The following is a 72,089-nucleotide window of genomic DNA, read 5'->3' as shown; positions in this document are numbered from 1 at the left end:
GGAAATCGTGTGGTGCGTATTCTTGTAACAAGATTGAATGTCAATTATTGGGATGTTCTGCAAAATTTTGACGTTTGACATAAAACATCACAATACAAATGAGCATAGATAACCCTTTCAATAGTAGTAGCTTAGATTAAGGATTGGTCTCCGCTGCGCTCTAACTACTTACCGCACTACCTAAGAACAATAGCTTTTTTATTACGGCAACTATTAGATGCTGATTGTGTGCGTGGCATCTTGACACTCAATGGCATCTTTCAAATTTTGTAACATACGCTTCGTGTTATTTTACACTTAATTATTAAAATATAAAAGACTTCTTTTTTATGGAATAGGAGCGTACGGGTCACCGCCGCCCACATTATCTTGCAACACCAGAGGAATCACAAGAGCGTTGCTGGCCTTTAAGGAAGGTGTACGCGCTTTTTTTGAAGGTACCCATGCCGTATCGTCCCGGAAACACCGCATAAGGAAGCTCATTCCACAGCTTTGTAGTACGTGGAAGAAAGCTCCTTGAAAACCGCACTCTGGAGGAGATGACTGTAATACTCCAGGTGTGGCCGGACTTGCGCTTTTATTTATTATTTTTACAAAGTTTTACCACGCAACCAATTTTAATCATTCAATTATCAGCAAAGTTTAACAGAACATATGGCACGTCAACGTCACACAATTCTCGAGACTTCTTCGAGTACTTGGGCGTAGTATTAATTGCCGCATTTTGCGACTACGCCTGTGGTATCTATTTGGAGCGCAGCGGAGTCAATTCTAAATCTAAGAGTAGTAGAAATATTTTAGATGCTAGAACAATATTGAAAAGATCGAGCGAGCTTGTAGATCAAATGTCGTTAACGCGCGGCTCCAATCCAGTTATGTTTCAATTAAAATCCTTGGGAAATAATAGAATACAAATCTAGAGCAAAACGTTGATAGGATCGGAACTTAGCGTCAACGATTCTGAATTTACGAGCATAGGACTGCTGTATGTGCAAATTATTGTCCTCCGCGTTCGATTGGATATTGCACTGTGCAATATCACTGCAGGCGACTGTACTCGTGTCGTTAATTATTTAAATATTTTTGTGCTTATGGAAGAGGATGATAAACGAGAGTACGGATCACCTGATATTAAGTAGTCACCGCCTACATTGTCCTGCAGCACCAGAGGAATCGCATGAGCTGAACGACAATATTTTGTAGGTGTCGTATCAAAATCTGGTAACATTGTTTGGTTGTAAATTGAAATAAAGTTCTTTGAAAACTGTGAAGGAATGCCACACACCCGCGATGCCCAAGTTAGTGACATCCGATGGTAGATTTCGATTGAAGCAATCAAGTCAATTAGCTCTTAAGAACACTTCACGTAAGAAGACACACAATGAAGCAACGTGACTTCCACTTATTGAAGCTTAGAATTTAATAAATTACATGAATAAACATTTGGACTAGTCTGATACGAGCATAGGGTAGAAACGTGGACAATTTCGGGCCGAGAAAGGCATAGGATTGATGCATTTGATGTTGGAAGTGAATCTTAAGACCACCTTGGACGGTGAAATGCACCAATGCTGAACCAGCTCCGAATAAAGACTTGTTGGCCACCATATACAGACAACGTATTCTTTCATATTTTGGCAACACAGTGCGCAGAGGCGACGAAAGTTTGGAAAAAATAATTATTGGAAATATCGAAGGCAAAAGCTCGCGCAGTGGTTCTTCAACGAGATGGATCGACCAAATTAAAGACTTCCAAATTCTCCACTGGACAGAAATCGGTGGAGGCAGATCATCCGCTCTAGATGCAAACCTAATGCGAACCATGATCCTCAGAAATGAGGGACCGACGCCAGACAGAAACTATAAATGATTCAGTCTTTAAAATATCCTTCAATATATTTATCACACAACTCTTAATAATTAAACAATCTTAATAAGAATTCGCCACTTCCGAAAACAAATATACATAAATCATTGGCTTTTCGCTCGTCGATAATTAAGAATTTTGCAAATGTAATCGATTATGGCGCGCCCAGTTAACTACAATTCGAGTATTAATCGTTTTGTCGAATTGAAATATGGCTTGAAAACTTTAAGATGTGTTCATATTTAAATTTCATTTTTAATCACGTGTGAGTGTGTAGGTATTTGCAAAGCATTGCTTCTTTGCACAGGATGCCGGCCAGATTATGAGTACCACAACGGCGCCTTTTTCTGCTGTGAAGCAGATATGTGTAAGTATTATTCTGAAGTCTGAAGGCTAGTGATATTAATAGGCAAATGAGACTTAACATTTCATGTTTCAAGATGACGAGCGCAATTGTAGTGCCACCCAGAAGTTTTGGGATTTTCAAGAATCCTGTGTGGCATTGCATTGAAATGGGTATCAATTACCATCTGATGAACGTACGGCTAGTCTTGTTCATAAAAAAAATTGCCGCGTGCTTTAAACATACTTGCAGCGGTACTTAGTAATTACCTATGTGTGGTGTTCTTCTGGGGCCGTAAGTCAGTAAGTTTGACTAGGTTGTTTGCACACATAGCCGCTTGATTGACGCGATTGTGCGAGTCAGTTAAACTTGTTACTCCAACCAAGCCAGACTACTGCAGATATCCAGGAGCGGAGTTGTGGATCGGAGGATTTGTGCCCGTTATTCACCCATACTCCTACACTCTATAAGTGGCATTTGTTCTGCCTTAATGCATCCCCTGCACAACGGACTATCCGTAACACCTATTGAAAATAGATGCTTGTTTAAGGGACATTTGTTATAATACCTAGAATTTTGGGTATTTCGTCTCTGTGTAGTCTGGTCAGGTCGCCAGCAAACCTTTTTAATGCCACTGGAACTGCATTCCTTTTTTGCCTGCATCCTACACGGTTTCTCCATTCTTTTAAGTGAGGTACCCCAGTTACTATGCTATGAATTGGGCATGAGTTATGGGTAGCAGTGGTTTCAGTCCATATACTACTGCCGCAGATTCCCGTCTAGATAGTTCGTCTCCAGAATCATTACCCAATCAATTATTGTGCCTTTTAATCCCATTGCAGGGTGACTGTGTCCATTCAGCAGAATGAACAGAGTCAGTAGACTTGGCAATGACTCACCATTAATGATTAGTTTGCGAATCTGAGTGTACCCAAAATTAAAATCCAATCGATAGCAGATTTTAAAGATATCATAAAATCATTGACAGCGGACACAAATCTCTTTTTTCTACTATCAATTGAGTCCTCTCGTTTGTATATCGTAATAAAAAAAGAAAGTATCTCAATAAAATGTGCATGCAATTTTAAAACATCGGAATAAGCTATTAATTTGCCGCAGCAAATGAAGAGATTCACCGACACTGGATGGGCGTTAAACAATTTCCACTGCCTCTTAGCAGTAACTAACAAACCTTAGATTAGGGCTGGCGCGTGTAGTATTTTAAGTTTAAGAAAGGTGTTGATTAAATATTTTCAAACTGTCACGATTTTGAACATTATTAACAGTAAATCAGCGATATATTATGTTAAATGAGCATTTTTGCCAATACATAATTTTGTATCTTTATTTTACATATCAATCGGCTCTATCGATTTGAATGAAATTGACTTCAGGGTAGGCGAAAAACAGATACGCAGCATTATCTGCACCTAGCTGTCTAATTCAATAATGAATTTAGTTTAATGAGATACCTAGATATTGCTTAGATATAATCTATTTTTATTTATTGTACATTCAACTGTTGACACAAACAAGTTAAAACAAACTTATTTATCAACGAGTACTCGAAGTCCATGTACTCATGATGTGGTCCATTTAAAAAAAAACGTAAATAAAAAGCACCGACTGCCTGCTGATGTGCCGCAGATATGACGTAGGTATTATGAATGAATGAAGACTTTATTAATAACAAACACAAACTACACAGAAGTAAAAAAAGAGTTACAAAGGTTAGAGAAAAATAAAAAAAACTTACAAAAGCAAAAAATTTCAACAATATATATGCATAATATTATTCCTGCATTACTTTCGCTTTCATTTTCTATCTTGCTTTAGCTCTTGCACGCTTTATCTGTCTATATATGCTATTATATACTATATTATATACTATATGTATACAGGGAGATTTAGATATGAGAAAGTAGTCAATTAAGTGGATATTTTTTTGTAAATTAACTAATGAAATGCTCAAAATGTGATTCCTCTTGTGACTCTCTGGTGAAAATAGTGCCTCCATCGTGAACATCACCAATCGACGGCCCACGGTGGCAGAGATAAAATGCTGTGTATTTTGAAATACTGATATTTAATTCCCATTTCAGTTTTATTGGAATTTTCAAAACTGTGTACGGAGTGTCAATCCAAAAAGATATTCCCAAAAAATGCATCGTTGTTTGTCGAATTGTATCTAGTGATTTTAACCACCGCGGTCAGGCTGATTAACTTACAGTCAACACCCGACAAAAGTTATAAATGGGTTTTGCATTACCAGGATGACAGAACAAAATTCAGTTTACTCCGACTAATGATTTCAAAAAGAACGGCTGAAGTGGCAATTGAACTATTAAAAATTTTCCTGGAAGTTGGTTGTCCTCATATTCTACAACGTAGCTTTAATGATAAAAATTATGTCTAAGTTTTACCAGATAATTCTTTTAAAATATACCAAAGAAAAGATTTTTATCATTTCACGGAACCAATTCTGGTATTTGATCAAATCACTAGATTTGTTTAGAGAAATGACAAAATCCTGTTGTTATTTTAACATATTCCGTTATTTGACTAAATTACTAAGGGCATTGACCAAATCTCTGTTTTTATTATATGCCTGTGACGACTCAAAAGAGTGAGATATGGCGTTCTTACAAAATAACGGAATGCACTGCGGGAGTGCAGGCAGAACTAAAAACTTGAACATTAACGTTGTGCATTTTTGATTATTTTGGAATGGTTAGGGATTCATTTCCCACGAATTGCTTTTTTTATAAGTGGAAAAGTTCTACCATTTATGTTAAATAAAATATCCATTTATTGCGCCTTCTATCGTACACAAAGATGATAATTTATATTATATTAAAAAATTTACATTTCAGAACTATTACAATTATTTTACATTAAAAAGTTTATCTCTCAGAAAAATAAACTTTTATCCATAATTTAACAACTGTCTTACGAATTTTCGATCAAGTCACGTATGCTGACGCGAGTTTAACATTTTATACCCATCCCAAGAAAAGTGCTCAACGTCTCTAAAGAAGTTTTTACATTTGAGAAATAATATATAGATATTGATAATCTATAGATCCGTGTGACAACCCTGCCAAACGTAGTACCATTGGCAGAATCGCTAAATGCCGTTGCCTGTGGGCTAATTAAAACATCAGCGCCAGGCAGCGGCCATTTTACTGCCGACAGATAATCTTTCATATTTTGTCTTAGCAGTCTTAACTGTCGGTTATTGCCTCCGGACATTAATGCACACATAAAATATAGTATGCAAGAGAACTTTATTAAAAAATGTTTTAATTGTTATCTGTGCTTTCTATTACTAATTAGATTATATCGAAGTTATTTCTCAGGGAAAAAATGGAAAATGAAAAGAGAACATAATTCATTTTAAACAACATGTTATGTTTTTAAAGTGATAACCCTCACTTCTAGGATTAATACACAAATAAAATTTGAAAAACAAAATTTTATTATAATTAGGCCCGCATCGTTCATAAAATTTTGTTTTTCAAATTTTATTTGTGTATAATTCATTTTATTACTTAGATAATTTATGTCTAAATAGAACCTCTTGCTGCTAGACAACCGATGAAAACTGGCCAGGTTTATTATTTTAGTGTATGTGATAATCTACGTCTTACACTCGCGATTTGTATGTTATTTTCTGTTAGTTTGCGTGCGTTGCTCAAAATAGGGGTTAACAGTCAACCTCAATTTTTTTCGACGTTTTCACAGCTGTCACAGTCTATCTAGACGTATAAATTAAGTATTAATATTATAAAGAGAAACGATTTGCATTTTTGTATAAAATTAATAAACTATATTGTAGAAGTTCTATAGAAACTCGTTCCAGAGTTTGGCGAATCAACAGCTTCTAAAGATGCTACGTGTTTTTTTAGCAAGAAAAGGAAAAACGAGGGTACGGGTCCACTTGATGTTAAGTGATCACCGCAACTTACATTCTCCTGTCACACGGGAGGAATCACAGGAGTGTGCGCCGTGTCGATGGAGACAATTGAGGTGGTCAGCACAAATGTCATCAAAGCCCACATTGTTTTGTATTCGAAGATGGAATGTAAACAAATAGATTCCTGATTACACTCAAAAAAATCTGTAGCAAAACTCTATGTACGCGTCTATTAGGCAGTTTTCGTTCAGTTCAATTCAGTCGTGTTAAGACCGCGCTTTAAATACAACGTCACGCAATTACAAAGAGTTCAGTGAGAAAGTGTCCCAATATTATCCAAACTTCAACAGGATGGAGCGTCGTATTTCAGATAAGTATAACTGTAAATTAACAAAATTGTATAACTAACTTGACGTTTACAATCATTTTGGTAAATAATTACATTTTAATTGCTAAAACAAAATGTTCTTGCCTTGTGTTCGCTTCAATCTCGCGCGCGACGTATTGTAACTACTTCTAATGAGCGTATACAATAGAATTTCAACATTACTTGAACAACGCCTGATCGAAAATTCGTAATACAGAAAGATGATTTTTCTGAAAGATAAACTATTTAATATAAAATAATTGTATCAGTTCTGAAGTGTAAAATTTTTACGAAATATTTTTCATTTTTGTGTACGATAGCGCAATAAATGAATATTGTATTTAGTCACATAAATGCTTGTACTTTAATACGAATAAATTAACGAAATCGAGAAAAGTTATTCCCTAACCAATCCAAAACATTCAAAAATGCACAACGTTAATGTTCAAGTTTTCACTTCTGGCGGCACTCCCGGAGTGCAACTCGTATTTTTTTTTATCTAGTTACACCACGTCCAAAATTTAACTATTGTGTTCGCGTAAAGAACGAATCTTAACTCCTTTGTCACGAGTCGAGTGAGAGTAAAATAAAATAATTTTTGTTTTTACTCTCAATTCTCCCCAATATTCAATATTTAAACAAAACTGTCTCTTCATCAGTTATTATTGGCCGAGTGTTATGATGGTCCATTGAAATAAAACTTAAGCTAACTTAATCTTTTTTACCTTCTTGGGTACCAGCTGCTGCAGCTTGAGCATTTATTTCTATTGATTTCAATATTTCCTCAGGGATCGGGGGAGATGTAAGTAAATGGTTTCCCTGAGGACGATATCAGTTTTCATCAACAATGTAAGTAATAGAATAATCATCACCCGTATAAGTAAATTGTCCTTAACCTTTAACACCACCTGCTGCTACGCTTAATTCTTCAGCAGATATAGCATTGGATGTTTCAAAGCTATATGCGAATCTATCTCCATCAATTTCATCATATCTTAATATCTCTCTATAAGCTGGAAAAAAATCTGGAGTTTAAAAGAAATTTTAAAAGGGTCATTCCCTCTGCATCTCAACAAGATTGTTATTGGACACCTGCATTCTACCAACTCTCTCATACGGCTGTCATACGTGGACATACAATACAAAAACAAAACTAGTGACCTGCCAGAAAGCGATGGACAGGAGTTCAAAAGATTAGAAGTGGCAGCATTAGGAAGAGGATTTTCCTCTTCCTATACTGATAGATGCTCTTAAGTACGCTGTAACACAAAATTGGCTCTGGGCAGGTCATGTGGCGAGATTCATAGACAAAAGATGGGCAGTTGAAACGACAATTTGGAAAGGTCCATCTGGCAAAAGAAAAAGAGGCAGCCCAAGAAACAGATGGGTAGATGATATAATAAAATGGCAGGAAAAGAATGGAGAGGAGACGCACAGAAGAGGGATACGTGGAGTAAGCTGTAGGAGGCTCAGAGTTGGGTTCCAATAACATAACTTTTATATTATATTTTATATATACGCGTAGTCTTAAGATTATATTATGTGTTTGAAGGTTGTTGAAATTAATTGGCTTATTATTATTAATATATCAGTGTTTCGGTTTGCAGCTCCTTGAGCTCTTTCTGGCCGGAACGATTCAAGTGCTAGGGAAGCAGTTTGGCAAAAAAGCTTCAATCAATAAATCCGTATGCACACTATGCGCTGTTTGCGTGTTCGCGCCGCTAATGTGAAACCGTCTTAAGATATATCATTTAATAGTTTATATTCCGAATCCGGGTTTTACGATAAAGTCAGCCCCACGCCCATTATAAAACTGTAGATTACTTTTATTTGAAAAATCATTTTGATTAAGAAATAATTGAGATATCACAAAACAACTATTATGGTTTTATTTCCAATCATCGGCTTTATTCGCTTGTTATACGGTAAGAGACAGTCAAAACGATATATTATTGACAAATGGTTAAGTGGATATTCGTAAAATGGTCCCAGGGCTGTCACGGAATAAAAAAACTAATATTAAAGTTATTTTTTTTATATATTTCTACAACAACATAAAGCATTTCTATTTCTTTATGTTATGTATATTTTATAATGGAAGAGAAGAACAAACGTATGCACTGGTGACCTGGATTTTTAAATAAGGTGATTCTTTATATATTTTTTTAGAAGGAGCTAGACATGTAATATTATTTAGAATTTTATTGAGCAACTGCACATTGAGACATTCAAATGAGTTTAATATTTTTCCTAGTCTATTTTCTGGAATAGTGATTTTATTTTTATTGCTTTTATTAATTTTTGTTATATAAAATTTGTAAGAAACTTTGATAATCTCTAAATAAAACTTGAAAAACAAAAAAAATTTATGAGCGATGCGGGACTCGAACCCACGTTACAAGAGCGACATCCCATGTGAAATTCCTAATATGCAAATATTGGGGTTTAGCAGGTTATCAACTGTAAAGTAGATCCTGTAGATGAAGCCACAACCTGAGAGTCGAACAAAGCACACAAGATTTTATAATGAGACGTCGCTCGAACCGTTGGCTCAGTTGGTTAGAGAGAGCACCGGCACGGAACGCCGGTGGTCGTGGGTCGAGTTCATAAAATTTTGTTGTTTTTCAAATTTTATTTGTGTCTCAATGTAGTAACTTGGAACAAGCATAAACTTATTAAGCCTACTACTCGGTTAAATGGGGTTAGTAAGTCTTTTGTTGGTGACTTATATGCTTTGACAACATGATCCTAGAAATGTACAAAGCAAATGTGTTACGAACTTTTAAAGAAATGTTAAAAAACATTTCCGTGGTAAATGTTACTATAACGTAAATGACTTTCTTAATGATATCACAGATTGGGAATGGAGCGACCGCCCTCTGACTGTTTAGTAATAAATTTTATTGTAATTAATATAATGACGAAATTTTTATAAAAAATAAATAAAAAAGAAACCTGCTGAGTTTCTTACGTCAGTTCTTCTCTTTTTTAAGCTCTACTGATCCGTTAAGGCATACAAAATATATTACTGTACAGTAGTAATAAAAAACTTGTACATTGACAGCCCTATTCTTCTTCGTTTAATTGTTTGCGTGTTGATATTAGTTATAGGTGGTGTGCAATTACTTTGCCACACCCATTCTCAGACATTAACTTAATGTTTAATCGCAACCAAAGATATTTAATTTGATTAGTTTTCTGATAATTAGCTATGAATAAATTATTTTAAAATTGTATTGGAAGCTGAACAACAAAATACTTTTTTGGTTATATTTAACTAGCTGACCCGACAGACGTTGTTCTGTACATAATAAATAAAATACTGTTCTTATGAATTTGTCATTAATATTTTAGAAAATCAAGAATTATTTCGTAAAATATGCTCCCTGTTGTTATGATGAAATTGTTACACAGCGGAACTGTCAAACCGTGCGTCACTCAATTCTCTCATAGAAAATATGTCCATACAAAACAAATATTGTAAATAAAAATAATTATGCGTCCCAAATCGAAATAAAAACTATCCTATCTCTTAAGTTGGACCAAACTGCACTCCATGAAGTAATCCCCATTTAAATCCGTTCATTAGTTTAGGAGTCCATCGCGGACAAACAGCGTGTCACGTAATTTATATATATTAAGATATTGAAATATCTTCGCAAGTGTACGTCTAGACGTAAAAATAGATAGACTGTGACAGCTATGAAAAAGTACAATAATAGCGGCTCACAGTTCGCCGCTCAGCAACGTAAACGTACGTAAGACGTAGCTTGTCACGCACACTAAAGTAAAGAACCTGGCCTGTTGTCATGCGTTATTATGTAACAAGAGACTCTATCTATACGTTTAAATTATTTAAGAAATAAATAAATAAATAAATAATCTTTTAAAATCAATATATCATAATCATCTTGAAATATAACATTTTAAACTTACAATATAGGAATGCAAAGTACAACAAAATAAATAAAACCTCAGAAAGGTTATTGATATGTAACTGCATCAATACTCACACTAAAAAAAAACATTTTCATTTTTAAGGTCTGCTCTTGGTGGACAACTGAACGGGTCACCTGATGTTAAGTGATCACCGCCGCCCATATTCTGTTGTCCAGAGGAATTACAGGAGCGTTACCGGCCTTAAAGAAAGGTGTATGCACTTTTATTGAAGGTACCCATGTCGTATCATGCTTGGAACACCGCACAAGGAAGATCATTCCACAGCTTGGTTGTACGTGGAAGAGAGTTCCTTAAAAACCGTGCTGTGGAGGAACGCCACACATCCAGATGGTGGAGAAGACTAGCAGGACGTTCAGGTGATTGATGCGCCCTTCCCATTACAATGCAGTGCCACTCAGGATTCTTGGAAAACCCAAAAATTCTGAGTGGCACTACAATTGCGCTCTTCACCTTGAGACATAAGATGTCACAAAGTCTCATTTGCCCAGTAATTTCACTGGCTACGGCGCCCTTTAGACCGAAACACAGTAATGTTTACACATTACTGCTTCACGGCAGAAAAAGGCGCCATTGTGGTACCCATAACTTAGCCGGCACCCTGTGCAAAGGAGCCTCCCACTGGTAAGTCATATACAGTTAGTATGTTGCATGAACGAAAAAATGGAAGTTCCTATATTGTTCCGGTACAAACCTACTATGCTATCAGACGGTCTGGTCATCCGCGTCCCTCGGAAACCCTTTGACTCCATCTGAGAAGTATCTGAGTCCTCCTGACTATATAATATCGTCTATCTATTCAACAATATTGACTGTCTTAGAGAGGAGTGGAAGGTCAGTGAAGGAGCTCTTAAACATAAACTAAAGGAGGTTTTTATTAAGGATGCTTTCACAGATTATCTATTGAATATTGTTAATTTTTAGTTATTTTTTTTTCCAAAATTATAATTAGGTGCATTAGGTTTTAATTTTTGTTTAAGAGCGCCAGCTGATCGGCGCACTCAAACTGGCTGTTTGATGGCGAGCTGATCAGTTTGGCAAGGCATTAATTTTAAGCTTATTAACACATCCAATAAATTTAAAAAAGAACTGAGACTGTCTGATATCTTGTAGATAACTTCTGGCTGTCTACCTTCGATGTATAATATAATATGGCGAGAACAAAGTGGGATTGTCGAAACAGGCTCGTCCAGATACCCCAAGCTGCGCCCGTTAGCATGCTCGCTAATGGGACCAGCCATCGCTTTAGAGAAGGGAATAAATAGCCCACTCTACGACGCGGCCTCAAGCAGTTTCAATAGATAATAAAACTAATTTATATTATAACAATCACAAACAAAATACTGCAGTGCTTACGTAGGCCATTAATTTGATGCTCTCGTGCCTTCTGGAATAGAAACTGATCAACGCAATATTAGAATTTAAATTGTTGGTGTTGTCTTGCGTCCAACGTAACTTTTACAAAATCCTTTACATTTTATTTATTTAATACCAAACTGTCTAGTATTGTTGGTATCCCATTCACAAGGGGATTGATTTCCTTCTGTATAGTTATCCCATTTAGGATCAAAATAATGAAAATAGTTAATGTAATTTCTTACTAAATAATCTATGTAAAAATTTAATTTCTTTTTTATATTATGTATAAGAGGGGGTAAACGGGCATCTGGCTCACGTGATCGGACTTAGTAAGGCAACCACCCATGGACCTCCGCCACACCAGGGTAAAAGATGCGTAGATAATTGAATCCTCAAAGTTGCTGTGCGAGCCAAGAAGTTTTTCGCAGGCGCATTTGTAGAATGCCAGATACAACTGCTCTGAGTAAATGAAAGTTTCCTTGATAAATACGATGCAGAGAGAACCCACATCAATCAAGCCAATCGGAGATGACGTGATCGTTGCTGATTCGAGCCGCAAATGGTGACAGTATTCCAGGTGAGGCCGAATATGCGCCTTAATGTTGCAGGTTGAAGTAATGAAGTACTGTCTTGCCTTACTTTTATAAGCCAATTGGACCTCTAAAAAGTTTTATTATCACACTAGACATACATGTAATGCTAGTATGTATAAAATTTTAATTAGTAACTTTGTGATGCAAGCGAATTTATTAGAACAGATGTAATTGATTGTAACTGTTTAGACGTTTGATGTAAAAAATACCCTCATAATACGTTTCACGCATAGCCATAATAGGAACTAAATACATTGAACTATGTACATACAATGTAAACATGTAAAAACTTCATAAAGGTAAAACAATAGTCGAATAATTATGGTTGGTATTAACTCCATTGCTTGAAGAGGTGGAAGAGAATGGTGGTTAAACCATAAAGGGACAATAATAAAAATTAATTAAGTCTTTAGCAATTCATTTTATGAAATAGCAACTCAAAGGTGACCCTAGAAAAAGGCGAAATTGCTTCGTTTAATTCGCAAAAAATACATCGAAGAGGTCAAATATAACTGGACACGTTAAGCCCTTAATCGACGCACGAGTGTACGATCCACACCGTACATCTGTTGTGACGTTTTTCCGCAGTGTGGCTGTTTATAAAAAATTATTTCACGTATCATCGGTGGTCGATACGACATTGGTATCTTGGGGTTCAATAAGATCTGCAATGATGATTCAAAAGATGAATCATTTTAAACTTAAATTTTTAATTTTCATTTAAGGTTAAAGAAAAATTGCTTTGATTGAGCTGAATCTCTATAACATTCAGCTTACAATGTTATTGAATCAATTAGCTTATATTAATAATAATTTACACGAACAAATTCAGAATTATTTTTTCTTACTTATTAAGAAAAATGTTTTGGTTTCTAGATTTACATAATATTTAAAGACGTTGACAGTTGGCTGGATCGGTGTTATTATAAAAAAGTTAAAAACGTGCTGAGCACTTGTTTTAAAAAAATTCTATTACAAATACGCGTTTTTCTCTTGTTAATATAATAATATTTTTAGACGTCGCTTAAATAGTTAGACACTGTTTAACAAAACACGTGTCTAAGCCATGCTTAAATTATTTTTGTACCCACCGCTTAAGTTTAATTTTATAATAAAAAAATACATCTCTAAAGACAGTTTCTGCATTACCTACTTCTAAAGTCAGCCCAAGTAACACATCTTTAAAGTTTGCCTGTTTGAGAAGTAGCGCGTTTGGCTCGAGCGTCGATGAGAACCTTAACACAGCCGTCATTACAAAACTCACCAATTACAATAAATTACCGCTAACGTATAGCAATAAAACGGCCGTTTTGGTAAATAAATAAATAAATGAGTAATTAATGACAGTTGTCAGCGCGTTCTGTGACTCGAAGCATACAAATCTTTGCATTAATGTGAATTAACATCAGTAAAAGAGTTCGTATTGTGAATTTTTTACTGGCAGCACCAATTAGTGGGGAAACGAGTATGTAAACTTATACGGGCTTGCCACCCGTAAATACTAAATTGTTTTTGCGACTATATTGAGGAGTGTCTGTTACGAAGATTGTAAAATTATAACTTGTCAGCATTAATTATTCTAAGGGAATTTTAGCAATGCATACAATATTTCGAAAATAATTAAAAATAATTTAACCATTGCTAAGACACGTGTTTTGTTAAACAGGGACCTAACTGTAACAATAATGACGACTAAAATGGTGTTTATCATTTTCTGTTACAAAACAGTGTTTATCTTGTGTTTAACTAAAACGTCGTTGAACACAACATAAACTGAAGTGTATGAACAATCAAAGGAACGGAACGCAATTTTTGTCAGCTGTCATCTATCTGTAATAATTTATTGTAAATCTTCCTTAAGAATATGATGTATCTTTTACCTTTTATTAGTTTATTTAGTCTAAAGATTGTTGAACGCTATACAACAGTAAGAGACAGAATTGTTATAGTTTTTTTTTAAACAAGAGTTCAACACATGTTTAACTTCTTTTGTAATAGCACAGTCAATGCTACAAACCACGGACTAGTAAAAAAAGAAGGACTCCGCGCCTTGATATTAGCAAGTGAAGCACCCGCTAGTGTGTATGCGGTTACGGGGTATACCAGTTACACAGTTTTTCCTCCCTTAAGTAATCATATATCCACAATTACTTTTATATTATTATTTTTACACTTTTTCACAACGCACGACAGCATTTTTTAAATATTTTTGTGCGACGCAAACTGATCTGTCACAGACGATGGCAAATCTCATAATGGCGGCCGATAGGCTTGTATTAGTGTAAGTGTATGGATAGCCATACACTAAATAATTAACTAATACATCCACCAAATCAAGCCGGTAAACGTGTAAATATATAGATATTTACACGTTTACCGGCTTGTTTTGGTGCCTCACTGTTATGTAAGGTGGCACGGAGTCCTTATTTTATTACTCGTCCGTGGCTACAAACATGTAGATTAATTATAAAGCAAAAATCCACAGATAATCTGAGATTTTCAAGCATAATAAAAAGTTATTGCCATTCGGAAAGCAATTTTTCGAAAGTTGTGGATATATTTTTTGAAAACATTTCGTCATGATCTTCTCATACCTCCTATAGTTTAACTTAAATAATATGTAATATTTATTATAATAAATAATTAAAATGATTCTCTTATAATCTTCTCTTACTCCGTATTTCGTACGGCAAAACTTTTTAAATTACAACAACTTAAATAAGTTCCGAAAAATATATTTTTTTAGGTTATGAGTATACTAACTCTTATAGAACGCAAATCTCATAATTAATATGACAACTTTAACTTTAGTTTAATCAATAACCAGCGAATCTTTTAAAAGATGTAAGAAATATCAACCCTAGAAGTGAGGGATATCACTTTAAAAAATAACAAATTGTTTAGATTTAAAAGAGCGACATCACAAGTCAATTTCCTCATATGCAATTATTGGGGTTGAGCAGGTTATCAACTGTAAAGTTTAAAATTATCTAGATGAAACCACGAGTTGAACAAGACATGCAATATTTATAAACGATATATCACTCGAACGGTTGGCTTAGTGAAAGAACGCTCGCACGGAACGCGAGAGGTCGTGCGAGTCCCGCATAGTTCATAAGTATTGTTTTCAAATTTGACCAAATGTTATATTATAAAATAAATTATGACTACTTAATATATACTTATAAATACTTAATATCCATGCTCACAGGAAAATTAAAATCAGTTTAAATTGAACTCTCTTTTATTATACAAGAGAACAGAATCGAATGTACAGTGATATTTTAAGAAATAAAATATAGAACAATCGGTTAAAAAACGTATTACAAGTAATAATTTACAATCTACACTTATAATTACAATAAATAAACGAATATTTACAATGCCTATGTTTCATGTTGTAAATATCAAGATTTCATTTTTTTATGCCAATCTTTCGAAGTCGTTGAGAGCGTCATATTAATGGGGCGACTGACGTCATAGCAAAGTAGTTTATACTTATTTCGAGACTATTCAATGAAGCAGTAATGTGCATTATCGCTGTTTAAGAGTGTTGTAGGTATTGAAATTACTGGTGAGTTTGATTTGAGCATTTCATGTCTCAAAATGACAAGCGCAAGAATTCTGAGCGATACTGCATGATAATAGCCAGGTCGTAGACTTAACAGACGATGAAATTCTTGCTCGTATCGTTACATCTTTCAAAAATCATCACAAAGAGTGCTATTTAAAATTTTTGCTACCTACTGAAAAGTATGTTATTGTGTATCATTTTATTCCAGACATAAATAAAAAATGATCCGGCTCGAAGGACCAAAACAAAAACGACTGGAGTATACTTATAATAAAATGGTAAGGGCAAAGAGGATACATATTTTAGACAGGAAAACCTAGTTACAAATACTATCCCGGCGATTCCATAAATAACTTTCACACACCATTCAATACCATAGATCGCATCAATATACCTCGGGTTACTTCATGTCTATTAAATAAAAAATGAAGTCAGTATGTATGAGTGTGAGAACCTCCGAGAGTAAGAATAGGGATGAAACCTGAGATCATTTAAAAACATACATGAAAAAATTAAATACAAAGAAAAAAAAGAAATCATATCCATATTGAGTAACTAAAATGATGAGTAGGTTCTATGGTGTGAGTGAATGTGAGTGTTTGTTCGAATATAATGTTTTAATTATGGTGTGACGATATGTGTAAAGTCATTAAAATTAAAAAAAAATAGTCATACCCCATTAAAATTTAAAAATAACATTAAGATATTAGAAAGAACACCAGTTAGCTTAGGTCGCAAGCTCAGCAAGCAGATAAAAAATAAATAAAACCATCTCTAATAATTTATTTATAAATATCTTATCGCCTCTATGGCACTTGTCAATACTAGACCAAATACAATGACGTTCGTTTTAATACAACTCTAGTTATAATTTTTGGAAACAATTTCAAACCCTTTTATAATCTGATAAAATAATGTAAATTTTGACTTAAACTAAAAATAAGCAGTACGTTTTCCTAATATTAATCGTTATACTATTTAAAAATAAATAATGCCATTAAATTATAAGTACAATAATCATATATTAATTGTTTATTAAAAGGAACATTATAAAGGCTATGACAAATGTTTATTTTTATTGCGTCCCTCGCTCGCATATAACTTTCATGGTAAAACGGTTGTTTTATTAAAGGTGGTTATCTAATTTAACACTATACCCTTAGATCTCACAGGACGTAACTGTAAATGATACTACTTGACCAGAGGTACGCGATGTCTTTAAAGATATTCATGTCATATCGGTATTGAAAAATATTGGAACGAGAGAACTAGTTTTACAGTTTGGTTCTGGCAACAAATATTAACTCGAACAATGTGTGACGTTAACGTGCCACATGTTCTGTTAAATTTTGCTAATAATTGAAACTAAAATACCGGGTTGCGTAGTAAAACTTTGTAAAATAATACTACAAAAAATAAGAAAGACACTGGGATCACTTAATATCATCAGTAACTATTTTGTAATTCATTAATTTCAATTTCAAATAACACGAAGCGTATGTTACAAAATTTGAAAGATGCCATTGAGTGTCATTAAGATGCCACGCACACAAGCATCTAATAGTTGTCGTAATAAAAAATATATTATTTGCTGTTGTTCTTAGGCAGTACGGTATCCAGTTGGAGCGCAGCGGAAACCAATTCTTTATCTAAGATATACTTATGATTGAAACATTAGGAACAAAAGCACAAACGATTTAGGACATACTCGTAAACTTAGTGGGTAAGTACCTACTAAGTTTACTAAAATTATTCAGAGATACATATTTATATACATACATTACATAATATGATTAAGTTTTTCATTAATCTATGTATATTTTTCAACAATTGTTTCATGTATTGTAGCAGTCTATAACAAGGCTTGGAAACCGAAAAAACCTAACCAATTAACCTATAAGTAGCACAGATTAACACAAAGTATCGAGAACTTTTTATTCGATTTTGTCCCACCTTTAAGTGATTTTTTTTTCTAGTTGTTAAAGTTCATTATTAAGGTTTTGTTGGATAAACCGGCTAAGAACGGTTTTATACATAGTCGAGATAATTGTCAGTACACGTTTTTTATTTTTGTGATATTTACCTAACATTTGCTTAAAAGCGTACGATTTTTTGGTAGACGTAAGCTAGTTTCGACACACGCAGAATTAACCAGTTCGTAAGAATTACAAAACATACCTTAAAAAAATAACTTACTCTTGGAACAAAACTGTTAAATTAAAAACCGGTTTCTTCGCCTTTTTTACACTGAAATATATGTGCGAGTGAGACACCCAATATTCAATTAGTTTTTCTTTGTCTAATAGATCACTAATTGTCAAAGTTAACTAGAGACTTCAGTCGAATGACGTGTGCGCCTGCTGTAAGTGCTGATGTTATAGACTGTCAAGTATAATTTGACATGTGGTGAAAAAAGAACTAATATATTTTTTTAATAAATTATATTATTAATATCTACTGTTCTTGCGTAACTCTTAAATAATTACTTCTTAGTTTTATTATAAATGGATAAAAATGAGTGAAATCTGAAAAGAGATAACATCCTAGATACATTCCTCTTGGGTCTCGAGTTAACTTTGGCGTATTTTAAATGCACAAATCGATAAATTACTCTGAATACGAAACTGAGTGAACTTTAGAATCATTTGTTTCTAGTTGTACAAATAGGATGCTATGAAAAAATAATAACCTCACACGTAGGTTGACGTCTAGAAAGTTTGACATTGTGTGCAAAGAGGATGTGAATACTACGTGTGACTTTTCACATATTTGTGACGTCTAACGTCAAAAACAGGCATAATAATGACTATGCTATAGTCTGTGTGAATAACTAGGTACTGCATAGTATCCTTTTTGGGTTATATTTCACAGAGACACCACGGTAAGCTCCCAAATCATACACCATACAGACACCAGAGTCATGACGCGTTCGAGCTGGTCGCGCCACCATGTTGATAGCGGCGACTGGTTGCGCCACCGTGGTGTCCCGGTGATATATAGCCAATCCTTTACCGGAGAAATTTACCTATTCTAAGCTTAAATACTATAACTATTATAATCTAATTAACAAAAAATTAAATAAATGCGATTTAATATTATGATTTATAATATCTACCTATGATTTTATTTACAAATAATTATGGCATATTATCCAAGGAATTGCACTTAATATGAAGTTAAGGCTATTATTATACTTACATCATTATATACACATAATATACACACTGAATATGGCTTTACAATTTTACAGAGCCTATCAGTGATACAAGGAGTCAAGGTTTAAACTGTTTAAAACTTTCGTGATTTTGAGTGAAAGACAAAAACACTGAGAGTGTGTTAGGTGTTGCTTACATACCTATAACTCCATAAGTTGTGTCGTGTGTAAGACCCTTAAGTTTAAGTTTTTGCATTACATATTTTATAGTTGGCCAATTTTCTATTTTATTTACTTATAAGAAGTCATCTTACTTTTTTTTCGGTTGGCGCTATATTAGGACGCAGGACTAAGTAGTTTACAGCGTATCAAAAAGAACGAGAACAAAAAAGTACCGCCTTGTAGGTTCACCTCAAATCATGCAATCTCGCTCCCTAATTTAGTTACAATGCTTTTTGTTATTTGACTTATATTCACTAATAATTATTTGCCTTCACTTCCGAATAGTATTTACAAGCTACAAAATTATTAAAATAGCTACATATAGCTGATAATTCGATTAAACATTAAACAATAATGATGACAAAACGATTTTATAATTTCAACCATGAATTCAATATGTCCGTTTCGGGCGCCATTTTTCAAGATGGCGACTCACGCGTAAAAGCGTACTCTGAATGTCAATGAGGCTGCAAGGAATTCAGAATATTCATATTTATGGCATGCTGATGGGAGGGTGGACCACCCAGGAAACTTAATTGAGGTCTAGTCGCTGCTGCCATCGCGGCAAAAAGGGGGGGAGCGCCACCCCCACCGAATAAGGCGAAAGAAGGCGGTAGAAGAGGCCTTGCTGATAATCTTAGTTTTTCTATCTCGGCTTCTTGCAGTCTTTTCGCTTTTGCCCGTCGATTTTGGAACCAAATTTTTACCTGTAATAAAATATTTTATTATAATCAAACGTATATTGTATAGTGAATATTATAACAACATCCATTTACGAACATGGCGAAGTAAAAAAGTGTTTAAAAGGTACCCTACACGTTACCTAATTGAATTTTTTAATTATGTAATAAAGTATAATATTGTTCGATATTTATTTTTATTATTATAATTATATAAGTATCATTATAGTCCTACGATGGTGTGATTACCGTTCGGGTGTTATCAGACAAACTTGCGATGCAATTGACGAGCGCAATAATTGTAGTGCCGCTCAGAATTTTTGGGTTTTTCAAGAATCCTGAGCAGCACTGCATTGTAATGGGCGTTACGTATAAATTACCATTAGTTGAACGTCCTGCTTATTGTCATAAAACTTTATTTTATTCTTTTACCTGCGTTTCTGTGAGTCTTAACGAAGATGAGAACTCGGCTCTCTCTGCGATACTCAAGTACTGTTTGTCCCTGAACTTCTTCTCCAAGGCTAGCAGCTGTTGAGTTGTGAATGGTGTGCGAGGCTTTCTGTTCGGTTTGTGCTTTCGAAGTTGGCACCTAACCACAGGTGGACCACTCGGCGCACCTGCTGAAATAAAAAATATTGTTCACTATTTTGTTTTACTTTTACCAATGTGGCTTCATTGCACAGAAAGCCGGCAAGATTATGGATACCACAACGGTGGCATTTTCTGCCGTGAAGCTGGAATATGCAAGCATAAATGTGCTTCTGTCTCATGGGCTCATAGCTAGTGAAATTGAAACTGGGCAAATGACACTTAACATATTATTTATTTATTTACTTATAGGAAAACCAGTAGTTGTTACATTCTAATACGCTTAAATATATTTAATATTAACAAAATATGAGTTGAATGTACAATAAATTAAGGTGTCACAATATGCACAGTCCTTACATTCGTGACACCAAGAACACAATAAATTAAACCAAAAAATACAAAATTAAGATACATGCGAATTTGAAAAGAAAAAATAAAGAACATAAGTCATTTGGCGCCTAACAGTCTCATAACATTTTTTTAAACGCAGGTAATAAATCTTTAAAAATATCTACCTCACCACAGATGGAGTTATAAAGTCTTGACAGACTTGGTATGGGTGAAGATTGGTTAAGGTTAGTGTTGGCAAATAGCTGATGGGACAGGCCAGCTTCGACCTGCGCACGCTTTGGTAATCGGCGGGGAACTCGTAAGCTGATGGAGTGTACGAGTGATGGACAGACGAGCTGATTACTAATTATTTTGTGTAAAAATATTAAATCTAGCACTTGTTGTCGAACAGAAAGACTTTTCATGTTAAAGTGTCTCAACATGTCCAAACATTGTCCTTTAGCAGGAATAAATTTAAACAATATGCTAACATTAACATATATATTAAGTCAACCCAAAAATTTTACGAAGTAGCGGTAAATACAATAAGATATTTTTTTTTGACATTCATAAGTGTCATTTTCGTGACCTACATGAATAAAGTGTTTTTGAAATTGAATTGAACTTATCACAGTACGAAGAAAAGTACAAGAAAAACCAATGTGCCTTAAGAACCGTTTCTAAATGCGTTCAACCTTTAAATTGATGAATGTTGTATTGAGATGACCAAATAATGCTACAGTATTCTAGATTACTGCGCACATAAGCATCTTTATCTTATGTCTCTAGAGACATAAGCTCTTCACCTAGGTAAAGAGCGCAATTATTGTAGTGCCGCAGAATTTTAGGAAGTAATAGAACAGTAGCTTAAGGCGAAGAGTAAGCAGAAAACACGCAAACCATGTTTTTAGAGAAGTTTTGTGGTGATAGTATAGCATATCAAGCTATGAACACTACTTAATCCTGTTACACATATCCTTAAGTCTTATTTATAGGTTGCTAATGCTTGGTGCTGGTTATAGTTAACACTGCCGAGCCTTTTTGAACTACCACTTTTCTTTGAAGTTAAACAAGTTTTTTGGCATGGCGTGACGAATTTTTTGGTACTTCACTCAGAAAAGTTATGCTTATAGCTTGTACTTTTTTGTGTAGGTCCACATATTCAGATTAGTACTGAATAACGAGGATTGTAAGCATATAAACTGTTATCCACCCAAGAATTTTGAAAATATTGGCTTTGTTGAATAGATGGCGGGCCGGCAGTCGTGAACTCATATCGCTCAAGGTCGCTGACATTTAGTGTCGCCTTAACTCAGCGGTCTCTTTGAAATTTATACCATCGACTGGACGGATCGCTAGGGTTTGTACATACAATAAGATTTAACCCGGACAGCGACCAGTCTCGGCGGCGTACAGCGTGGCACTAATCGTTTTGTCTTCCCAAGATTGCTTAGCGGTTGTGTAAATCGTGTGCGTGTGTGCGTGCGTCGTGTCGGGCGCTCTAGATTGACATTAAAGCACTGTTCTGTTACCGTATTGTGTAACTGTTCAAAGTTGAATCCTTATAAATAACGAATGAAGTATTACCTAAACTAGATTCAGCAATCTTTAAACTAGTGTTTGATTTTGATAATTAATGGACTAAAGCAAACCAGTGAGTCATCCGATTGTTTGTTATCACCACCACACTTACATGAATCTAGAGAATTGCCGGTTAAAATATTTCCAAACATCAGCATCATCATCAGCCGGAAGACGTCCACTGCTGGACAAAGGCCCCCAAAGATCTCCACGACGATCGATCTTGCGCTGCCCTTATCTAACGTATTCCAAACATACCAGGAGGCTCCTTTGCACAGGATGCCGGCTAGATTAGAGTGACTCTGCTTTTGTTGGTATTATCGACATTATAACCCACTACACACTTAATACCCATATATTCATTTACAATGCGAAAAAATTCAGTTATGGATGCGGGTACAGAATGCACAACTGGTCAGATAATGCACCTAATTGGCATTGGGTATTTGACGTTTGAGTATTTTCGTTGCATCACTTTACATAGATTAGAATTAAAATAGTTTGTATGACGATGAAGCTGATAATGTTGATTTAAAAGAGTGGCAATGAGTTTTTTGCCAATAAATAAAATGACTTCACACCCACACACACACATTGACACATACACACACAGATTATTGTTTATTTATTTAGATAGTTACACCAACAACATATCATTATACAATTAAAATTTTAGCAAGTACACAAGGGATAGTACAATATGACATGTCTTTACAGGTGTAAACAACATTTACAATACTGCGAAAAGAATAACAAAGTTGAACAATTAAAATTAAAGAAATGAAGAGTTAAACAAAAATGATGATATAAAAAGACTTAAATAGATTTCTCCTTTAAAAAAAGCGATGCATAAAATTTATAACTATACAACAATACATTAATTTACTTCTTATATTTAACTAAAATAACTAAGATCTAAGTTTGTAAAGTACTTTTTATTTTATTTCATTTATTTTACAAATTTCCAATTTCCATGCTTTGTTCCGCGAATCAAATAGAAGTAACTATTTTGTTTAGTAACTGTGTATCCCAGTTTCTGTGTTACAAGCACCTTGCTTAGTGCAGAGCCACCACACAGTACAAATAGACTACAATGTACTCAAATTTTCACAAATAAGATTAAGTGTATCGTTTTAACGTTAATTATTTTGTACGTATCTTAATTTTGGTAATAAATTTTTTATTATTTATATTTATTATAGCTAAGGCGTGCGAATACTGAATGATGATTCTTTAGCATTGCTTAGAGATGTACTCTCTGCATCTTCTACCGCATTTATCACGGGGAGTGCTCAGAGGAGCTGTTCGAGTTGATTCCAGCGGCCGAATTCCACCATCGGACATTACGTGCAAAGTTCTATCCGCATCACCTAGACGGCTGGCATTCCACAAGCGCGCGTTTGATAGAAATTTCTTGCCTCGCACAGCCAGTTTGTGGAATCAACTACCGGCGGCGGTCTTCCCGAACAGATATGACTTAGAGACCTTCAAGAAAAAAGCATACTCCCACCTTAAAGGCCGGCAACGCATTTCACGGATGTCCATGGGCGGTTGCCTCACCTCTCCCCACCCCGTGAGCCTCTTGCCCGTTTGCCCCCTCTCATATAAAAAAAATGATCGAAAAATGAGAAATTCATTCGAGGGAAACGTCTGATTCCTTCTTTACTGTAATTTTTGCTTAATGGAATAAATGATAATTGATTAATTGAAATCGCTCTTTGTCTAGAGTGTGTTTAAAGTTAAGTTCATTAATTCAGGTAATTATTGTTGGGGCAATGACACGCATATAATTATAAATCAAATGAATCGGTGTCAAAGGACAAAATTATATGGATCCTTGTAGGCCAAAACTTCCGGTACACATTGTATTCTGTGAATTGATTTCGAAATGAACATTTAGCATTGTATAAACGATATTGTTTTATTACAATCATGATAAACGGATTAAATTATGCCTTATTTTATTAATATTAATAAGAATTATTAATTATTAACAGAACTGTTTAGTTTGATCTATTTCTTTTTGAAATAATGCTTTTCTGGCGCGTTAGGGAAAAGTTGACAGAGTGAATTTTACGATGCGCGCGCACACCGATACGCAATTTCGACACCCTGACGTTAGCTGGTCAACTAGACCATTTGTATAATACTTCTGGCTTTATTATGCGGTATAATATTTTTTTAATTACAAACAGATAATTTATTTGTACAATAATTTAATATTATTTTATTATGTAAAGTATCATAGTTGTTTATTAACTTTAATAGTATTAAATATTTCATTCTATAATAAAAACATTTAGCATTTGATCTGAACCACAATAGAGTGAGGTGTTTTATATTTGTAAAAATAATTTAATAATATAAATAAGCGTTATTAAACTAAATTAGTAGATATAATAATATATTGATTGGTTGTATTTATTACGTTCTTTATTACAATATTGTTCTTGCGTTTCGCATGCTGTTTTGCATGAGGAAATATTTCGTTATAAGGATTTTTGTTTTTTTACACCAAAGACACATAACCTTGCATGCGTACAAAAATACACACACACTTTTAAGGGTTCCGTAGCCAAATGGCAAAAAACGGAATCCTTATGGATTCGTCATGGCTACTGTCTGTCCGTCCGTATGTCACAGCCACTTTTTTCCGAAACTATAAGAACTATACTGTTGAAACTTGGTAAGTAGATGTATCCTGTGAACAGCATTAAGATTTTCACACAAAAATAGAAGAAAGAACAATAAATTTTGAACTGAAACTCAAAAATTGGTTTCATCAAACACATACGTGTAGGGTATCTATTTTTATTCTAAACTGAATAGTTCTAATACTGGTGAAACGAGATCTAGGAGGAAGTAGTTTTTTTTTATGGAATAGGAGGACAAACGAGCGTACGGTTCACCTGTTGTTAAGTGATCACCGCCGCCCACAATCTCTTGCAACACCAGAGGAATCACAGGAGCGTTGCCGGCCTTTAAGGAAGGTGTATGCGCATTTTTTGAAGGTACCCATGTCGTACCGTCCCGGAAACACCGCACAAGGAAGTTCATTCCACAGCTTTGTAGTACGAGGAAGAAAGCTCCTTGTAAACCGTACTGTGGAGGACCGCCACATATCCAGATGGTGAGGATGATATCCTAACTTGTGGCGTGTCGTGCGAAGGTGGAATTCGGCGGCAGGAATCAGGTGAAACAGCTCTTCGGAACACTCCCCGTGATAAATGCGGTAGAAGACACACAATGAAGCGACGTCTCTACGCAACGTCAAGTGATCCAGCCGTCCGCCAGTTAGCGGACCATTATGAATAAGGGGGTAAATATTATATATATATATATATATATTTATATTTCACTGGCTTCAATGAATGATGATTTTTCGAAATAATAAATGATAATTAAACTTGTTAATTCATTGAGGAATAGTTTATTTAAATTGTTGTGTACGGTTAAAATTTTCAGGCTAAGGCCTATTAGGTATCTACTGTAACATTATTATAAATTTTTGGTGGGTGTGGATTCCATCTACTGTACTCAATAACTCTTGTGATTTTACTTATTAATTATAAGTTTTATTATATTAAATTTCCTATTTGTCCTTACTCGTTTAAGATGAGGCATTATTTTTGTTGCATCACTTTGCATATCTTGTAATTAAAATGATTTTTAAAACGATGAAGCTGTAAATGTTGATTAAAAAGAGTTGCATTGAGTTTCTTGCCACTTTTTCTCATTAAAGTGCACCTTTTCCGAAGTGGAGGTAAATGTAAAAAAAATTGGATATTCATAAGTAACATTTATATTTATGCTTAGATAATTCATACGTCTTGATCGACTATGACACCTGTGAAAACGTCGAAAAAATACAAAGTGTCATACAAGTTTAGGTACTAAGACGTAGCTTATCACGCACACTATACTAATTAAACTAATATTCCTGGCCTGTTTTTATCGGTTCACACGGTAACAGCAAGAGATCTAGATGTATAAATTATCTAAGTTTATATGTATAAAAAATTTTCACTTTTTAGAGACATTTTTCAGGGCCATGTTAGAGTTGAACACCCTAATTATTTTCTTATATTTCAAGTCAACAGCAGAAATTACATATAAAAGAGCCATTAAAATGTATAACCGTTGTAAAAGTTTCACGTAACATATAAGCAACCTATAGAATATAAAGTACATTTATTATGAGCTCTTCATTGGCATTTAGAACACCTGTTCTGACAATACCTACACTATATTGAATCCCACTACGCAAACGTTATCGAAACAATTTAAAAGGGCGACTTGAAAGACTTTTGCAAGTGATAAAATACAAACAATTTCAATAGCCCGTACCTTAAAGACATATCAATGCGATACACTACGCTAATGAAGATATAATATCTTTAAACGTATTTATTTTCCCTCGTCCGCCATTTTGTTTTGTTGACAGACTGCTGCGCGTAATGGCGGCCAATTATGCGCCCTTTGATACTATAATAGGATTTAGTTGTCAATGTCGAAATTTAATTGGATTATTGTAATCAGTTGGATGCGTTTGGTACCTATGCTGTAAATTTGTTAGGTTTATCTGTTAAGTGCATTAATTAATACAAAAATATAATACTTATTTTTGTATTAATTAATGCACTTAAAAGTTTATCAATATCTATATAATATTTTAAGTTTATAGTACACAAATTTGTTTATCGTCTTCGTTCTTGCGAGCATTTTATTAGCAATTATAAAAACACAAATTATAAAAATGTTTGCAACCACTGGATCGAGCTATACAACCCACTAGTGATTTCTGCTGAACGCCAATACATCCCATGGCTTGTTAGAGAAGCTATAGAAATTAAAAAACATCCTAACAATTTTATTAGGGAGGATGGTTTTAGGCTAGCGTAAACATGGAATCCCGTGGTCTCTCTCTGCAGTACGAATGCAGCAAAAAGATCCGAAAGTATCGACGTCGTCATTAGTGTGTGTATTGAATTAGTCAATCAAAGACCAAAACGAACTAGGCACCAAGTCGACAGATTGTAGTATTAGTGTCAATGTGTCAAGTGTTTCTCGCCGCCTCCGCAGTTCCGCCGTGACCACGATTCATTTTCGAAATATCGGCATCAAATAAATAAAATATATATCGTGAGTACCCGTCATTATAATAACAATTATAAAAAAATATCTAAATTTATAAATACATATATTAAATAACTTTAATTTTAAAAACATGAAGCAGAGTTTATAAGCAGCGTACGTTCACGGGCATGTCGCATGGGCATCCATCGCCTTCCTCGACCATATTTTAGGGAAAGGAACGACCCGTCCGTTGCCACCGCCACAAGCAGCGACATTTAAGCGAGCACAAAGAAGCCTGTCACGAGAACCAAATACCAAAAAAAGCAAGTTCATCTACGTAATATTATGCAATACTCACAAAATATGTATGTGTTAGGTTGTAAGTGATGAACATTGAAAAGTGACACAATTTTGGATTCCATACTCTAATAATTAGGCGGATTTAATATAATATCATAGTGAATAAATGAATTGTTGCTTACTATCGGCCTTTTTAAATAACTTATCTATCCTTAGTTTAACTTACTAGAGGTAGACAAATCTATCCTCTTACGCTTACTTAAATGTAAGTAAGCAATAACGTATCGACAGATAGCATTAGACTATAACTAATAAGATAACTATATTGAACATAACTATGGATAGATCTTGTCATTAAACGGTGATAGCAATATATTCGTATCTAGAGATACGTTATTGAAAACGGCCGTAGGACAGCAAAAGGCTTATCGTTTCTTTGGCAGTCGGTTATGGCAAATGAGAAAGATGTATACAGGCCAGGTCGTTTAACAATTCTTTATGTGGGTATTACAAGATTATGTGTGAAGCAATTCCGAAAATCCGTAACAATAATTCTTAGCTAATTAGCTATAGATACAACATATCATATAATCAACTAGGTGTGACTAACAAGTTCGTGAATAAGACCAATTACAATTGAATAAATTAAAAGTTAAAATATGGACGAAGTAGTAAAATGAATCCATGCATTTTCCTTTATACTTATAACAATTATTGATGCTTCATTGCTTATTCATTATTGAATTTTTATCGATTGTTTCGAGAAATCATTGTTCAATTATCGATCCGTAATTAATTGATTTTCTTGGAGGGAAAATGATGTGATTCCAATAATAATTTAAATAAGAAAAAAGTGTAGTTAGATCTCTTAATAATTTAAATTTGCAGGCAATTTAAATGCAATGATCATGTTTGGAGCCAAGTCTTTGTACGAAAAGCTAAAAGTGCAGGTAGTTTGAATAAACTAGAGTACCTACTTGCTAAAAGTTTTCGATTTTTTAAATGTCATATCAATCCTCCATTATAAATCACACTGGATTTGTCCACTGCTGGACAAAGGCCTCCCCCAAAGATCTCCACGATAATCGGTCCTATGCTTCCCTCATCCAATGTAACGAGATCATCGGTCTATCTAGTGTCTTCCGGTCTGTGGTCGTCATTTGAGGACTTTACTGCCCCAACGGCCATTTGTCCGTAGAGCTATGAGCTCTGCCCACTGCTACGGTTTCGGAAACATTTGTGTTATGTCGGTGACTTTGATTATACTATGGATCTCCTCATTTCTAATTTGATCTCGCAGGGATATTCCGAGCATAGCACTCTTCTGAGCAACCATGAGCTTTGTCCCGGCCAGTAGTTAGCGATAGATTCTTAGGCATAATTAGTATTAACACCATGGAAATGAAAGTGAATGCGTTGATTTGAATAAGTAATAATTTAGTATTTTATGATATTTTGTTTCCCTTCAGGTAAAAAGGGCAGTGCTACGCATCAAATAATTTTGCAATGGCTTATTTCTAACATATTTATATGTATCAGAAGGGGCATACGAACAAGAAGAAGAGAAGTGGTGAGGCAGCCGCCCATGGTCATACGCAACACCAGGGTTCTAGAGATGCATTACTGGCCTTTAAGTTGGGAGAATGCTGTAATCTTGAAAGCCGTATCGGTTTCTTCTCGATTTCTCAAAGTGGCTATGTAATACAAACAGTTTCTTGCTAACCGTACAATTGTAGAACATCAGACATCAACATTATACGGGTGCAATTTAGAATTGTGACGTAATGTCCGGTGGTGGAATCCAGCTGCTGGTATCAGCCCAAACAACTCTGAGCACTCCCCGTAATAAATACGGAAGAAGATGCAGATAATATCCACATCTCTACGCAACGCCAAAGAATCAATCCGATCGGATATATAAATAAATTTTACAGGATTAAAACGCGTGTAATTGTAACTGTGTTTTTACATTTTATTATTTTACAGATTTTTGGGTGAAAGTTGAAATTGAAAAATAGAAATTTCAACAGAGAAGACGGTCTAAAATTATCTAACACCTTGGATCCAATAATCTCTAAATTAAAACCAACAACTACACATACCAAAAAGGAAGAGGACACTGTCAGTAAATTTTGCCAAAAACCATCTGTGTATAGCAAATACCACCTCTGAGGCAATAAATGGCGCTAAACTTCATAATGACAACTATGACAAATACTATCTTTGACTCGTTTCATCTGCAGTCCCCCTGAAAACGAGATCTGGATAGGTCTAGAAACGTCGAGTTAACTAAAATAAAAATAAAAATGTAACTTTTACGCAAAAATCTAATATAAAAACACAGTTACAATTTCACGCGTTTTAATCCTATAAAAGTGTTAACACTCGTGTTAATCAAAGAAAATGCCGATCGGAGATGACTCGATGGTCGATGCTGCGAGCCGCTCTTCGTTGTATGTGGACAAATGGAAGAAGGTGGTACTGGGGAGTGCCTGCCCAGGGGTGACAACAGTACTCTATGTGTAACCGAATTATGCACCTAGTAATGTGATATGGCCTTAAGTACCGTAGGCCGCGCTTTTGTGTCTGTTACGCCCTTAATTATATTTTTTTGTGTTGTAAGTCAGCATAGGCGATGTCTTGACATTAGGTGACCTATATATATATATATATATATATACCAATATCAATAGGTAAGTATTTGTTAAGTAATTATTCGACATACTTATTGAAATTGTAATAATGCGAAGCTAGTAGACCGCACTCTTGAATAGTACTTGCAATGGAATCGTACCCATAATGTATGAGTCTGTTACAAAAATATAACACTTTCTTGGCTGGCGATTTAATCGATTTTGAGGTAGCATTCTAAATATTAGTTCGATTCCCGTGAAACAAGTGTTATCGCTTAGATTAAGGATTGGTCTCTGCTGCGTTGCAACTAGATACCGCACTACCTAAGAATAATAGTTTTTTACGGCTACTACTCGTATTAGATCCTTGGCATCTTGACACTCAATGGCATCTTTAAAATTTTGTAACATACGCTTCGTTTTATTTTACATTGAAATTAATAAAATACAAAATACTTACTTACTTATTTCTTGTAGTTTTATTTTAAAAAGGTATTTTACTACGCAACCCGGAATTTTGGTTTCAATTATTAGCAAAGTTTAACAGAACATATGGCACGTCAACGTCACTCATTGATCGAGACTGGTTCGAGTACGCCTACTTTGGCACTTTGCGACTACGCCTGCGGTATCTAGTTGGAGCGCAGCGGAGAACAAATTTTAATCTAAGCGACATTTATTTCACGGAGATCGAACTAATACTTAGAATGCTACCTCAAAATCGATTAAATCGCCAGCCAATATAAATTGCCGATGAAAAAGGTTGCAATGGAAATAAATTAATAAATTGAAATTAATGATAAAAAAAATCTATATCCGCATCTATAGCTACGTCATATTCTACTCTTTTATACAAAAGAGTTCGAATGGACAGTAAATAAATGGAAAATAAAGGTATGTTAATAAGTTGGCACAACTGAATCGCGAAAATGACAAAAGGGCTTCTTGTTCAAATAAAGTTCTTATAATAAACGAATCTTTTTCAAAAATCTACAAAGCAAGTAAACAAATGCAAAAACAAAATGGCTGCGCATTTTATTAACTTACATGAATAGAGTTCTTATTTCAAATTTAGCTTTTTAACACTACAAAGCTACCAATTTGAATATACAAAGAGGATCGAAGAGTTCCATTTCCAAATTTAACGTTTCCCCGCTACAAAGCCACAAAGCAGGTCTTACATCAAGAATCGAAATAGAATTGAAATGCAACGAAAAAATCGAATTCATTCAAATACAGTTCTAATTTCAAACTCAACTTTTTCCACAATCTACAAACCTACCAAGCAGGTACAATTTCACAATTTGTCCGCGCTCTTTTTGCACGCCACGATAATTGGTGGTCACCTGCGCTCGCTCGCTCCGAGTTGCCAGTCGCCACTGGCCCGACCAAATATGGCAACCCCGGGACATTTCGCTTTTTAAGACTATCTGACAAATGTGTAATTATTAATATCGTCCGCCCCGTCGTATTTGGTCGCGGTTCGCATACCAACCTTTTTCTTCGTATTGGTTGCTCTTAGTATTGAAGGAGGCAAGATGTATTTATATAAGCTATGCTATGATTATCGACATATAAATACTAGATATTACGATAGCAATAAATGATAAAAAAATAACGGTTGGCACTCCGGGTATTCCGGTAGAAGTGAAAACTTGAACATTAACGTTGCGCATTTTTGAATATTTTGGATTGGTTAGAGAATAATTTGCACGAATTGCTTTATTTATCAGAATAAAAGTTATGTGGTTAGCATTTATGTGGTTAAATACAACTTTCTATTATTATGCTATCGTACACAAAAATGACAATTCATATTTTATGAAAAAAACTACACTTCAGAACTATTACAATTATTTTACATTAAAAAGTTTATCTCTCGGAAAAATCAACTTTAATCTGTAATTTCAATAACTGTCTTACGAATTTTAAATCAAGTCAAGTGCCCTGACGCGAGTTTAACATGTGCTCAACGCCGCTAAAGAAATTTTCACTTCAAAAATTTGGTTTTATTCTGATAATGATAATTTGAACTTGTAGTTATTTATGTTATTTACTATGGTGATAATGTTTAACATTTTAACACATTATTACCTATGCTACGGATTTCTATAACACATTAAAACTTATGCTCTTTTTCTATCACTCTTTTCATAAAGTAAGTAATATTATTTTAATGAAAAATCAAACATTCGTATTTTTATGTTTGATGGTTTCCGTTTAGTAGCTACTGCTTTTGGAGCCTCACAAATCACTATATTTATTAAGATGAGTTTGACCACTTAAGGTGAAGAGTAAGCAGACAACACGCAAAAATGGTGTTTTTGGATGAAGTTTTGTGGTGAAAGTATAGCATTTGGAGCTATGAACACTACTTAATCCTGTTACACATATCCTGAAGTCTTATTTGTAGGTTGCTAATGCTTGCTGTTGGTTATAGTTAACACTGCTGAGCCTTTTTGAACTACCACTTTTCTTTGAAGTTAAACAAGTTTTTTGGCATGGCGTAACGCATTTTTTTGGTACTTCTCTCATAAAAGTTATTCTTATAGCTTGTACTTTTTTGTGTAGGTTCATTTATTCAGATTAGTAGTGAATAACGAGGATTGTAAGCATATAAACTGTTTTCCACCCAAGAATTTTGAAAAAATTGGCTTTGTAACATAGATGGCGGGCCGGCAGCGGTGATCTCATATCGCTCAAGGTCGCTGGCATATAGTGTCGCCTTAAATTGCTGTCACTCACACAAAACTTACAAATGAATTACGATCACAACTGACGTATCAGTCGCAAATGCAGGAAATGCAGGGTAGCCAATAAACAAAAGAAAAACTCTGGCAAAGAGACAAAAATTGTTTTCGTCCTTCTTATTACTCACAATTATTATTTTAAGTGTCATATCCAGGAGTATACTTCCTCCTAGGTCACAATTCTCTCCCTTACTGTCTCTTTCCGTCAGATGTATTCTTTATTTTTCTAATTGATGCAGTGAGTCAAAGTGGTTAAAAAATAAAAAGAATCTTCATTCAACATGTAACACTGTTTTCTATTACTGTTTCTGTAATCGATTTCAATTCTACTTCCCATGAATTAGCCTCGAATACGATATTAGCTCTGACCATAGACATACGTAACCGCTGACAGAGTCTTGCAATATAATAATGAAAAAAAAAATTCTACAAAACGGATTATTTGACAATTCTTGTTGATAATATTTAAATCGCTATCACATTAATAACATAAGACTTATTGGTAAACTTATTTCTCAGGTCTGAGGCAGTCTCTTTTGAATGGGTGGTAGTTTTTGACGTTCAATAAGTGATTTTAAATCCTATTTTGAATAAAAATATTTGAATTTGAATTTAAAAACAATAAAAATCTTATCCCAAGATGTCGCTTCCTTGAGAAGAGTGTCTGCAGTTGAGTAATAAAATTTACTGCAGAGCCATTTTTACTAAAACTTTTTTATTGACCTTTGACATTTCCTAAGACTGCCTTCAATTTTCTCTGTACTGTCTATTTTACAACCTACTTTTTCTGCGAACAAATCACCTAAAATAATATTTCCTTGAAATTATATTATTACAATTGTAGAGAGCAGGACTCACTTCACCCATCCATCAACTTTTGCCATTTGTGCGGTGAATTTCTTGATGTGTTTTAACAATTTGTATCTATGGCCATTTTTTAACACAAAGTGGATTTTATATTTTTATTAGCCTGTCGGATCCCATTGCTGGGCAAAGGCCTCCCCTGCCTTACTCCATTTATCGAGGTCCTGTGCTAACTCCAACCAGGTCCGACCATATTATAGGCATCCAGATCGTCACGCCATCGTTTTCAGGGTCTGCCTCGACGTCTTCGCCCGTCCTGAGGCACCCAATGCCCGATCGGCACAGGTCTGTCGGTGTGCATCCGACATACATTTTGGGGTTATTTCTCCGCATTAAAGCATTTTATTTTGTATTCTAATGAGACTCTTTCATTTAATTTTTGAATCTAGACATGTGATTTAAAATGACCACAGTGTATTTGTAAGCTGTGCTGGCTTGAATGGAATTAGTGCCAGTGTAAGTAGTTGCAGACACATCTTGCGTTAGTTTCATCGCATTATGTTACGTGTTAGATCCTTTGGTAATGCGTCGCGGTCACTATTGCTACTATTACAAATATTGTAAGCTGACGTCGCTTAAAATTACTAATGCGGTTATTTTTCAATACCTTCTCTGTGGTTGCGATCGTATCCGTCTAAACTTTAATATATCAATGGTTATAAAGATATTTCTTCTATATTAGTAAGGCGAAAGTCGTTTTCGAGGTATCTCTAATTGTATCTCGCTTATGGAATAAACAGGCATGCTTGTATTGCTGACAATATTGTCAGTAAATTATTTATTAGGTCTTGTACTGGAAAGTTAATTGCCACTGCATTTGTACCCTGAGCAATTATATCTATAAATAATTTGATTTCTATATCTATAATGATATCCTACTTAAATCTTATATGTATGAAACTATTTGAGGCCGGTTGTTTTTTTATACTAACCATAATTTAATTAGTAAGGAAATCTCTGGAGGTTTATAGCTAAACGGAAATTATGAAATTTTATATGTTCTTTAAGTGGGTTTTATAGAGTGATTAAAATTCCAAATTGATTTACGCAAAATTTTTGAAAAAAATTACTTTTTATGTATCTTAGTTTTTCAGGAATTTGTCTTCATTATGTTAATCTGTGTTTGGTATTAATTTCAACTAATACAGGACAGCTTAGCCATAGTTTGAATTTAATTACGATTTTTTCGTAATTTTTCAAAAATTAAGAAGATTGCCTTTTATGTATACAGTACTTTATTAAATCTCAATTAAACCTATTAAATAATCTATACGATTATTATAAAGAGTAAAGATTTGATTGTTTGTTGGCATTGAATAGGCTCCGAAACCACTGAACCGATTTGAAAAATTCTAGCACTGTTGTGAAGCTACACTATCCCCGAGTGACATAGGCTATACTATATTTTCAAAATAATTAGGGACCCTTATTGTTACTCAAATAATGTAAACCAAGGTGTAAAAAAATTACCTAAAGTATTCCGTAGAAGCGCGTCCGAGTGCGTAATAAAACATATGACATTTTAAGGCGACACTAAATGCCAGCGACCTTGAGCGATATGAGTTCACCGCTGCCGGCCCGCCATCTATGTAACAAAGCCAATATTTTCAAAATTCTTGCGTGAAAAACAGTTTATATGCTTACAGTCCTCGTTATTCACTACTAATCTGAATAAATGAACCTACACAAAAAAGTACAAGCTATAAAATGATTTATTTATTTATTTATTTATAAGAATAACTTTTATGAGAGAAGTACCAAAAAAATGCGTCACGCCTTGTCAAAAAACTTGTTTAACTTCAAAGAAAGGTGGTAGTTCAAAAAGGCTCGGCAGTGTTAACTATAACTAACAGCAAGCATTAGCAATTATTAGACTTAAGGATATGTGTAACAGGATTAAGTAGTGTTGTACATAACTCGAAATGCTATACTTTCACCACAAAACTTGTCTAAAAACACCATGTTTGCGTGTTTTCTGCTTACTCTTCGCCTTAACTGAAAATCAGTTATGGCAATGCAAATGGCAAACAATTAGTTATTAACCGGCGCGAGAGTCAATTGGGGCTAGATTAGCCAATCAGATATTAATACGTCTGTTGTTTAAAGGTCTCTCTATTTCTAAATCTCTCTATTTCTACAGGAACTATTTGCACTATAGTTTTCCATAACAAAAATTACAAAAAGAGAATAAATAATTGCAGAAGAACCATATTCTTTAGTTCGCGTGCGCTGCGAAAAGTGTTGATAATTGAATAAAATAATGTACTACGACTTTGCAGAACACGTCACTATTTACAAAAAATGTCTCAAAAGCATAATATTATGTCATACGTCTTAGAACTTTTATATTTAATAAAAAAAAAAATGGAATGTCGCTACTAAGTGCCCAGTCCTGTGTGTACGCGGTCGAAGTAGCGGCTTATCGGCTAGGTTATTAAAATATATATTCATGATCATAGGTCCAAGAAGGTTGAAACTTGTAAAGGTTAGTACTGCCGTAGATGGAGAGATAGAGGTATTGAAAAACGTTATTATTCGTGATTTTAAACGGATGACTTCACGCTGAGATTTCCAATAGAAGATAACAAGACTTTTTTACAGAAAGATTCACAGTTAATATACAGAAATATACCTGGAAAGAGTGTAACTATAATAATTCAAGCACTAGTAATTACTTAAAGCTTATAGTGGCCTACTAGAAGGCACTGTAAAATAAACAATTCTTTTGCATGCAATGGTATTAAATCCTACTAATAATTAATATTATAAATGTGAAAGTTTGTATGTCTGGATGTATATTTGAACTTCTTTAACGCAAAAACTACTGAATGGATTTTGTTGAAACTTTATTATAATAAAGCTTACACACCAGAATAACAAATAGGCTATAATTTATAAAACTATAGTGTGAATTATACAAAATATTTATATTTTTCTTTTAAGGAGTGTGATTGTTAGTAATGAATACAACTAGCGCCATCTCTTATCAACTAGCAAGCACAAGATCAATACAGTTTATATGGCAAAACAACGTTTGCCGGGTCAGCTAATTTTGGAATAAATTACCAAATAGTGTATCTGAATTAACAATAAATAAATTTAAATCTTATTTAAACGCAGACTCATATCGAAGGCTTGTTACAGTATAGAAGATTAGGTAAACGATATTACAATGTGGATTTGAAATAGTATTATAGTTGTTATTTTTTATCGATTTTATGGTTCAGCTCTGTGTTGGTTTACTGGATTGGACTTTTTTTTTAAATATATATGTTGTAACTTTGTGAAATGAAACCAGTGGGAGGCACCTTTGCACGGGATGCCGGCTAGATTATGGGTACCACAACGGCACCTATTTCTGCCGTAAAGCAGTAATGTGTAAGCATTACTGTGTTTCGGTCTGAAGGGCGCCGTAGCTAGTGAAATTACTGGGCAAATGAGACTAAACATCTTATGTCTCAAGGTGAGGAGCGCAGTTGTAGTGCCGCTCAGAAGCTTTTTGGGGTTTTTCAAGAATCCTGAGTGGCACTGCATTGTAATGGGTAGGGCGTATCAATTACCATCAGCTGAACATCATTCTCGTCTCGTCCCTTATTTTCATTAAAAAAAAAAAATTAATGTATTTATTTCGTGATTGATGTTGACGAGCAATCAGTTGTTTTTACATCAATAAAGTATTTGTGACTTTGACTATAATAAAAAAATTCTAAATTAGCAATAACAGTTTCTTTATCTACTAAAACCCATGAATGTATTTTACTTTTCATTTCAATCGCTTTAGCAGAGTTTAATCTAGGCTTATACGTTTATTTTTTTCGGAAAAGTCGTCTATTTGGGTAAAAATAGATTATAATGTCAAAGTTTTTACCCTTTAGTAACTCATGTGGTTTTACCGCAATCGTAATCTTCCCATCACTTGTAAACTGTTATGATATTTAGAAAATTTTATCAATACCTAAATAATTCGATATTATTTGAATATGTAATAAAATTATTACCAATATTTTAAATAATATTGATGCATTCAGCATTTTGATTAAATACTCCACCAGAAGGCACCATAGGCGGCGCGAACATCACGCGTGCGCTAGGCATCGCTTCCCTAACATATTTATTTATTTTATTTATTGTACAACTAGCATTAGACAAAACACAAAAAGGAAAAATTACAAACGAAATAGGAATATTAAATAAAAATTGAATGAATTATACAATTTCAATACTCGCCGCGTAGGTACCTTAGTATTTCAGAAACAAGGGAAGTCCATCCATCATTGAAAAATTCACTCTGTAGTTTTTTCGCTATCGCGCCAAAAGAAGTATAAATTCAAAATATAAAACAAAAGGCTGGATTGTAATTAGTTTTGCGCCAATCACATCCAAAAGTTGCACCATTTAGCACATTCGCAGCTTGAGGACAGGTGTACGTATTAGACAAAACATACACACCTTTCGGCTTCATTAATTAATCGTATAACAACTTAATGACATAAAATATTTCCTTCGAATCACTAAATACATGCTTAATTAAGATTAATATTATATGTATAATTGGTTTATGTCATTATTAATTCTTACTAACGTGTTTTGAGTTTGAGATTAGATTTAAATACGAAATTCAACACATTAATCTTTTTTTGTGCTGTTTGACGACCCCTATAGCCCAGTGGTTAATGACCCTGCCTATGCGCTAGAGATCCCGGGTTTGAATCACTTTAGGTGCAAACATTTATATGATAATTATCAATGTTTGTTTCCGAGTCATGGATTTTTATATATATTTATGTATGTTAATGAAAGTACATTGTAATAAATACATCGTTGTGTTGTACCCATAGTACAGGCTATTCCTAGATTGGGGCGAGGTAATTTGGGTAAAAGTGTGTCAATATTTATAAAAAAAAAACTAAATTCATTTGTTTTTTAATGCTAACATTGAAAATTGCTTTGCGTAGACGTCGCTGCCTTGTGTGTTCCACCGCATTTGTAACGGGGAGTGTTCCGAAGTGCTATTTTACCTGATTCCTACCGCCGAATTCCACCTTCGCAAGACGCCACTAATTAGGATGTCATCCCCACCATCTGGATGTGTGGCGTCCTCCACAGTACAGTTTTCAGAAGATGTGCAATGAGCTTCCTTGTGCTGTGTTATTATATCTATTGTTTTGGTATACTTTTTTTTAAGTTGTTTTTTTCTTAAATTTTTCTTTTTAACTAATAATTTGTCCAAATATGAGTTCATTCATTACAGTATTTATTTCGTTTTTCCCTGTCAAGAAATAATGTCACAGCAGAACTGTAAAACTGTGCGTAAAAAATTGTCTCACAGAATTATTCATACAAATAAATAATACATAAAATTTTAAATTAAAAAATAGTAAGAATCGAAATAAAAACTATTCTCTCTCACAAGTTGGATCAAACTGCACACGGTGTGCAAAATTTGATATAAGAAAGTCGGTGCAGTTGTATAGGATTTCATCGCGGACTAGTGGGAGGGTCTTTTGCACAGGATGCCGGCTAGATTATGGGTACCACAGCGACGCCTATTACTGCCGCGAAGCAGTAATGTGTAAAAATTACTGTGTTTCGCTTTGAATGGCGCCGTAGCTTGTGAAAATACTGGGAAAATGAGACTTAACGTCTTACATCTCAATGTGACGAGCGCAATTGTAGTGCCGCGCATAATTTTTGGGTTTTTCAAGAATCCTGAATGGCATTTCATTGTTATGGGCAGGGCGTATCAATTACCATCAGCTGAACGTCCTGCTCGTTTCATCCCTTATCAAAGCCTCGGTTTAGGTGTCACAAGTTTTCACTTCCAAATGGTGTATGCATACTGTTCTGCTTTTCATTTTCGCCACATAAATCCTTCTTTAACGTGGCTATTTCTTAAGAATCCAGTAAAGTAATAAAATAATATTGTTTTAATTATTTTAATGACATTTCATTACTTAATAAAAGAAAATTAGGAATTTCCTTTCGTAACAATTATTCTATTGCAATATAGTTTTAATCGCTTCATTTTATACGCAATCAAGGATATGAACATAATTGAACAAGTGCGGTTGCTAGTTAATTAGTCTAGTTATAAAATAAAGGAATGCGCAGACGATACACTTAAAACGCGCGCGTACGTTTTACACACGCTTCGCGCTTCTCACTGGACGTCATTTCTACACACATAGGTATTGTGTTTACTTATTATTCTATAAGCTAAATATGAACAGTTACTAAGCTTGGTAAAATAATAATAATAAAAATTCATTTGATTTAACGTGTTTGTATGGTGATTACAAGTGTACACGCCTTAGAAGAAGGTGAAAATAACACAGTAAAGTCTTGAATCAGGTATTTTTGGCTATTGACTACAGTAATTGCATTATAGACTGGAGTACTGTAAGTTTATAATATAAAGAAGGTTTATTCAATATTTATTGGCTAGTGAATTAAACGGATTTCTCATCGCAGAATTCAGTTTCAATAGAATGACAGTAATATAATACAGGAAATAATGTACTTATAGATTTTGTTTCAAATTTTATCAAAGTCAGTAGGTATGCATCTCGCTTACTCGCATTATGTTGACGTCATGTATTCTACTACCGCGCGTTTTGCAAGAAATTTCTTGCCTCGTAAAACGAGGATTATGGAATCAATTACGGGCTGCTATTTTCCCACACGAATACGACTCAGTGACCTCAAAGGCAATGGAAAATCATCTTTTGAACCCTGTTATTGTGTATGACTATGGTCCGTTGCCTCACCACTCCCCATCAAGTGAGCCTCTTGCCCGTTTGCCTCCTCTTATATATCTTAATATATATAAATTACGTGTCACGTTGTTTGTCCGTGATGGACTCCTAAGCTAATGAACGGATTTTAATGGGGATTAATCATGGAGTGCAGTTTAGTTCAACTTGATCATTTTTATTTGTTTGTTGAGAGAATTTAGTGACGCACGGTTGGACAGTTCCACTGTGAAACAATTTGATTATAAGGACAGGGAGCATTTTTTACGAAATAATTCTTGAGGTTTTGAAATATTATTGGCAAATTCTTATAAAACAGTATTTTTTTATTAACGACAGGACCATGTCTGCATGTCAGCTAGTATATATATATATATATATATATATAAAGTATTGTTTTAAATATTAAATCATACCAAAATTATTATTAAAGTACACTTAATAATAACAACGTGAAATTCAAACGCGCGTTTAAGTCGACGCGTGTGTACGAGCCTTTTTTGATTAAGATAAAACTCAATTACAGTAAAAGTCCACTTTAACTAGTCTTCAATTTGATGCTTACGGTGATTCAAGACTACAAGATAATCAACAGAATGATCGCTGGGGATCCCCCTGGGAGGTCACTGGTAGTAACAATGCGCTTACAGTTGCCCTATTCTCGTATCAAAACGGGAATAGGATCGAAGTGACCTTATGTAAAAAGTCGTTCATATCAATAACTATCAGTTGAACGTCCTGCTCGTCTAGTCCCGTATTATCAAAAAATATAATAAAAGACGTGTCGCACTCGGGGACTGCCGCGGTAAAGCTATTGCATAGCATTTTTTATCAACATATGCAATTATAATTATTTATTTATTTTATTTATCCAGTATTTTTTTTTAATAAAATTAATTTAAAAAAAAAGCAAACGGGAAGTGAGTAAAATTTAACTTGCAAGATTTGATTACAGACAGACAACGGGACAGGTGAAACTAAAAATGCTTGTCATAATAATAAAAAATTAAAACCGTGATAAAAAAAATAATGAAATTAAATAAAAATCAAGACGTACCCCAGGCTCGAACCTGGGACCTTCTGCACAAAAAGCATACGTGATAACCGCTGTTCTACCTAGTTAATAAGTGTTAGGCTATTTCCGTTACGGAATTTCTGGATTCGGTCTCCACGCTCAAGGCCCGCGATAGAAGCTATGCAATAGCTTAAAAATATTATGTGATTAACGTATGTAATGTAGTGCTTACACTCTACTGATTGAAGACAGAAAAAGTTGTCGTGGCAGAAGTTCATCTTCAGGCGCTTTAGGGAAAAATTATCAGAATGAAATTTTTACGATGGGCGCGCACAGCCACACGCAAATTCGACACCCTGACATTAGCTGGTCAACTAGATCATTTGTATCATACTTCAACTACCAAGCCTGTTGTAACTCATTTGTCACCCCCATCAGTAACCCCCAAAAATTTTTTTTTCTCTTTTTGTGTGAAAATCTTAATGCGGTTCACAGAATACATCAACTTAGCAAGTTCAATACAACATGTGTTTCGCCTCTACACGAGGTATCCTCAGGAGATGTTGACTCGTCAAATTATACTCAATAAAACTTACTAAATAAAATTTACTTCTTTGTATAGGGAATTTAATTTTATAGACATTTGCTGTGTTATTACAAAAAAGTTAAACATGTGTTGAACGCTTGTTTTAAAAATGTTCTCTTACAAATCTGTGTGTTTCTGTTACTTAGCGTTCAGCATCTTTAGACATTTCTTATATTTAAACACGAGTCGAAGCTTGTCTAAGGTGTGTCTAACGGATAGATCATACTCATAATATGGAAGATGGTTATATGATAACAGATGGATGACAGCTGGCAAAAATTGCGTTCCGTTCCTTTTATTGTTCCTGTACACTTAAGTTTATGTTTAACTAAAACGTTGTTAAACACAAGATAAACACTGTTTTGTAGTAGAAAAAGATAAACTCCATTTTAGACGTCATTATTGTTAGGTCACTGTTTAACAAAACACGTGTTTAAACCATATTTAAATTATTCTTATGTAATAGTACCGATAATGTCTACAAAATTAAATTCCAATCTCATCTCACAATTTGAAAAAAAAAAATTCTTAACCGACAAAAACTACAAACTTAACCCTTCGATAATTAATATGTTTAGATATAGTTTCTCGGTGTTAGTTCTCTCAATTTTTTTTGACGCATAAATAATCTAAAACTTCACCATATAACTGCGTTCGATTGATCAGTGCTACGTGCTAATCTGCATTAAAGAAATTGCATTTTGTTTTGCTATAAGAATCCTCTTTACATAAAAATCTCATGTTACCATTCACGCGTGCCTCAAGATTAATAACGGGAGCAAATCATCCGTTGGCACGCAGAAGTAGATTGATGTAAATCAATTGTGAACAGTTCTCCATGATTCTTTTATTCAATCGCAAATCACTCGTCCACGAATGAGTAATTTCAATCAGTTATTTACGATATATATTGAAAATTATATTTATTGTATAAATCCATTGCGTGTAGATATATTTGCGTAACGAAACTGTTGTTATATTATATTTATGTAACTTCTGTAACGTCATAAAAAGGTACCCTAAGTATGATGTGTTAATAATAGAGAGAATCATTTAATAAATTCTTCAACGAATACTGGAAAACTCAAATGCAGATCATTTACATGATTGGGCAGCCCAGGACTAACAATATCTTATATCTATATAAAATTCTCGTGTCACAATGTTCATAACTCTATCTTTTAAGTCGAAATTAAATGCAAAATTGCTTCTTATTTAAGATAAAATGAAATTTCATTATTATTTAAATGCAAATTAAATGTTTTAATTAAACTTTACCTTACTCCTCCGAAACGGCTTTACTGATTTTTACCAAATTTTATATCCATATTCAGTAAGTCTGAGATTCGGCTACTAACTATTTTTCACCCCCCTAAATGTTAAGATTACCTACTGCTTCATGTGATCGTGTGCAAGGGAGTATCCCACCGGTGACAGTAAAATGGTGATATTTTTCTTGCGACGTGGTAATTTTTTAATTGAAAAAAATTAAAATTTTGTACGAATAAATTATTTAAATTAAACCCGCTGAGTTTCTTTGAGCGAAAGGGTTCCCAGGTCCCGAAGCTTACATTTTCGAATGGGTGGGGTAGTTTTTAATGATTGATCATTTTTTGAATATAATATATAATTCAAATCTAATATTTTTGAAAATATTTGATTTGAATTTGATGGAATCCTTAACCCGTTGTTCGCAAGGCAAAAACTTAATCCATTCGACCCAAGAGCTCACAAAGATTTATTAAGATTATCTTACAAAATCACAGTAATTTACGAGCCATAATTAATTCGGTCCAAATTAAACTATATTAGATATATTTAACGACATCATGGCGGGTGTCTTAATTAGGCAAAATTATAATATTTATGAGTTTGGTAATAACTCGAGTTGTGTATACTTAATAAGAAATAAACAAACATAATACTACTGTTAGTCTAAATACTCTTCGAGTAAGTAACTTAGTATTTTATTGGGCGATGTATATGCTTTTATTACACCCAAGCTTTAAATATTCTATTAAAGATTCTAAAACAGTTACATCATCCGAACGAATGTTGTAATGAAATTCAGTACAACATTACATCATCTGTTTTCATAATAACACCACCACCATATTCCTTTGGATGATATTATGGTTACTAGGATGGGGTTTTTTAATGTTAGCAGTAAGTTATCTGTTTCAGAATCTTTTATAGAGGATTCATATTATGGGTGTAGATAAAGTCTTGTATGCAACTGTTGATATTTAGGTATTAAAACACTCATGTACACATTCGTGTTTTAATACCCCTTATTACGCAACAGTTGCATAAATAACTATTACAATATTATCCCAGAAAACGTTCAAAACAAACGTGTTACGAAGCTTAAAACAATTGTTAAAAAACGTATCTAAAGGTTATTATAACAATGATGATTTATCTAATAATACCACAGATCACTGAAAATAGCGCGAACACTCTCATGCAATTTAAATATAAATGTTCATTGTACGATATTACATGGTAATCCATATTTTTATGAAAAGAATGCCCGCTGAATTTCTTGCGGCCGCTTTTCTCAGTTCTGTGGCACATTGTTTCGAATGGGTGTAGTGTATAGTTTTTCACGTTCAATAAAATCTTATTTTGAATTAAAAATATTTGACTGTTTGAACTTTTTAGAGCCATATTGTCTTCTACTAATACATGCCACTTTAAGAACACTTTACAACAGCGATTGTTCGCCATATGTTTTGATCTTTAACTGACCAATGAGTATTCAGATTCTCAAAATATATATACTATATTTTTCTAAAGCTTTTCTTGAAACACTTCCTTGTGCGGTGTTTCCGGGACGATACGACATGGGTACCTTCAAAAAAAGCGCGTACACCTTCCTTAAAGACCGGCAACGCTCCTGTGATTCCTCTGGTGTTACCACTTATTATTACCACTAATTGTTTTTGCTGTATCTTTTACGTTCTATTGGAGTGAAAGATACCACGTGGTTAAGCCACGCCTGTGTAGTTTCAATCTATTTGAATGTATTCTCTTAAGAATTAATATGAATTAATATCCGGACGACCGAGCCATGCTCCGATTTTTAAGAATGTACAAAACTTGAACAAAAAAAAAACTAATAGGATATTTGGATTCGAACCGGGGTCTTCTGCTTTCTGGATCACCCAATGTCCCATTTAAGCTATTATAGTCTTGTATACATTATCGTAATTTACCTTTGCATGCTAATGTTATTGTAGCAGTTTCTCATTAAAACACGGATGAAACTACTTTTTTTTAAATTGAAACCTAGCTAGATTTAAATTTAAAATAGGTTATTTAATTATAAATTATAAATAAAAGGTTAAATAATAAATATCATGCCGGTGAGTCAGTTTCGTAGACGTAGAATCTGCAGTAATAACGATGAAGCCACATTCCACGCACGAAGTACCAATAACTAACCAGTATGCTTCAGAATAAAAGAAGTGGACTTTACCAGTGGGAGGCTCCTTTGCCAGCTAGATTCCATGCCATCCGGCTAGATTATGGGTACCTACCACAACGGCGCCTATTTCTGCCGTGAAGCAGTTATGTGTAAGCATTACTGTGTTTCGGTCCGAAGGGCGCCGTAGCTAGTGAAATTACTGGCCAAATGAGACTTGACATCTTATGTCTCAAGGTGATGAGCGCTGTTGTAGTGCCGCTGAGAATTTTTGTGTATTTGAAGAATCTTGAGGGGCACTGCATTGTAAAGGGCAGGGCGTATCAATTACCATCAGCTGAACGTCCTGCTAGTCTCGCCTCTTATTTTCTTTAAGAGAAAAACAATATATGGCGATGAAAATTAATAATTTTCTCAGTCGTTTTTTTTAAATTCAATTAGGTCAAGGAAATGAAACTTATGAATGTCACAAGTTTTTTTTTATATTTACCACCACTAAGGTAAAGTTTGAGCTTTAATAAGAAGAAGTGTCAAGAAACTCATCGCTACTCTTTTAAATGAACATTTACACCATAGTTTTACAAATAATTTCAATTACAATAATATATGTAAAGTGATGCAACAAAAATACTCAAACGTCATTGTTAACCTTGATGGAAATTCGTAAAAAATATTAATATATTAAATTAAATCTGCAGAAAATGCTTAGATATATAAATTTAAGCACGAGTGAATTAATTAAATAATTTTTAAAGATTTCTATAATATAAAAAGCTAAACAAGTATACATAACAAGTATACGTAAGACAGCACTTAAAAAGGCACATCAAAACATTTAGAAAAAGAGAAAGAAGATATCGAAAAGAAACCAACGATATTATAAGCAAATACAATTTGAAAACAAAATTTTATGATCGATGCGGGACTCGAACCCACGACCTCTTGCGTTCCGTGCGAGTGCTCTTCCAACTGTTGTTGCTTCATCTACAGGATCTACTATACAGTTCATAACCTGCTCAACCCAAATGTTTGCATATTAGGAAATTTACTTGAGATGTCTTGCAGACATTCAATACAATACAAGCTTCTCAAAGAGTATTTTTAAGAAAATTTATTGAAGTAACTTTGGGGAAATCCATAATTATATAAATGATTTGAGTTTTCTTTAGTGTTAATTCCGCCAATATTTGTCATTAAACAATTCGACACGTGTTTCGCCTCTACACGAGGCATCCTCAGGACGTGTTGTCTCGCCAAAATCTGGCACGATACATAGACTCAAAGAGTTACTACGCTTTCGTGTTTAACATGTAACGTAGTTTATCTGTCCTCTTACAGGTCTGATTTACCAATACTTTATGATTGCCGTGCCACATTAAGGTTCATGTGTTATTTTAATGTAATTTAAACAGATTATTTGCGTAGAGATATCACTTTATTGTGTGTCTTGTGTGAAGTGTTCCGAAAAGCCGTGTTACCTAATTTTTGCCGCCAAAGATTACCTTCACACGACACACCACAAACTCGGATATCATCCCCACCAACTGGATGTGTGGCGTTTCTCCACAGTGCAATTTTTATGAAACAAGGTACAAACTGTACAATCCAAGCCGATACGACATAGTATACCTACCTTCAAGAAAGTGCATACCCCCTCCTAAAACGCCGCTGTGATTCCTGTGGAGTTGTAGAAGAAAGTGGGCGGTGGTGATCACTTAACTTCAAGTCACTATCACCGATCTTATCCACAAGAGCGTAACGTATCCGCGAGTGACAGCTCAGTTTCAATCAGTATTCATAAAACAAGGTGCTCACCTTGCTAAAGAAGTTCTCACTTCAAAAACACGCTACTATATCTTAATATATATAAATTACGTGACACGTTGTTTGTCCGCGATGGACTCCTAAACTAAACAACGTATTTTAATGGGGATTACTTCATAGAGTGTAGTTTTAGTCCAACTTGAGAGATATGATAGTTTTTATTTTGATTTGAGACCCATAATTATTTTTATTCCAATATTTGTTTTATATGGCCATATTTTCTATGAGAGAATTTATTGACGCACGCTTTGACAGTTCTGCTGTGAAACAATTTCATTATAACAACAAGGAGCATATGTTACGAAATACATAATTCTTGATGCTATGAAAAATTATTGACAAATACATAAAAACAGTATTTTATTTATTATGTACAGAACAACGTCTGTCGAGTCAGCTAGTATTATATAAATCTACATTTTATTAGTAACAAAGAGTGTCTTACCAAAGAGTACGAATAGTTTCTTATGTGTAAAATGGAACGAAGAAAAAAATATTATTCTTCATTCAAATTATTTCGATTAGCTGTCAGCGTTTGTAATAATTAAATGTCATTAAGGAAAATTAACAAATGCTTTTAATCAACTGAATAAAGAAGCAATACATTATCAATTTTACGATTGTATAATAATTAAATAAATTAAACTAATTTTATGCCGTGTGTCGTAATGTCGCCTCTGACAAACGATTCTTTGACAACTTGCTCGAAATTTAATTTTGGTAGTTTTGTAGTTTGTTTTAAATCGTGTGTCTGATTTGAATATTATAATATTTTTTAAATTAAGATATTTGTTTAATGGTTCTATTAACATTAACAGCCGCTATATTATACCTATATTTTTTTGAGACCTTAATTAAATAGCACTCGATATGTTAATGCCTTGAATTATCTACGAGGAATATATTATTTAATTATGTACGACCAATTTTAGCGGGTTGACAACAATTGTTTATTACAATACATATATAAAAATGAATTGCTGTTCGTTAGTCTCGCTAAAACTCGAGAACGGCCGGCCTGATTTGGCTAATTTTGATCTTGAATTATTCGTGGAAGTCCAGGGAAGGTTTAAAAGGTGAATAAATAGGAAAATGCTGCTAAATTTGTTTCTCCTTTGCAACAACAACAAATTTGTTTTTCCTTTGATGTATCCATACATAATTTCTATGAGAGAATTTATTGACGCACGGTTTGACAGTTCTGCTGTGAAACAATTTCATTACGACAGCAGGGTGCATATTTTACGAAGTAATTTTTGATGTTATGATATATTATTGACAAATTCATATAAAAACATTATTTTATTTATTATAAACAGAACAACGTCTGTCGGGTCAGCTAGTACGAAATAAAAACGTGTGTATCTCGGGAAACCAAACAGAAGTGATAACTTAACCTAATCTAAGTTGAACTATTTAATATTGAAATTATGTGGAATAGGTATAATAAATGTAATATAATATAAGGTTATTATTTAATATAATGTTTTATTAATTTTTTTAATGAAAAAAGGAACGAGACGAGCAGGACGTTCAGCTAATGGTAATTGATATGCCCTACCCATTACAATGCAGTGCCGCTCAGGATTCTTGAAAAACTCAAAAAATTTGAGCGGCACTACATTTGCACTCGTCACCTTGAGTTAAGTCTCATTTTCCCTGTAAATTCACTAGCTACGGCGCCCTTCAGACCGAAAAACTAATGTTTACACATTACGGCTTCACGGCTGAAAAAGGCGCCGTTGTGATATCCATAATCTAGCCGGCTTCCTGTGCAAAGGAGCCTCCCACTGATAAAATATATTTTATTTTTAGTTGCAATTCTTGAATATGTACATTAGAATTTTGTGTTTGTACATTATTAGTATCATTATGTAATCCTATAAAAGTAACAATTGGTTAGAGTGAGAGACGAAGAGCCTGCCTAGCGCTGGCGTATGCTTGAGAGAAAGGGAAGCCACACAAGACTGGCGCCGTAACGCGTTACGTTACGAAGCGGTTTACCCTCTATTACTTCAAAAATGACAATTCAATGATCGAGTAAGACATTATCAAACAAAATTACTTATAGTTAGTTACTTAGTTTAGCTGTTAATGCACTTTATTGAGACTTGTCAACTTATGTTTTAAGGTGACGAGCGCAGTTGTAGGATTTATAATCCTGAGCGGCACTGCATTGTAATGGGCAGGGCGAATCAATTACCATCAGCTGAACGTCCTGCTCGTCTCGCCCCTTATTTTCATAAAAAAACTTAGCTGCTTGATTGGGCCATTATGGCGAAGAGTAAGCAGAAAACACGCAAACATGGTGTTTTTAGACAAGTTTTGTGGTGAAAGCATTTCGAGCTATGTACACTACTTAATCCTGTTACACATATCCTTAAGTCTTATTTGTAGGTTGCTAATGCTTGCTGTTGGTTATAGTTAACACTGCCGAACCTTTTTGAACTACCACTTTTCTTTGAATTTAAACAAGTTTTTTGGCATGGCGTGCCGCATTTTATTGGTACTTCTCTCAGAAAAGTTATTCTTATAGCTTGTACTTTTTTATGTAGGTTCATTTATTCAGATTAGTACTGAATAGCGAGGATTGTAAGCATATAAACTGTTATCCACGCGAGAATTTTGATAATATTGGCTTTGTTACATAGATGGCGGGCCGGCAGCTGTGACCTCATTAATGACGCCGGAATTTCTTGTTTGCCTGCATCCTTTACTGTGTCCCCATACCGTAGGTGGGTTGGTTTTTTCTCGCAGTCTATTTTTAATTTGGGCCTGAGGGTAGTTTCGGTTCATATGCTACAGCCAAATTACTTATGCAATATTATTAGCATGTACATATACAAACAGTTACTTCTTTTTAACTCTGAAAGAGCGGCGATATCACAGCACGAATCTATCATAAATCACGTTTTTTGTTTACAATAACCAAAGCTTGTTTATCTAGCAAACCGCTTAATGATACCTCGACTATTGTAAACAGAAGTGGTTTTAGCGTCTCAACTGGTCGGAGCCGGGTTTGGCGCCAAAACAACCCTGCAGGCGCGTGGGACGTGCTGGCATATCATAGCTTAAAATGACCTATTATGTATAAGAAACTATAGAGCGATATTTTCATGAGAAAAAAATTTGAGTTTCTCTCAAGTAGTGCCTAAAGAAGTTTTACTTCTCAAAAATATTGAACGAAGTTTTTAAAAAATAATTATTTATTTCTTTCAATATTACCTACTTCTAAAAATTAACAAACATGTTAACAACTCTTAGGACATAAATTTGTCAGTAAAATTCGCGAACACAGAATATCGGTCCGGCCGAAGCTGATGCAGTCATGTGGCGACATCGTGGTGTGGGTCGTTCCCTAAAATATGATCGAGGGAGGCGATGGCTGGTCCATGCGTTATGCTGCAAACGGGGCTACTTGTGGTGGCTTGACCATCGTCTATTCGATAAATCGACTTGATATTGACGACCTGTACAGCCGAGTGGTTAGCGATCCTACCTACTAAGCTAGAGGTCCCAGGTTCGAATCCCGGTAGGTGCAAGCATTTATATGATGAATATGGATGTTTGTTTCGGAGTCATGGATATTTACATGTATTTATGTATGTTTATATGAATTTATGTATGTTTAAGTAAGTATATTGTATTAAATATATCATTGTCTTGTAACCCATAACACAGGCTATATATGCTTAACTTGGGGCAAGATAGTTTGTGTAAAATTTGTCAATATATTATTAAAATTAATTATACTTAATATATTTATACTTATTTAATCTTAAATATAATGCTTTCAAAATACCTTCATAAATTTACATTATTTTTTTAATTTACGCGTGGTAGTCATTGAGTAAGTAGTTGTTTGAGTATTTCTGTTTCAACACTTTACATACAAATGCAATTAAAATAATATTGTATTTATTTTATGGCATTTATTTTCTCAAAATTCATTCCTATAGAATTCTATTGATGTCATTTCTAATATACTAGACACTACTACCGCTTTGGAAACAAATGGCGCTCTCAGAGAGACAAAGCGGCGCAAGAAACTCTCCCAGTATTTTTTTGCGCTCTTTTTGATCAAATATACAATAGAAAATATTGATTAAAATAGTAAATGTTGATTTAAAAGAATGCCAATGAGTTCTTGACACTTCTTCTTAATAAGACTCAAACTATTCCAAAGTGGTGGTAAATGGTAAAAAGTTTAACTTTTGTTATTCATAAGTTTAATTTCCTTGATCTATCTAAATGCATAATGTGCTTTCGGTGCGAAGCTAGATTTTTGCCGAAACCGTATCTTGAACCGGTCAATTTCTCGCAATCAAAACAAAAAGTTTTTTTTAATGACAGTAAGGGACGAGTCGAGCAGAACGTTCAGCAGGATGGTAATTGATATGCCCTGCCTATTACAGTGCGGTGCCACTCAGGATTATTGAAAAACCCAAAAATTCCCACTACAATTGCGCTCGTCACCTTGAGACATAAGCTGTTAAGTCTCATTTGCCCAGTAATTTCACTAGGTACGGCACCCTTCAGACCGAAACACAGTAATGCTTACATATTACTGTTTCACGGTAGAAAAAGGCGCCGTTGTAGTACCCATAATATAGCCGGCATCCTGTGCAAAAGAGCCTCCCACTGGTTAAGTTGACAAGTAAGTTATCACAGTTTCTCTTTCATCACAGTAATGATACATAGAAGTTAATAATATGTCCGTGCATTGATTAATGATGCTTGTCTAGACGGGGCGTCGGTGACAGTACAAATTAATGCTTTCTTTAGCCGATTCAAAACGTCATACATATTACACCTATATACTTACTATCCGGTTACATTGTCTCTGGACTTTACGTCGATGACGTCACTTTGTTACGGTGTGCAAAACAAGCATCATTCATTCATTCATCATCACCATCAGCGGGAAGACGTCCACTGCTGGACAAAGGCCTCCCCGAAAGATCTCCACGACGATCGGTCCTGCGCTGCCCTCATCCAAGGTATTGCGGCGATATTGACCAGATCGTCGGTCCATCTTGTGGGAGGCCTACCAAGACTGCGTCTTCCGGTACGTGGTCGCCATTCGAAGCAACACTAGGATATTATTATTATTAACTAGCTGACCCGACAGAAGTTGTTCTGAATATAATAAATAAAATAATGTTTTTTAAGAATTGAAACGTCACTATCACAATGGATAACCGAAGTCAATAAAGTTCTCGCACGTAGCGGTTAATTTACCAACTATTAGCGAAAATTAAGTTTATTTATTTTATCTCCTGAGAGATTCTAATTAGTTATTTGTTTTAAACTATTCTTTCAGTTCTGAACGACGGGGGACATATCAAAGGAAGAACAAAATTTTAGTTTATGTTTATTTTATTCCGAGAATTTTCATATTTACTCACCTTTTAAGCCTTACCTGGACTTCCACAAATAATTCATGGCCAAAATTAGCCAAATTGGTATAGCCGTTCTCGAGTTTTAGCGAGACTAACGAACAGCAATTCATTTTTATATATATTTGTCAGTATAATAAATAGATGTGAATTTGTTATGTTGTGATGCTGATTATTATCAATAAATTAACTGGGCTAATTAAAAATTTATTTATTTTTCTGGTAGTACTATTAAAGCGACACAGAACAACAGAAACTGTTATCAACAAAAGTCAAAACGTAATAATGAAAACATCAAAAGACAGTAGTGATAGCACGAAAATATCACGACATGTACCTAACGGTAATGAAACTGCATACCGTACTGACACAGCAGGACGAGCGCGAGGGGGTGAAATAGGAACAGGAGGGGGCGTCACGTTCCAGCGAGGTCCAGAGATATTCTATATATAGTACTATTTTAAATTGAGACTTACGCATAACCTTGAGTGGTGAGCGAATCTAATCCGCAAGTATACACATACGTTACTTATAATTAATTATTCTAATTTTCATTGTCAAAGCTTTTGATAAATATTACTTTCATATCTCACAAACATACAAAAATTATGGATTATATTTTACTTGTGTAGGCTGATGCATCTCCTGTACTCAATAATTCTAATTTTTACGTATTAATTTACAGTAACTTTTTTTGACATACTCGTGTGAAGCATTACTTTTAAGTATTTGACGTTTGAGTAGTTTTGTTGCGTCAGTTTACATATACATTTTCATTAATATAGTAATATTGACACACTTTTTACACAAATTATCTTGCCCCAAGTTAAGCATATATAGCCTGTGTTATGGGTAACAAGACAACGATATATTTAATACAATATACTTACTTAAACATACATATAAACATACATAAATACATTTAAACATCCATGACTCGGAAACAAACATCCATATTCATCATATAAATGCTTGCACCTACCGGGATTCGAACCCGGAACCTCTAGCTTAGTAGGTAGGATCGCTAACCACTCGGCTATGCAGGTCGTCTTCATAAGCTGTACATGTTCATTTAAGAGAGTGGCAACGAGTTCACTGCCACTTCTTCTCATTAAAACTCAACCTTTTGCGAAGTGGCTGTAAATGAAACCAGAAAAGAAAACTTGACATTCATAAGTGTCATTTCCTTGACCTATACGCATAAAGTGATTTTGATTTGATTTGATTTCCACAATTGCACGTTTCGCGTGAAACTTTCTTGCTTCGCACAGCCACTTTGTAGAATCCAATCTTACTCTAAGGCCCTCTTTCACCACATTCAAACTATCAAAAAAAATTAAACTATCAAGTAAGCTAAACACTGAGTAAAGTCAATAGTAACATAACATGCGATTTTCACGACCTTAAAGTAACACTAATCTTAAGATTAACTGTCCCGTAAGTAACTTGCCGCATCTTCTGCCAATTAGCACGGTTACTTGACACTTGCATTATACATATTATGTGCCTACTATTATTATCAGTTGTTGTTTTATGCACTTCTCTCTCTTTTAATTTTATCCATAACTAGTTGACCCGACAGACGTTCTTCTGTATTTAATAAATAAAATAATGTTTTCTATGAATTTGTCAATAATATATCATAACACCAAAAATTACTTCGTAAAATATGCACCCTGCTGTCGTAATGAAATTGTTTCACAGCAGAACTGTCAAACCGTGCGGCAATAAATTCTCTCATAGAAATTATGTATGGACACATCAAAGGAAAAACAAATTTGTTGTTTTTTTTTAATGTAGCAGCATTTTCCTATTTATTATAAACCTTCTCTGGACTTCCACAAATAATTCAAGACCAAAATTAGCCAAATCGGTCCAGCCGTTCTCGAGTTTTAGCGAGACTAAGGAACAGCAATTCATTTTTATATACATAGATAGATAATGATATTCACACATTTACACATTTAGTGGTTATTTACCACTAAATAACAAAAACTGTATCATACTATTTCCAGATGCTTTCTAGTTTCAAAGGATACAAACAGCGTGCGCTAAACAGTGAAATCAACGCTCAACATTCAACAAAATCATAAATGACAATCTGCAATAACGTTTGACAAGTGATATTTGACATAAAATTGAACGAATATGACGTATGATAGATTCATTACTCACTTAAACAATCAGTAGTTACTCAAGACATAATTTTCGATTGTGAAATTGGCAAAATATACTCATAACATGTTGCTTCCAATTCACGTTAATTGAGAAGTAACTAATCTTTGCTTTACTTGGACATGGTGAACGAGGCCCTAAAACTAACAAGGCAACAATTATCCCGAAGCGTCATTGTCGCATTAAGTTGAACCGTCGACTTTCACCACGGATCCACCGGTTCGATTCCCGCCTGCCTCGTACCTATCGGTTTTCTAATTCAAGATTTTTAAGGCCCATAGTCTTTGGTAGCAACTATTCATAACATATAATCCAGTGGCGTAGCGTGCCTTGGCGGGGCCCCGTATAATAAAGGTAAAGATTTCTCACAAAAGAAAAAAAAAATTTTGCATAAAATTAAGAGAAATATTTATTCATAATAATTATGTATCTGTCACTTTCTCCAAATTTTTTACAAGCAATTAAAATTAAATATACATTCTCCATGCCTTTTTTTTCGGCAAGCAGCAAATAGCACCAAGCAAGCAGTACCAGTGGTTGCCTCCTTTGCACAGTAAGCTGGCTAGATTATGGGTACCACTACGGTGCCTATTTTTGCCGTGAAGTGGTAATGTGTAAACAATATTGTGTTTCGGTCTGAAGGGCGCCGTAGCTAGTGAAATTACTGGGCAAATGAGACTTAACATCTGTCTCAAGGTGAGCGCAATTGTAGAGCCACTCTACTCTATTGTAATGGGGAGGGCGTATCAATTACCATCAGCTGAAGGTCCTGCTCGTCTCGTCCCTAATTTTCATAAATAAAAGGAAGTATTTCTTAACTTTTGCTTACGCACGTCCGGGGCCCCCGTGGTCCGGGGGGCCCCTTTAATTGATACGCTAGATACGGCGGTAGCTACGCAGGGGCGTATAAATAAATTAATTTGAAGGTCGCTAGTATATTCTAAGTCTAGTTTGCCTAATCATCTAATAAATAAAACAACCAAATTAATTTGAATACAATACTAACATTAACCTCATGACTTTGACGACAACTAAAAGTTTCGGCAGTGAAATTTGTAATTTTAAAAGATAATTTGTATTTGACCTTGTACAGTTTTAAATTTTTATGTGAACGCATGCTAGAGTGTACAGTATAAATAATTAAGTATTATTTTATAAGTGGATATTCATTATTGTGTCTTCTACCGCATTTATCACGGGGAGTGTTCATTGATCAGATCGTCGGTCCATCTTGTGAGGGGCCTACCAACACTGCGCCTTCCAGTAAGTGGTCGCCATTCAAGGACCTTACTGCCCCACCGGCCATGTGTCCGTCGAATTATGTGCCCTGATAACTGCCACATCAGTTTCGCAATCATTTGGGCTATATGGTGGCTTTGGTAATCTTACGGATCTCCTCATTTCTGATTCGATCTCGCAAGGAAACTCCGAGCATAGCCCTCTCCATTGCCCTCTGAGTGACCATTAGCTTTCTCATCAGGCCCATACTTAGTGACCAAGTCTGCGACCATATTTAAATGCTACTTAGCTATTTACTTGTGGCTGTAAGTTCGAGAACAAATCTGATGTAGCCAACACTACCTTCAATTCACACGATGACTGAAGAAATGGAAGGCGAGGACAAACGAGCGTAAGGGTCACTTTGTGTTAAGTGATCACCGCTGCTCTCATTCTCTTGCAACACCAGAGGAATCACAGGAGCGTTGTCGGTCTTTTAGAAAAGTGTACGCGGTTTTACTGAAGGTACCCATGTCGTATCGTCCTGGAAACAATGCAAAAGGAAGCTCGTTCCACAGCTTGGTTGTACGTGGAAGAAGGTTCCTTGAAAACCGCACTGTACAGGAACTTTACACATCCAGATGGTGGGGATGATAACCAAATTAGGTACCTTCTTATTTCGGATAATTAGCTAAGCTTGGTATTATGTTTATGTTTTTTTTTTAATTTTTTTCTACATGTTTGAGAAAACTTTTACTGCGATGAAACAAAAAATAGATAGCGAAATACTTTTTTTTTAATACACGTTCAAATTAAGGGCAGCTTCAGATACTTGCATTAAAATTTAAATAAATTAAAGAAAATATTCTAAAATAATTTGCTGTTCTGTTGTATTCCGCAGTTACGCTAATATATTTAAAAATTGATCCTTATAACCTTTAATTATATGTTAATTGAGAACTTGATTACTTAAATTATTCTGTTCAGTAAATTTTCATAAATTATTCTACATTTAATTTCAAATTTTATAATATGATTACTACTTGCTTGGTGCTTTATTTCGTGTGGAAATAGGTATTTAAAAAATATTGTGGGAAAACTCTGATTTTCTAGAAAAGTTACCTATATTTTAATCCAGGGTATAATCTGTCTCCATTCTAAATATTACCTAAATCCGTCCAGAAGTTATTGTGTGAAAGAGTAACAATGACACACACACATACATACGCTGACTTTTTGCCTTTTGGAGGAGCATTTTAGATATTTTAACTACAATAATTTATCTGATGGTATGTCGTATTTTTTTAAACTTTCCTGTAAACAATATTTCTAGTTTTTCTTTCGGGTTGAAGGATAACTAAACCATCTGGTGAGCTGACTCTGGGGACCTAAACGACTTATAATTTTGGAGAAAATCCTGGAAAAAAGAAAAATTTTATTCTTTTCTTTATAAAGATAGATATTATATACTACGACGAAACGTTTATTATTTAAAAGCAGTTATAATCTAAATGTTGATTTTCAAGTTTCAAACTTCAAAAAACAAGGGCTTTCATATAACTTCACCCCCTTAGGGGGGGATTTTCTCAAAAAGTATTTCTTATATGACACTTATACCGATTATGAAGAACCTACCTACCTTCTAAATGTCAAGTCAAGAACAACAATACTAAAACTTTCCAATACGAACTTCGAAGAAAAATATAAATGTCTATATACTCTATTTAAAAATAAGTGGGGATTTTCCAAAATACTTTATATTGCTATTTATTATTTAACTTTTTGCTGATAATCTACATATCGAAATCGTCTCTTAACTTCACAAACATACCTAGTCTTGCATACAAACTTCCAAACCCTATTTCATCTTGTTTGAGGGGTCATTTCTCAAAACCAGATCTTATGACACCGAGGTTCTAGAAGGATTTTCCATTTAAATTTCAAGTTTTTAGCCTTTATAGTATCTGAGTTTTCGTGGTTAGTCAGTGAGTGAATCAGTGGTATTTCTCTCTTATACATAGGGTGTAATCATTAACTGATAACTGACTAAGACATTAACCATAATTCTGAAAATGAATTTAAGCGTAGACTTTGTAATTTTTTAAATAATAATTTGTTTTTAGTTTGATCTTTAAGTGTACTTTTCTTTTTATTTGTGTAGAAATAGTTGTAGAATATGTTTTAGATTGATATAATACGTTATTAGTATCTAGCCGACAATCAATGTCAAAAAAGTATGTTTTTTTAAATTACTAATTTAATTTAAATTTGTTCTTATATATTTTTCTTCTAATGTGTGTAGAAGCAGTTGTAAAATATTTATTAGATTTATATAATTCTTATAGCCGACAAACAATTGTCATAAAATTATGTTTCATGCATGTCTGATTGCCTGTAAGTAGAATCGAAATTATAATTTTTTTAAGTATGCTGTAATTATAGTGGATCTTAACCAGATCGCCTAATTCCACCTTCGCACGACACGCCACAAGTTAGGATATCATCCTCACCATCTGGATGTGTGGTGGTCCTCCACAGTGCGGTTTTCAAGGAGCTTTCTTCCACTTACCTACTACATAGCTGTGGAATGAACTTCCTTGTGTGGTGTTTCCGGGACCATACGACATGGGTACCTTCAAAAAAAGGGCGTACACCTTCCTTAAAGGCCGGCAACACCAGAGGAATCACAGGAGTGTGATTCCTCTGGTGTTGCAAGAGATTGTGGGCTGCGGTGATCACTTAACAACAGGTGACCCGTACGCTCGTTTGTCCTCCTATTCCATAAATCGTCGGTCCATCTTGTAGGAGGCCTACCAACAACTACTTACTAAATGTATGAGAATGTTTATTACCAAAATTTTGGATACTTCTCATTTGATGTTTGATGCCACTTCACTTTTGCAACTATCTGATCTATGTCGGTGATTTTGGTTCTCCTACGGATCTTCTCATTTCTGATTCGATCTCGCAGGGAAGCTCCGAGCATAGCCCTCTCTATTGCTCTATGAGAGATCATGAGCGACCATGTCTTCGTGGGGGATTAGGAAACAGTGACGAAAGAGATGATGAGGAGTAAATGAAGAGAGAGACAGTTCTAGGAAAGAAAATGTAAGGACGGATTGGTCATGTTAAAAAGATAGGTGGGAGAAGATTAATTATACAATTCATTCCTCTCATTGTATAAACTGTAAAAAAATAAAGGTTCCGAATAGTAATAAATATATATAATATTACTAGCTGACCCCACAGACGTTGTTCTATAGATTATAAAAAAAAATACTGTTTTATAGGAATTTTCCAATAATATTTCAAAACATCAAGAATTATTTCGTAAAAAATGCCCCCTGTTGTTATAATGAAATTGTTTCACAGAGGAACTGTCAAACCGTGCGTCACTAAATTCTCTCATAGAAAATATGTCCATACAAAACAAATATTGAAAATAAAAATAATTATGGGTCCCTAATCGAAATAAAAACTATCCTATGTCTCAAGTTGGACCAAACTGCACTCCATGAAGTAATCCCCATTAAAATCCGTTCATTAGTTTAGGAGTCCATCGCGGACAAACAACGTGGCACGTAATTTATATATATTAAGATAGTATATTAAAAATTCTCCGAAACATGCTGCATCTTATGTATAAGTATTATTCCGATTGGTTTAGCAGTTTTTGCTGTACAACCGAAGGAAGAACTCTCGATTTATGAGAATAAATTCAGTTTCAAATGTATACATTAACACTTAAGCATATAAAATAGCACTAAATCTTTTTTTTTATTTAAAACAAACAAAGAACTTTAAGTAGCGATTTTGTGTTTAATTACTATGCTAATTATTTCATTATCTGTGGTAAAAAATCATGAACAATGCTCTTAATATTATAAATGTATCCCTGTTTTATTTGCTTGGAAGATTTTTCACAAAGCATCTAAGTAAAGCATTAAGGTAACAATGACGACAGTAATAAATAATTTAAAGTAAATGGAAGCCTTAGACAGAGAGATTAGTAAAAAAATGCAAATTCCAAATTAGTATTGTTTGTTTTTGAAGTGAAAACTTGTAATATATTATATTATATTTTTAGATGAGATAAAACCTCTGGACTCGCGACAACACTGACCTGTATAACTAACATTGGACAGGCTGATCAATATATTTGACAGCAAATTTTTTTTGTCTGTTTGAAGCGCCACTCGCGAGCGTCCTGAGAACTAATTTTGACGTATAATACAAATGGCTGCGAGAGAAACGTACAATACTCTGAGGTATTTTTGTATTTTTATAATAATTTCGGTCATTTTCCGTGTTATTTATACTTCAGGAATCAACATAATATTTTTTTGTTAGTAGTATTTTATTTCCTATTGATATTTGTTTACCTGCAGTTGTCATCACTAGTTTAAGTACCGCAGACCCTCGCTACATAGCCAACAGCGCCAAAATGGCGAATGGCATCCAGCAGTGGACCTCTTCCAGCTGATGATGATGATGATGATTCATAAAGCAGTAATATTTACAAAATATATAATAAAGTGAAAATATCTCGACGTCCTCTCGAGCCAACTTTACCCAAGCTTTACATAGCGTAGCGTATGGCTCAATCTCAATCAACACCACTTATATGTTTCTCATTCAAATGTTGTGAGCCTTCTTGAGACTGAGATTGAGTCTCGTGCCAGAATTTGGCGAGTCAACATCTCCTGAGGATGCCTCGTTTAGAGGCGAAACACGTGTCGAATTGATTGAAGACGAATCTTAGCGGAATTTACACTCAATTTGGCTCACAACATTTGAATATTAATGGATTTCCGCAAAATAACGCCTAACTAGGTATATTTTTCTCAATCTCTTATTATCTCAATTGTTATCAATATAAATTATATTTTTCTCAATTTCTTATTATCTTATCTCACTCACACAAAGGATTCATACAAGAGATAGTAGCAGCAAGTAACATAATATAAAAATTATTGTAGTTCGTTGTAACTTTGATCGATGTTTTAATAATAGTAAGTAGTTTTTTTTAAATACCTACACTATATAAAAAAAACTACTTCTCGTTCAGACCAATTTTCGATGGAAGTTTGCATGGTATTGTACATCATATATTTTTTTAGGTTTATCACTCTCTTATTTTAGAAGTTACATTAGAAACCTCAATATCATTTTTGACGATCTATTCATAAATTCCCCACAAGAATAAAGTGGCACAAAGTGCCACTCAGGTATTTTTTTATGACAGCGAGGGAGGAGACGAGCATGTGGTTGAGCTGATGGTAATTGATACGCCCTGCCCATTACAATGCAGTGCCACTCAGGATTCTTGAAAACGCAAAAATAATTCCGAGCGGCACTACAATTGCGCTCGTCGCCTTGACACATAAGATGTTAAGTAATTGCCCAGTAATTTCACTAGCTACGCCGCCCTACAGAACAAAACACATTAATGCTTACACATTACTGCTCCAAGGCAGAAATAGGAACCCTTGTAATACCCAGAATCTAGCCGGCATCCAGTGAAAAGGAACGTCCCACTGGTAAGTGTTAATGACAAACAAAAATCGAAACTTATATCTAATAAGCTTACTTATTGCAGTTTATGGAAAAACTTAATGTCAACTGGGAAAAAAACTGCAAAGAAAAACCCCGGACAACATCAATACAATTTTATTTTAAAGTCTAGAACACGGACGAGTAAAAAAAGAAGGACTCCGCGCCGTGATATTAGCAAGTGAAGCACCGTTATGCTAGTGTGTGTGCGGTTACAGGGGATACTAGCTACACAACTTTTTCTCCATTAAATAATCATATAATACAGATACTCATATAGTATCGTTTTTACACTATTTCACAACGCACGACGGCATTTTTAAAATATTTTATTGAGACGATGACAATTCTCATAATGGCCGCCTATCGGCTTGTAGTATTGTAAGTGTGTGCGTGGGGCTATGTATTTACACGTTAATCGGCTTGTTTTGGTGCTACACTGTTATGTAAGGTGACACGGAGTCCTTATTTTTTTACTAGTCCGTGGGCTAGAATTACAATTCTTTTTGTTGCCTATGTTGGGCTGACCAGTTTACTTTACTGTGATGATAATATGACTGAAGGACTTTCTAAGCCAGATTAAACTGTATGTGTATTCTATATCATCTCTAAGCATTGCTGTAGATGTCAGTTTGTTAACTCTCCATCAGGTAAACCAATTGCTCGTTGCCCCCTCTAATAATAAAAATCACCTAACCAAAGTAGACATTAATTAAATTTTTCTTTTGTCTTGTTTTTTTTTTTCTCACGTTGAAATATTTTTAGTTCATAATGTACTTTAAATGATAATTCCTTTTCAGTTGTTTTATTTTTTGTGTTATTTTAAATTATTTTTAGTAACGTAAGTTTTAAAATAGCTACCTGAAATTAATTGTAATATTTTTCAGTTCATGATGCATGCTGTGAGTTATTTTTTGAAGCTTTGAATTCAGCTCTTGCACGTCTTCCAGAAGAAGATCCTTTAGAGTTTTAAAAATAGGCGTCAAAGACCGAAAGTAATGAAGATTGACTTGCAACAGTTCTTCAATTACGAATTATCAATTGAATTTGAAACTTAAAATTGGATCAACCCAACCAACTATGAGTTCTATTTTTCCTATTAAAGTCCTGAATGAATCGCTTCGAAAAAAGAGTGGTATAAATCTTTTTATATTGCTCGATTTGGCGGAGGCACTGCCGTGCTATTGAATATTTACTCGGGAGTTTCAAGGTTTATGTTCCACGTAGGTACTTCGTAATTATGTGGGATAAATTAATTGCGTGGTGTTTTCAATTTGGCAGCGCTCACAGTAGCACAGAATCACAGGATATATAACAAATAGAGAGTATTCGCGGCGGTTGTCTCCTGCCATCACTTGATTCATACATTCGTATATCCTTCTGTACAATTAATACTATTAAAATAAATGACTCAGAAGTTCAGAGATTACCTTCATTACGGAATTTGTTCCCAAAAACCTTAAGGAGTTTTTTAGTATCGCGTTAATCGAAAAATCTTCTTTAAAAATATTCTTGTGTGTTTTGGTGCCAACTGTCGACTTCATTGACAATGTTCTAAATAAATAAAAAAGAAGAAAGAAAACAAATGTAAAAATAATATTATCGTATGATATGACGAATTTGTCATTTGTAATTATACTCTATCTTTAGTCCAATAAGAATTTAAGTCCTCTGTAAGGTGATCATATCACAATTTTCATAATTTTATGTAATAAATTTAAATTGGCTTGCTAATTCATTTTTTTAGGTTTTGTCATTTCTCATTTCCCTATGTTATTTCAATTTCTACGAAGCATAGCAGAATACCAACCTAAAGATACATTAATAAGGTCAGTAGACATGTGCGTAGCTTTAGCTGTTGGCAAATATTCCTTTATTTTACCCCAATTGTATTAAAATCGATATAATTGACAAACTACTTACTGTTGGGAGATCCAGCTCGAAACATTGGGTTGGGCGCCATCCACGGAAACGCACCAAACGGCCAAGCAGGAGGTGCAGGACCCTGGTACAATCTCGGCAACATAGGTTGAGGCACCACCACTCCACTCCTACCTTCAATCTCATCCCCGTCATTTCCTTCTCTTTCATCAACATTAGACTCCACATCTTCTATGTCTACGTCACTATCATCTGTGTCTAAATTGCTCTCAACGTCATTATTAGTTTCAGGTGTGTCTCTTGGTGCGTCAGTCTTACTTCCTAAAAGCGAGTCCACACTGAACGATATTCTACCTCTAGCACCGCTTTCTGCGGCTTCAGACCGCTCGCTTTCCAGCGATGTCTTCATTTCATATATTTGACATTTCCCAATCACCATCCCTAAGCCGATAAGTTGGACATATCGAGACTAATAAACCTATAACTTATCAATTTTTATTTCAAGTCAACCTTCGATCACATTTTTTGATCACAGCTGTTTATTAATTCACAACGCCGTCACAGATATACGAAGCATCCGTAAACTTGGAAGCGTGTTTTACGATCGCGAATACGTTTAAAAAGACGTTCGCAAAATTCGCGTGCGGCGCGTTGGATATCACGCCAGCTTTGGAGTGAGAGTCCGCCTTACAAGCGAGCGAGATAGCCAGAGCGAGGAATTTTAATAAGTGGCGCGGTGTGAGTGAGATAGCAATACAATACGATATGTGTGTAAACGTGATATTGAAGAGGCGGTCCGTTGCGCTCAAATTAATCGCTTCTGTGGAATACGCCTTATACAAAACACCTCAGCCCTTCGAAATTGAATCTTATTTGATTCCATTTAGAGTGTATTTCTGTTTTTGTTTGTATTTTAGTAGTGTTGTAATAATGGTGAATACGTCAGATTGCAGTTGCTATTGTGTTGAATGAAAAAGGAGTAAATAGAGAGCTACCGACTATGTGGAGGGGGCTTTACGATTTAATTATTCGCGAGTACGGAGGCATTTTGTAGCCGGCTAAATGTGACATTGTCTCATTAATATCAGGCGGCCATTTTTGATTTGTTTGTGACACGGGATAGGTGCGAATGTTGATGTAAGTTTGAATGTCTATTGTCTGGGACGTTTGCGTCTAACAAGTTGGGAATTAATTTCGCTTAGAGCGACAGACTACATTAAGTATTCCGTGTTTCGGATTGTTGGAATAATACGTTGTTTGTTGTTTCAGATCTAATTGTTTGGTAGATGAACAATTAATTAATATTTAGAGATTTTGCTGACGTTCATCATAAATACGATAAAATACAACAAGCCTTTGGAACTTATCTTTCAAGAGTATATAAATTATAAAATAAAAATAACTGATTTCCGGTATTGTGTCTGCTTGCCTTTTGCCGAAAGCTCATCACAAATTTCATCCTTCAATCTTTTTGTTTTCTTTTTTTATGAAAATAAGGGACGAGACGAGCAGGTCGTTCAGCTGATGGTAATTGATACGCCCTGCCCATTACAATGCAGTGCCGCTCAAGATTATTGAAATACCCAAAAATTCTGAGCGGTACTACAACCTCGCTCGTCACCTTGAGACATAAGATGTCAAGTCTCATTTGCCCAGTAATTTCACTAGTTACGGTGCCCTTGAGACCGAAACACAGAAATGCATACACATTGCCTACTGCTTCACGGTAGAAATAGGCGCCGTTGTGGTACCCATAATCTAGCAGGCATCCGGTGGAAAGGAGCCTCCCACTGCTTTGTTCTACATTTGCCTTCACGGGAATACCACTGAGGTAAATCTTTCTTCATAAGCAAAGATGTATTACTTCCGCTATGTGAACACACCTAGATATGAATTGAATAAATAATAATATATCGATATCTATTCCGTAGTGATGTAACAATCGATCGAAAGTGCGTTAATTATTAAATACAGATACATTTCTAACGCTTCTTTTTTGTTTCTGTATTGGCTATTTAAACGGGTTAGTGGCTAGTTACAATTAACATCATATCATACCAGCCGGAAGACGTCCACTGCTGCACAAAGGCCTTCTTTAAAGATCATTTTTTTTTATGAAAATAAGGGACGAGACGAACAGGACGCCCAGCTGATGGTAATTGATACGCCCTGCCCATTACAATGCAGTGCCGCTCAGGATTCTTGAAAAACCCCAAAAATTCTGAGCGCCACAACAACTGCGCTCGTCACCTTGAGACATAAGATGTTGTCTCATTTGCCCAGTAATTTCACTAGCTACGGCGCCCTTCAGACTTACACATTACTGCTTCACGGTAAAAATAGCCGCCGTTTTGGTATCTACCCATAATCTAGCCGGCATCCTGTGCAAAGAAGCCTCCCAGTGGTGAGATCTCCACGACGATTGGTCCTTTTTTTTTAAACGAGGAGGAAATACATTTACGTTCCTACTACTCCTGCGCATATATAGCACAGGCAGTGTGGGACCACTAAGACCATCATATACGCAGATAGAAGTTGGCCAAGTTTGGTAATACCCACTTAAACCTCCTCGAAATCAGAGAGGTCCCCTTTTTAAGAGGTTCTCCGGGATCTTTGCAGGAGAAACGACGATCGGTCCTGCGCTATCCTCATTCAACCTATTCCGGCGATCTTATGATATTATTATATCTTCTTTAGATTTAATGGATTAATAAAATATAGAGCTAATTATAAAATACCCGCAATTTCAATGCTTAGTTTAATTAGACAAATTCAAATTCAAAAACAAATTCAAAATATATTTTTATTCAAAATACGATGTGAAATCACTTAGCGAAAGTCAAAAAAACTACCACCCATTCCAAAATGAATCAGGCCTGAGAAGAATGGGCGCAACAAACTCAGCGGGCTTTTTTTTTTCATCAAAAATATGTTTTACGATTAAAGTAACAAAGTAACATTGTACAATTAAACTTATTATTTAATAGCCTGAGGGCGGTCGCTCCATTCCCAATCTGTGGTAAAAGTCATTTATGTTATTACCATAATACAATAAACAACGTTTCAAATACACCATAGTAAATCCGAACTATGATGGACTCTCAAATGATTTCATTAAATTGACATAAATATGTCAAAATCCGGATCAAATTGTTAGCGAAGCGCGTCCCAACTTAATCGCCTTATTTCAAACGTCAAAGCATTATACACCTTATCTTGTTAAAGCACAGTCAAATTTCCAATGGCAATACCCAATAAAAGTATTGTCATCATTCGCGGGTAGGTACTACAAAAGATCTTTGTTATGTGTTGTTAAACGAAAACAACCTTTATTCATTCGTAATAGAGTTGTTAGGTTTGTAATAGCGCTCCCCTAGCCAATTAATGTGATTTAATTGTACAGAGAGATTATCGTTTATTTAATGAAAGTGTAATGATAGCTGTTGGGTTAAATGGTTTATAAAAGCCTTCGCGTTTATAAATTTAGGATTAAAATTGTACAGTTGTAGTACACATAATTATATATGATAAGGATATTACGCACATAAAAATAATAATTCGCGAGACATACGTAACAAAAGAAAGTACTGAATCTTTAGAATATGCAAAAGATAGATTGACTATTTTTATTCATGCATAACTGTCGAGTATTTAAACAAAGTGTCAATACTAGAAATTTAAACCTTTTAAAAAATAAATAAAATTTGAATAGGAACACGATTACAAAGAGTTTTATGTTTGTGAAAAATCAGTTTTGATTTATACAAATGATTTAAGTTTTCTTTAGTGTTCATTCCGCCAATATTTGTTATTAAACAATTCGACACGTGTTTCGCCTCTACACGAGGCATCCTCAGGACGTGTTGTCTCGCCAAAATCTCGTCTCGTGGCAGATTATGGATTTCCGCAAAGTGACGCCTACTTCAATAAGTTTTGATTTAATTAATAATTGAAATTAAAACACATATGATGTGAAGACAGATAGTATACTGCCATATTTAAATCAGACGCCTTGAAGGTGATAAAAATTACATTGAAACATTCCATTACATTGCTACCTTATAGGTAAAGCTTTTTTATGATATTGAGTGACTAGATGAGCAGGATTCAGCTGAAAATAATTGATACGCCCCGTCTATTATAATGCAGTGCCACTCAGGATTCTCGACAAATCCAAAAATTCTGAGCGGCACTACAATTGCGCTAGTCACCTTGACATGTTAAGTGTCATTTGCCCAGTAATTTCACTAGCTACGGCGCTCTTCAGACCGAAACACAATAATGTTTACATATTACTGCTTCACGGCAGAAATAGGCGCCGTTGTGATACCTATAATATAGCCGGCATATTGCAAAGGTCTCTGCCACAAGTAAAAATTATTAAGAGCATTAAATATGATTATGTATAAGATAAATAAAATAAATCAATTAAAGCCTTAACAGCGCTTTAAAGAAGCGCTCATTTGAATAACATCAAAATTGCGTTCTCAAGTGGCCGCTGTAGCGCTTTAAGTGTAAATTTATACAGAAATAATATGAAAACGGCAATCTTTTTGTTATAACGACTTTCATATTCCCGAGTGGTGCGAACAATTTAGCGGAGATGAGAGATTTTTTTTTTATTAAAAACCGGGCTGGGGCGCAGGGTGGAACGGCTATTACTCGCGCGAAATGAGTTTTTAGTTAGTGACTTTTTTCGTTATATACAGGGTGTTATTTCTTGTAAAGTAACTAAGGTATTTTTAACAAAGCAATTTTTTTTATAGAGACTCAAGTCATGGGAAGTGGTGAGGCGTGGCCGACCCTTAAGGTTATATATGCTTTATATTTGAAGGCGTATGGGTTCAGGAAAAGTTCAGCTGGGTAGTTGATTCCACAAAGTGGCTATGCGTGCTAATTCCTCGGAAATTTTAGCGTGGAATTTCGCAGCAACGCGAGATGAACATGTTATAGTACCGGTTAAACTTAAACTTAACTTAGCTGCACCATTTGACAATTAACATGACGTCATAACTTTAACCGTTAACCGTAACAATCCAATCTTCGCCGGTTAAAGCTTTTGTTAATGTTAAATCGCTAAACAGCGACCTGTCAAAAGTTTCAAATAAATATTCGATATTGACTTGTTGTTTCACTTTAACTACGCCAAGGAATACGCTGGTGCAACACATTCCGCAGTCTATGTTAAAGTCAGCGTTACGGATAACGCTAAATTTTACTTTAACCTTTACAATTCCAGCTTCGCACAACACGCCACAAATTAGGATATCATCCCCACCATCTGGATGTGTGGCGGTCCTCCACAGTGCGGTTTTCAAGGAGCTTTCTTCCTCGTACTACTAAGCTGTAGAATGAGCTTCCTTGTGCGGTGTTTCCGGAACGATACGACACGGGTACCTTCAAAAAAAGCGCATACACCTTCCTTAAAGGCCGGCAACGCTCTTGTGATTTCTCTGGTGTTACAAGAGAATGTGGGCGGCGGTGATCACTTATCACCACAGGTGACCCGTACGCTCGTTTGTCTAATATGGAGCAACCCAGCCTTAGAATGCTCTAAACACTAGGTCAAAACACGTTGCTTAGTAAGTACAAAAGGTGAGTTTATTGCTAGAAGCGGAATACTATCTCTTTCAGAGTATCTTTGTTACACAGAGGTGTCGTAAAACTTAATTACCTTATTAATTATGTCGTATCGTCCGTGAAACACCGCACAAGGAAGCTCATTCCACAGCTTTGTAGTATGTGGAAGAAAGCTCCTTGAAAACCGCACTGTGGAGGACCGCCACACATCCAGATGGTGAGGATGATATCCTAACTTGTGGCGTATCGTGCGAAGGTGGAATTCGGCGGCAGGAATCAGGTTAAACAGCTCTTCGGAACACTCCCCGTGATAAATGCGGTAGAAGACACACAATGAAGCGACGCCTCTACGCAACGCCAAGTGATCCAGCCGTTCACAGAGCACTGGGTCCACGACAATTCGAGCTGCTCTGCGTTGCACGCGGTCAAATGGATCGAACTGATACTGGGGTGCGCATGACCAGAGATGACAGCAATACTCCATGTGTGGCCGGACCTGCGCTTTGTAGAGCGCTAGTATGTGGGCCGGCTTGAAGTATTGCCGTGCTCTATTAATGACGCCCAGTTTCTTTGAAGCCAATTTGGCTTTGCCTTCCAGATGACCACGAAATTGGCAATCGCTCGAGATTTCGAGACCCAGTATTCCGATACTAGGCGCGGCTTTAAGAGAAGTGTTCTCGATGAGCGGTGATACAACAAATGGGGTTTTTTTTAGTGATAAACGCGCAAAAATTTGAGTCTTCTGGGGGTTAAATTGGACAAGGTTCAATTTTCCCCATTCCGCGACCTTCTCAAGAGAGCGACTTCATGGAGTGCAGTTTAGTCCAACTTGAGAGATAGGGTAGTTTTTATTTCGATTTGGGACTCATAATTATTTTTATTTTTAATATTTGTTTAGTATGGACATATTTTCTGTGAGAGAATTTATTGACGCATGGTTTGACAGTTCTGCTGTGAAACAATTTCATTATAACAACAGGGAGCAATGACGTTCTGTATTCTATACATAATATAGAACACCATATTCACAAAAAAAACAGTATTTTATTTATTATGCACGTCTGTCAGGTCAGTTATAATAATATAAGTCAGGCCATAAATATTGTGACAACAGAAAACGTTCAATATTTTGTAAATTCAAATTTGGAATGCGTTGATTATTGATTATGATACAATCTTCGATCATTTCCCGTCATTTCTCGTATATTTTAGAGGTATATAACGCATGTGCAAGATAAAGTAAGTGTGCGAGAGAGAGAACATATCTAACGAATATATAGCAAGATAGAAAAGGTAAGCGACTCTATAGTTTTTGAAACTGATTCACACCTTCCTTAAAGGTCGGCAAAGCTCCGGTGATTCCTCTGGTGTTGCAAGAAAATGTGGGCGGTGCTGATCACTTAACACCAGGTTACCTATACACTCGTTTGTCCTCCTTTTCCATAAAAAATAGATTGGTAGCGTATTTATGTGTTATTTTTCTTGTGAGCATTTATTCATAAATTTTTTACATATTTCCCCGGCCGTTTCAATTTAACCCCATACTTATATGCGCTGGGCTTAAAGGGTAAGTAAGTAAGATCTATGGAGCGTACTTAGAATTCGCTCAGACTTTACATACGTAAAACTTAGCTAAGTATGATAAAACGCGAACGTGACGTTTGCATTGGGCTGTATTATCTTAAGATCTGAAGAGATTACTGAGGGTAAACTCAGCTAAGTTCTACGTAAGTAAAATCTGAGCAAAGTGTAAGTACGCTCTATAGAGACAAGCCTTCATCATTCACTTCTTAAAGCATGATCTGTCTACTTAAGAAAGTTTAAACAGAATTGGTACAGCCGTTTCAGAAAATTACCGACACAAATTTGACTGGTCTGGTATATGCTTTGTCAGTAAGTACTTTGAAGATGCATTTTTTTTTATGGAATAGGAGGACAAACGAGCGTACGGGTCACCTGTTGTTAAGTGATCCCCGCCGCCCACACTCCCTTGCAACACCAGAGGAATCACAGGGGCGTTGCCAGCCTTTAAGGAAGGTGTACGCGCTTTTTTTGAAGGTACCCATGTCGTATCATCCCGGAAACACCGCACAAGGAAGTTCATTCCACAGCTTTGTAGTATGTGGAAGAAAGCTCCTTGTAAACCGCACTGTGGAGGACCGCCACACATCCAGATGGTGAGGATGATATCCTAACTTGTGGCGTGTCGTGCGAAGGTGGAATTCGGCGGCAGTAATTAGGTTAAACAGCTCCTCGGAACACTCCCCGTGATAAATGCGGTAGAAGACACACAATGAAGCGACGTCTCTACGCAACGCCAAGTGATCCAGCCGTTCACAGAGCACTGGGTCCCCGACAATTCGAGCTGCTCTGCGTTGCACGCGGTCAAATGGATCGAGCTGATACTGGGGTGCGCCAGCTGATGCATAGCGCAATATGATGTCATTTAGCTAAAACGGACACTTAAATTTAAATAAAATGTCTTACGGCCGTCCCCAATATTCAGTCTATCTCTTACTTGA

The 72,089-nt window shown here is 34.9% G+C and overlaps 1 protein-coding gene across 2 annotated transcripts; it reads right to left on the bottom strand.

The window, feature by feature from the left end:
• Positions 1-15,628: 15,628 nt before the first annotated feature.
• On the bottom strand, positions 15,629-64,643 carry LOC126979572 (homeobox protein MSH-C-like). 2 transcript variants are annotated; one of them, XM_050828945.1, is made up of 3 exons: positions 64,030-64,643; positions 20,465-20,652; positions 15,629-20,059 (listed from the first exon to the last, which is right to left on the bottom strand). In XM_050828945.1, the coding sequence occupies exons 1-3, from the start codon at positions 64,424-64,426 to the stop codon at positions 19,811-19,813; spliced, it is 834 nt and encodes a 277-aa protein (XP_050684902.1). In that variant the 5' UTR covers positions 64,427-64,643; the 3' UTR covers positions 15,629-19,810. The 2 variants fall into 2 exon arrangements, with proteins under 2 accessions (XP_050684902.1, XP_050684903.1); XM_050828946.1 differs by having other exon boundaries at positions 20,465-20,649.
• Positions 64,644-72,089: the final 7,446 nt, after the last annotated feature.

This window comes from Leptidea sinapis, chromosome 3 (genome assembly GCF_905404315.1).
Source record: "Leptidea sinapis chromosome 3, ilLepSina1.1, whole genome shotgun sequence".
Lineage (NCBI taxonomy): Eukaryota > Metazoa > Arthropoda > Insecta > Lepidoptera > Pieridae > Leptidea > Leptidea sinapis.
This window is presented reverse-complemented; position numbering and strand designations above follow the sequence as displayed.

Coding starts and splice junctions, on each gene's coding strand:
- LOC126979572 (XM_050828945.1), bottom strand. CDS start 64,426: ATGGTGATTGGGAAATGTCAAATATATGAAATGAAGACATCGCTGGAA. Junction 20,653..64,029: donor TCGAGCTGGATCTCCCAACA/GTAAGTAGTTTG, acceptor TTTTTATTTCAG/CAGGTGCGCCGAGTGGTCCA. Junction 20,060..20,464: donor TAAGACTCACAGAAACGCAG/GTAAAAGAATAA, acceptor ATTTTATTACAG/GTAAAAATTTGGTTCCAAAA.